This window comes from Cotesia glomerata, linkage group LG8, assembly GCF_020080835.1.
Source record: "Cotesia glomerata isolate CgM1 linkage group LG8, MPM_Cglom_v2.3, whole genome shotgun sequence".
In the NCBI taxonomy this organism is placed as follows: Eukaryota; Metazoa; Arthropoda; class Insecta; order Hymenoptera; family Braconidae; genus Cotesia; species Cotesia glomerata.
This window is the reverse complement of record NC_058165.1, coordinates 7,052,787-7,113,734: the sequence shown is the minus strand read 5'-3', so window position 1 is coordinate 7,113,734 and position 60,948 is coordinate 7,052,787. Positions and strand designations below refer to the sequence as shown.

Below are 60,948 nucleotides of genomic sequence, written 5' to 3'. Positions count from 1 at the left end.
TCTCTCTCAGGCAAACTTTCGGCCACCTTGCATCTTCCATTCCCAGGATGTCCATGATGTATTTGCTCGCTCTTCTTCGGCATGCAACTTTCCAGCTTTCAGCACCACTTTCTGTCCTCCAGATATATTCAGGCGTGTTCTTCGCCAAGCTTAAGGCCGCCTTGCAATAACGTCTGTACACTGCCTCCATTTCCTTATTGTCCTCCCAACCCCAAAGCTCCACTCCAAACAGTGCGCCCGCTCTGACTAGAGAGTTATATAAGTACATCCTGTCTCTGAATGTGCTTCTAGCTGTTCTTTGAATCAGGCCCCAGGTCGCATTTATTGCTACCCTGGCCTTCCCTGCCATTTCTCTGATGTGTTTTTTCCAGCTATTTCTACTGGAGATCCAGCAACCAAGATACTTAAATTCTTTAACTTCCTCCAAGGGCTCGCCTCCATACCACCATCCTCTCTCCCTTCTCGTCCGGCTGCCTTTGCTACCTACTACCAGCACTTTTGTTTTTTTTTGTATTAACTTTCAACTTGTTTTTCGTGGCATATTTCTCCAGGGTGCAGAGCATTTCTTTCATACTATTTTTATCTGGGGCTAACGTAGCTATATCATCTGCATATTTGCCTAAAAATACTTTAATACTTCCCATCGCTATTCCTCCTGCATTTCGTCTATTAAATTCTGCGTCAATGTCATCTTAAAAGATGTTGAAGAGCAGGGGACTAAGAGGGCATCCCTGTCGCACACCTTGCGATGTATCAAAACTCACTTTACTCTCGCCACTTACTGTAATTTCATTCACCGTCCTTCTGTACACTGCCATGATGAATCTCAGCATCCTGCCCCTGATTCCTGCTTCCAAGGCTTTTTGGGAGAGAAGTTTTCTATCTACGCTGTTGAATGTTGTCTGGAAGTCAACGAAGCAGATAAATGCCTTGTTGCCTTTTTTTTCTTTCATCCAGTTGTTAATGACAGCATTTACTACAAAGACCTGGTCTCTTACTCCCCTCTTCCTTCTAAATCCTGCCTGGCTCTCATTTAAAACGCCATTTTCCTCGCTCCAGCTTTCTAGTCTCACCGTGACGATTTTTGATAGGATTTTATATCCCGCATTAAGCAGCGAGATTGGTCTGTAATTTTTGGGGTCTCCCATATCCCCTGCCTTGTAGATGGGCGCTATGTGTACTGTTTCCCATCCTTTTGGTAACCTGCCATCACACCAAATCTCATTAAGGGCTTCGAGTAGTTCCCACTTACCCTCATCTGGGAGCTCTTTGTCAAATTCCGCCACCATGCTGTCTTCTCCTGGAGCTTTTTTGTTCTTCATTCTTCTAAGGGTCAAGTTTAGTTCATCAAACTTTATTCTCGCTTCCATTATGTCTTCTGCATCTTCAATCTCTTGCTCGATCCGCTCCTTGCCTGCAATGTCTTTATCACAGCTTGTCTCTCGGCTTCCATCTTCTGTTGCTGCCTCCGCTTCTACTCCTCCTACACTCTGGCACGGATTTGGGGCTTCAATATCAACCCCTCCCATAGTCCCTTTAAAGTGTGCAGTCCACTGGGAATCGGTTATTTCCCTGCACGTTGCTCTGCTTCTTTTTTTACCTCTGAAGGCATTCACTGCCTCCCACCATTGGGCCATATATATTATACGTGACTGAATAAAGTAGTCAGTACTTGTCTCGGATAGCTTAACTGGTAGAGCCCTTGGCGCGTAACCGAGAGATCTGGGTTCGATTCCCAGTCTGGGCTGTCTGATTATTTTTTTCAATTACGGAAAAATTCCCACTGAGTAGGTCCCTCCCTTTCCCCTATCCGTTCTTTCCCAACTCCCTTAAAATTTGCTTTGATATGGCACTTCTGTTACTTTGTAACTTCTGCTAATTCTCTTCCTCTTCTCCTCTAGCCACTCTTCTTTGCTTTTCCTGCAGGTTTCTCTATAGGCTTTCCTGGCTCCAACCAGTGACTTTTTACTCTCTTCACTGATCTCTTTCAGGTGATTTTTCAGAGCTTTGAACATCTTTTTTCTTTTCTCCCCACACTCTTTGTTAAACCAGAGCCTCGGTCGATTTTGTTTTCTCTTCTTGACTCTCTTCTCCATTTCACACATTCTTGCTGTCGTCTTTGTAACCTCTATCAACTCGCTCCATTTGTCCGAGGTTGGGTTCTTGGACTGCTCGTTCCATTCCTTAGACCATAGTTCCATATACTCATCCGCCTTCTCTTGGTTCCATCTAACCCTGAAACTATGAATATCCGCACTCTGCTCACCCTTGCTTACTTTGGCTGGGAAGAGATCATCACTTCCTAGGCTCCTGTTGTCTCCTCTGCCCGTTTTGCCTAGAGTCAGCATTACAGGCAGGTGATTGGACTCTGCTCTTGGGATTATTTCCAATTTTTCACTTCTAAGCCAGCAGGTACTCCCGTTCTCATTACCAGGTCCAACACTACTGCTATCTGTCTCACCTCCTCTAACAAATGTGATGGCACCTTCCAGGTCTCCTTTAGCCCTGCCATTCAGCACACTGATACCCAGCTCCTCCCAAATCTTCAAAAGCTTTCTGCCTTCACTATTCAACATTTTGTCCTGGGATTTTCTGGTAGCGGCAATATCATTCTCCAGCAGGTCAGTAACTGGACCTGCTTCCTCGCCCGTTCTTGCGTTCATGTCACCTAGAATGTAAATATTTTCTTCACTTGGTCCACCTGCCTCTACAACCTCTCTGAAATTATTCTCGATAGTTTTAACTCCTACATTGTTATAATCGTAAGCTTCACTTTACCTTTTCTCAATTTGGCTCGGAAGCCAAACTGCCACTCAGATACCTTCCATCTATCAGCTATATCTTTACTTATGCCCAGTGCTTGTCCTCCACTAGCTCTACCTCTCCTAGCCATTTTGTCTTTGTGTGCACACTTGAAGAACCATATGAAGTTGTCACTTAATCTTTTTCTTGCATCTTCTTCATTTTCTTTGGTGATCCAAGTTTCCTGCAGCATCACCATCTGACTCTCCAACAAAAACTCTTCCCATTCCTCCGCCTTGCTAAGGCCTGCCACGTTCCAGAGAGTAATTTTTATGAAATTACCCTCCCTAGTCCCACCTGGATTTTCTACTCCGAAATTGCTGCCCAGTGTTTTGGGCTGCTCCCCTTCTCTCTCTATCAAGTCTTCTGCTCTCGTTTTCTTGAAAAATATCCTTCCAGGGTCTCATACAGCCTTGTATCTCATCCCACTTCCACCAGCTTCCTGCCACTTCGGCTCTTAAATAGCTTCTTCTTGCCAGTGTACCCTGCGTTCTGTTGGCTTTAATCTCTCTTTCAAGCCATTGGATGATTTCTCCTTCTCTCCTTGTCAAATCATCGTCCAACCACAGATCCATGCCTCTCAGCTTCCCTTTCTCCGCCATCATTTTTATTTTTTTGTCGAGTGAGCTCAACTTTAACACATGACATTCTCCCATTTCTATTACTTCTTCTATGTCGATGTCGAAACCTAGCTGAAACTTTAGGAGTAATTCAAACTCCTCCTTGTGTTTCAAATTTTTTACGAGCTCCCCTCTTATCACGTTGTTCCTTCTGTCAGCTCTTTTATCGCTCTCCACTCTCCACTCGCCCCAGCTGATTCCGTCTGGTTTCGTGATCGTGGTTAGCTTCCGATGAGTGCCAAAATAACTTCTACTCTGTGACTTCTGACTTCACCGATTCGCTGCTGCTACTACTTGGGGTATCCCTTGGCTTCTCTGCACCCCACCTGCACTCGGAATCATCCCATGCACTGATTGGCTGGCAACTGTTTCCTGCGTAGGGCTGGACCTCACAGAGGGAGAGGATCCAGACTTACTCGGGACCTTTTTTATTGACTTCTTTCTCGTTCTGTTGTTCCTGACCACTAAACCTTCGTTTAAAACTTCTGCCTCAAAATGCTCGTCCGCATCCTCCCAGGGTTCCGGTGGGGAAATCTCGCTGCTTTGTGTGACTTCACTGAGCAAACTCTGTTTCTGTGGAACCACTAAATCTCCTTGGGAATTCGTCCTGTTTTCTTTTCTTGCATTAAGTGCCTCTAGGATCTCATGCTTTAGCATCTCCAACTGGACCGTAAATTTAACCTCTATTTCCCTGAATCTGACTTCCGACGTACGACAGCATTTACATGAGCAAATTTCAACAAACTGATCAAATCCTTCTTCCTCTTCATATTCATATTTTCTGTTTGCTGGGACCTCTGGAGTCTCGGAGATCTTCTGTGCAGGATCTTGAATGGTTTCCTCTCTGTTCGGCGTTCTGCCCAGGGCTGCATTGGGCACCCCTTGGCTGTTCTCCGAGATCACTGGTTCCCCCACCCCCGAGTTGACTGTGTCGTCAAGCCGAACCATCTCTTGTGCTTGCTGGCTTGCCGGGATAGCTGGGGGAGCTGTTAACCTGCTAGGTGATCTCATTATCTTGCTCTTGGTCTGAAACACCAGTTTTTCTTGCTCTTTCGGGAAGTTGATGCGAGTCACACCTGCATCCGTAGACTTCAGATCTGAAAAACTTTTACTTCTTGTTCTCCCACAGTTGGGGACAGAATTTCTGAACTCTTTACTGCATTCTGGAACACTGGACGTCTTGGATTGTGGCACTAGGTAGTTTAGCATGTTGTTCTCCTTTACGTCTTTTTTAACCTGCTGCTTAGCCATCTTATTTTTGCTGCCCAGTGGCCTACCTCTGCCTCTTTTTTTCTGTTTGTTTACTTGTTCACCTGTCATCTCAGGTTCACTGACAGTACCGCTGTGATCCCCCTCGGATCTCGCCTCTTCGAACACTGCCTCCGCCGTCTCATTCACTTCGCAATTGGCGCCTGGGTTGCCAGTTTCCATATTTGCTCCCCTGGCGTCGCCACTAGCGGGACCCAAAACATGGCTGACGTCCCCTGGCTTTTTGCCGGTTTCTGTCTGCATATTCACTAGCTTCCCACGAAGAGGAATCGCTATTAAATAGGGAGATATATTACTCACTTTGAACCTCTTGGACAGCTTGCTCAGTTTGACCTAATCACGTAATTTATCGCCTTCGCTAAACTGCTAATTTCACTAAAAAAAATACGGAGGTCTCGTACACACGATGTGCTCACCACAGTAGCCTAGATGGCGCTCCAATGTTGAGAAATTATTTATTAGCAGTTAAGAAAGCTCATTAAATATTAACAAATCCTTCGATAAAATTATATGAAAAAATAACTGTCTGGGATTCGAATCCTAGACTTCTGAAAATTTTTTAGTAAACTTAAATACCTAACTTTTAGAATTCTAAGTTCGAGAACTGTAGCCATCTAGCGAAATTTTTTTAACTAACATTTTTATCTAATTTATCTTAAATTCTTAATTACATTCATTAACAGTTAATAAATTTTATCTGATAAATGATTTATCAATTGTTAAGGTAGTTGTCATGATACAATATTGTCAAAACATTAGAGATTATATGCGCCGCGAAAGTATGTAAGCTTGTAGCTAAATAATCCATAATTTTTACGCAAGAATCTACCCGTAGAGACGCGACCCATACAATTGTTCCTGTCCGACTCCGTACATATACACGCAGAAAAAAATTTTGTTAAAATAACCTAGGATATGTTCTAGTAACAAATGAATTTGTTACCATAGGGATAACAAATGATATGTTAAAATAACAAAATTTAGGTTATAGCAAGTTATTCATATGTTATAACAACAAAACAATTTGGTTACTATAACAAAATCTTTAAGTAGATTCGACAAAATAATTCACAGATCAAACGAGCCCGGCGAAGCCGGGCGAAGTTCGATCAGAAATTATACGAAGCGTCTCGTTCGAAGATGATTAATTATTTGTAGTACTGTTTACTATATATTTAACTACACAACTTTAAGAGATTCAAAAGAACGCCATTACGCGGGCTTGGGTACAGCGCCGCGCCTGCGCTCTCATCACCTCATATTTTTAGAGATCTAATTTCTTTATCGTCTATGTTTTTTTTTTTTTTTTTTGGTGTTATTTCGACTATTTGAAGATGATTTCTGAGGGTTTTAATTGGGTTTAATAAAAGGGGAATAGAATCATCTTCGAACGAGACGCTTCGTATAATTCTGATCGAACTTCGCCCGGCTTCGCCGGGCTCGTTTGATCTGTGAATTATACTCGCGTCTCGTTCTCGATGATTAATTATTTGTAGAGGTTCAGAGGCAGAAATATCACACCTTTATTAATCCCACACATTTATTTTTCACTTATTTTAAGTAACAAAAAGAAAAAAGAAGATAGAGTTAGAATCCTTAACAACTCAGAGATTCTTGTTGTCATTGTTCAGTACTGAGTTGGCAAAGGTGTCCTCCGAATCCTTTACCGGGCGATTATAAAATCGTGCAAAGGTTGATGATGAGGAAGACCATCCTGCAGTCCTTCTGATGGTGTCTAGGCTAACACCATTCTTGAAGGCTTTGGATACAGCAGCGTGTTTTGCGCTATATGCGGTGAACATGTTCGCGTCAACACCTGCTTTCGCTAGTAGTGCTTTTACCCAGTGTCCTATTGTTTGGGCACTAGCTGGGCCATGTGGTCTCATAGTTGTTATAAAAAGGTTATTTGTTGAGGACCTCATATCCCTGGTTTTGTCTAGATAGTACAAAAGGATAGTTGCAACGCAGATCTCCTTGTGTTTGCAGAATGGGATACAGAGCACAGGCTGTTCTTTTCCAGGCTTGGAGGTTTTTATGAGGTCCGGAATTTTGATTTTACCTCAAGCTTGGATTTTACAATGTTATTAATATCTATTACTGCTAACGTCTGTAACCTATGTGCGGTGATAAGAATCATCAACGTTGCGAGAATTTCTGTGAGCTCTTTTAGTTTAAGTTTTTTAATATCTGGAATATTTCTGATGTAAGATAGCACCTGCTCCGTGTCCCATGTTTCTGAGTACTTAGGTCTTGTAGGCCTTCTTTTGAAACATCCTCGCAAAAATCTGCATAGTAACGGATCTTTCGAGATATCATTTTTTGTTATGAGTGACACTGCAGCCCGAATGGAGTTCAGTGTTCCGTATTTTTGCTCCGTTTTTAAATTTTTGAGTCAGAAAATCAATTATATCTGTAGTAGCAGGCTCGAAGATATTTATATTCTTTTTAATGGCAAAGTACCACCATCCTTTTAGGCAACTTTCGTACTGCTTCAGCGTAGCTGGTGTTAATGAGTCTAAAACGATGTCTACTGACTCATCTGTTGCGCCTTTATAGAGGAAGGCCTGCCGGATAAGATGCCTGCCACTAACGAAATTTTCCGGGCCAGAGGATGGGTCAGTTTCCTGCAAGGAGACAAAAAGTAAAGATGGTGAAGGTTTAAATATTATTGGTGTTTTACAAAGTAAGGAAGAAAATAACGGGTACCATGGTTGGGCAGCCATAGGGGTACAACCATGATACCTGACGCTTCATCATTAATTATTTTTTCGCAATACAGGAAGAATCATCGCAAAGGGCGGGGAAAGCGTAAAATTTCTCATTTGTCCATGGGATTGTCAGTGAATCTATGAACTCTGCATCTGGGTCTTGGTATCGTGAGCAAAATTTCTCACATTTTGTATTAACTCTGGAAGCGAACAGGTCAATAGTAGGAGTACCAAAAGATCTAACTATTTTTCGTAAGCTTTGTTGGATAGTTCCCATTCCGTATCCATGTTAGTTATTCTAGAGGCCCTGTCAGCATGTATATTTTGTTTTGACGGAATATAAGCTGCAACTAGCCAGATCTTTCTTGCCTCGCACCACTGCCATATTTCCCTTGCCAGCTCACTAAGTCTTGGATATTTTATGCTACCACCCTTGTTTATACAAGCTATAGCGGTCGTATTGTCGATGCGAATCAATATTTCGCAATCATGTTCGCTAGTTACAAAGCATCTCAAGGCAAAGAATGCCGCTAAAAGCTCTAGGTAGTTGATGTGATTTTTCTGATCTGCCAGGTCCCAAAGCCCATGAGTTACTGATCCGTCTTTTTCAGCACCCCAGCCTGTTCTAGACGCGTCAGAGGTTACGATAGCTTTATATTTTTGTAATCTAATTGGATTAATACCTATCAACACGTTTTTCTTCCACCACAGTAGATCTTCCCACATCGCTTTGTTTACCTCCATATATGCTTCAAAGTTATCATTATTGACAAGCAATGCTAACCACTTATATCTTTCAAGCCTTTTACAGTAAATTCTACTATACGTAACACCTGGACAGCATGATATTAAAACACCGATAACCTGAGCTATTTTCCGAATTTTATACTTCTTATTTACCGAAATATTTTTTAACAAACTGGTAGCTTGATCTTTTCTTTTGTCGGTAAGCTCTATCGAGTGTTGGTTAGAGTTTAAAATAAATCCAAGGTATTTACATCTATTGCTAGGAATTAAAGAGCTTTTTTAATTTATTAATTACGAACCCTAACTTTTCTAATAGCTTAATAGTTTGCATTACGTTTTCTGTACATGATTCGTATGTCCTACCAATACAGAGAATATCGTCTAGGTATATTACTGAAACATAACCAAGGAGTCTCAGTTTATTTATAACTGGTTTCATAAGCTTAGTGAATATGTAAGGACTAGTGCAGAGTCCAAATGGTAAGCATGTAAACTGGTATATCTTTCCGTTAAATCTAAAAGCGTAAATATTTTCGACTTTCTTTACAAACTGGGACCAGCAAATATGCGTCTTCCAAGTCTACTGTACACATAAAGATATTATCTGAAACTAGGTTTTTGCTGATCGCAAGTCTTCCATTTTAAAGTGAATTGGATCAATCCAGTAATTTAAATTTTTAAGGTTGATTATAAAGCGATTTGATCCGTCAGGTTTTTAACCAAGTATGTAGAAACAAACTGGCCTGGGGAATTCGAGCATTCCTCAATTGCTCCTTTGGCAAGTAATTTTGTAATTTCTCTATCCATTTCAGCTTGTTCATCTGCAGACCAGGTTGGTTCTGGAGGTTCTCTTTCTTGGTTAGGACATTCCTGAAACGGGATCTTATAACCGCTAATACAATCAATGATGAAGGGATTTTTGTTATTTCTTTCCAACTTTCAATAAAATGCCTGAGCCTACCCGCAATGTGCTTTACCTTTACTTCTTGCTCGTTGTTGAAGTCTTTTCCCTCGGTGACCTCGCTGGTGGACGCGATGCTGAGTTCTTGGGTCTGTATCTGACATTGGTGAATGTTCTTCTCTGATTGAAGCTGCCCACCTGTCGATAATTCGCAAGTGGGCCCCTGAAGTTTCCCTGATATGAGTTTCTAGCCTGTGATTTTTTAGCAGCTGGTTTATCTGGTTGTTTCAGTGAAGCTGCTGCTTTTATGATGGATTTTGCCTCTTTCACATGGTCAGATAATTTTTCCCCGTAGAGCCATTCATCTGACGTACTCGCATCCAGTGTCATTTTTATATCTTTATCAAGGATTGGTGTTATAAAGGACTTCCTGGCTGTTGATTGCTGAAAGAATACGTCAGAAAGTAGCTTTCCTGAGTCCCAGATATACTTTTAACAATTTTGTTTGGTCGATATCTCCTTCTGGGTTTTCAGTGACTAGGGGAAAAGCCGAGCCTAATGATAGCAGTGCTTTTCCCACACAGTCTTGCGTTTCAGCAAAATGCTGATCACGTTTCTTTGCAATGTCAGACATGTGTCTTTGGATTTCCAGGTTAACTTTGGGAGCATCAGTTACAAAATCAGGGTTTTTGGATATCTTTTCAAGATATCTTTTTAACGTCCTCAGTCACTCCCTTTGACATCCAGTCCTTCCACCACTTGATGATATTTTCATTAATTATGATTTTCTCTTGAGAGTCAGGTAATTTTTCTCCCAAGATTTCAAGCAGTTCAACATCTAGGTGTTGGTGTTCGGCGTCTACAGAAGCCTTCTCACCCTGGTCATCCTGTATGCCCAGCACCTCAGGGTTACCATTTTTGATAATGTCCCAACCCTTGGGTCAATGTTAGCATCTGTATTTTCCTTTTCGGGAAGATGCTCGGCATCTGTTGAGAAATGAGAAAGAGTTTTTAGTACATTGTTGTACACTGTACACTATCTCGTGTGGAGATATATGCATCATTTCTTTAATTGGTCTTTATATTCATTACCAATTATAATTATGTAACAACTCGTGTGGAGTATTTTACACAACAGTTTATTTTATAATGTTCGTATGGAACTGGGTATAGTTCGTATAGAACTACCCAGATGAATCTTCGTGTGGAAAATTCATCTTTTTATATATATATATATATATATATATAGATTTATATATTTTGAAGGAGTTTACCTACCTTCAGGAGTCGACGTTTCATTAATAATTTTAGTTTTTTGTGTTTCAAGAAATTCTTTTGAAAACGTCAGTTAGGTTATCTAACTGTTTCTGCATTCGTTTGAATTTTTCTCCATTTTATCCTTTTGAACGCTCACTTGATCGTGAGCGTGAGCGAGTCCTCTTTTTGACTTTGTCATAATAATGTTGTATGGTTTTTCAATTTTATAATTTATTTTTTAGTAAATAAAATTCTCTTGATGTATGTTGTTAAATACACAAAACAATAATGAGGTGATGAGAGCGCAGGCGCGGCGCTGTACCCAAGCCCGCGTAATGGCGTTCTTTTTGAATCTCTTAAAGTTGTGTAGTTAAATATATAGTAAACAGTACTACAAATAATTAATCATCGAGAACGAGACGCGAGTATAATTTAGTTGGTATAACAGATTTTTTTGTTGAAATATGCAAAATTATTCTATTAAAATAACCAATAAATTTGTTACAGTAAATTTTATAAGAATCCATAATTTAAAAATATACTATAATCAGCTATATCTGACTTGGAAAATATTTCAGCAACATATTAGTTTTGTTATTGCAATAAAATAATTTCGTTAGGACAACAAATTGATTTGGCGAGTTAACAGACTGGTTTGTTAGTACAACTTGAAACATTTTGTTAATGCGACTAATGGATTTGTTACTATAACTACACTCATTTGTTACCAGAACATATTTTTCAGTTATCCCGTCTTTTGTTATTTCAACAAAATCATTTTTATGCGTATACTTTTTCATAAATTTTTGAACTTTAATCCGTTATTTATAAATAATTAGACGATAAGAAATTTTTTTTAATTTTTTTTTAAACTCACGACAAATGCATTAAAAGACTGTCAGTTTTTTTAAAGATTCTGACAGTTAGTTTTTTTTTATAACTAAGAAATTAGTACAGAACTGCAGAGCGTATGCAATGTTAAATATTCAATTTTTAATTGAATTCATCTCGGGTTATAGATGGTCAATCGACTTCAAATTTTTAGGGTAATTGATTATTATGTCCTTAATAAGTATACAAAAATTTAGAATTTTCTGACGGTATGCCTTAACCATGACAACTACTTTAATAAATATTTATTAAAACATTTTTTAACAGTTAATAAATCATATTAAATACTAAGCTAGTACCCTCGGTTAGGGATTTGGTAAATCTATTCAGAATTTGATGAAATTTGATATATCAGTACATTTTAGTAAAATAATAAGTCCACTAAATTTTTTAAAAGCTTAAAGATAACCACTAAAAAAATATTGAGCTTTTAAAGTTTTAGAGTTAAACATTAAGTCTTATGAGAATTTACAGTTTTTATTTTATTTTACAAAAACTGAAAAATTAATAAAAAAACATTCAAAGGTTATCGTTGTCTCTCTTTCTGTAATATACGACTTTGCATAGGAAAATCAACTATACGTAAAATATAAGAAGGCTTTGTACGACCTTCAAAAATATTTCTATCAGCATATTGATCGAAACTTTTTATTATTTAATTATTGCATTTTTTTTACTAATGATTGAATTGAAATATAAAGCATGGGTGAATTGAAAAGGTAATGGAGCGCATATAAAACTCGAGTTGCGTTTCCGAGCAAAAATAAAGTTGCGTTGTTATGTGTTATGTGTGCGGTTTAACACCGCACGTGAATAAGCGAGAAGATACTACACTGAGGGTGGAGTATTTGTATGTTACGCGCACACGATACGGTTAAAACGGTGTTAACCGGTAATTTAGATCGAGCCTTAACGGCTGCTAATTTAGACTTCCGTTATGCGGGCACGCGATTTTAAATATTCGACAATGTGTTCGATTAATGATAAATCTCGAGATCCTGATTGATATTTATGCGAGCAGTGTATTTTAGCAGAGCGCCGACAAGTTGCTTTCCCGGTTTTATAACATATTTTTTTGTTCAACCTTATGTATTTATACTCATACATACAAACACTTGATACCAACTACCAACACGTGTCGATAATTCTTCAAAGTTTTTTATCGAGAAAAGTGTAAGTAACCAGTGTGTTAACTTGTGTTTATTTTAATTAATAAAATCTCTCATTTTTTTGACTTTCAACCGGTAATTAAATTAAATTATTCAAATTTTTATTTTATTCCAGGTTATTTTGACACCTCTGATTCTAAAATTGGCCTGACCGAATTCCTCCTGGATTATGAAACTATTTATTCCAGGGGTACTTATAAATATGACACGGTATTTATAATTTTAAATTTGGTAATTGTTGAAAGGTATATTATTACTTCTTACTATTTTATTAAATAAAATAATACGCTTTTCACACAAATTAGAGACGTTCATGCGTGAGACACGATAATAGATAAAAATTTATAATTTTGAGCTTCGATAAGTTTTATATGTAATTATCTTTTCTCAAAAATTTAAAACCCTTTGTCGATTATTTCAAAAAGTTACTGAAGACTCAAAATAAAATTGTTGTTATCAATAAATTCCGGATATTGTTAATTAAGAATTTATTTATTTCAGATCACCTTCCTCCACTCTCTCTCCCTGTAAGATAAACTCTCAGCTCTGGTACCGGTTCCAGGAACCGTGATTAAAAATCCTGGTGGCGCGCGCCCTTTTGTTATTAATTTAGATTTCATTTTGTTTAGTTTATTATTTTAATTATTTTAATTTAAGGGGCCAAATGCGCAGCTAGTAAAACTGTGTCTTATGATAAATCGGTATTATTTGAAATTTGAAATTATAATATTTATATTATTAAAATAGATTTTATAATAAATAATGATTTTAATTATTTTTTGAATCGAGCAGTTTATATAATTGCATTAGAAAATTTAGTGTTGACAAACTTTTGAATTAAATGTTAATTATTTTATTTGATATAATTAAAATTATTTTGTTTCATTTTTCAGCGAACGGAAAACAGAGACAATAACGAAAATTTTATCTCCGTTGTATTTATGTGAAAAAATGAGTTTTTCAAATTAAATTTAGTATCATTGGGAAGGTCTTGATCTGAATTAGTGTCTTTTCAATGTTTCATGTGCTTTTCAGAAATATTAGTTAATTTACTATGATAAATTTTCGAAGTAGTAATCACTAAATTCGAATTTTACGATAAACGTCATTTGTTGGTTTATTTATTTTGCTTTGGACATGTCAATATGGTTATATATTAAAAATAAATTTATATAATCAAGAGACTAAGAGAAACTTTGTAACGGGTATATCTTTATCGTAAATTGGGTTTGATATTTTTTCAGTGATAGTAATTTATGATTTAAATAATTGAAAGAGTAAGGGAAATTTTGTGACGAGCAAATTATTATTTTCAAAGTAATTTTTATAGTTAAACTTGGTAACATCGGAAAAGTCTTGACAAGAATTTATGTCTTTTCACGGTTTTTCTATATTTTTCAGTAATAGTCAATTTTTTATGTTAATTTTTTGGAGGATTTTTTAATAGTTTGTTGGTTCTATAAATTTATTCCGTCCCATTTGTCCATTAAATTATTTGTAATTTATTAATCCTGTGACAGCACTATTATTTTCAAAATTTATTTAAAAAGTACTCAAACTATGTATATCCAAAAATCATTAAGCCAAAGTTTTCTTATTCATAATCCGTAAATCTCGGCAGTCGCATAATGACTGCAGGTTGTTAGTATAGATTAACTGTTGAATTTATCAAAAAGTATACGTTGACATGCAGCTAATTATATGGTCAAAAATATATATTTACTAATATTGTATAATAAATGCCTAACAATGACTGAGGATAAATAAAAAATATTTATAAATCATTGTAAAATTTTTCTCAAGACTGCAATAAATTTTGTAAAAAGTAATTACTTATTTGACTCTATCGTAGCGCATGAACGTCTTTAATCATTGTGTAACCTTAATAAAAATGGAAAAATAATTGTTTTTCTCAATTCTGCATCAGTTACTAGGTAAATTTAAGAATGTAGTTTAGTGGATAAAAATAAAAAATGTATTTATTTACGACAGGACTAAAGGCGCGTATAAGGACATTTAAAATGACATTAGTGACGGTGGCATATCTATGGTCAGCCATGCGTACTATTTTACCCGTGCTGGTATATATATGTATAGACTCGGGAGAAATTTTAAAAATATAAAAATGACTTCCAGGTTCGATTTCATGCCCGTTACGGACGACTTGGAACAACCTAGACAACTGGTACATAATATTATAGATTCAATCATATCGTACCAACTACCATTGTAACAATCTCTTTTATCTAGACGCCTGGATAGCTGTGGAAGTATAAATGTATGATGTAGAAAAAAAAACACCATGGATTGGATAGAAGCGTATTATAGATATCAGTACGCGGTCGGTAGTACGCTTGAGTGTACTAAGTGTATTTAGATTTCATTTAAATAAAAATACCATACATAATTTACTTTACACTCACCGCTTAAGGCTCAATTTCAATCACGGTAGGACACTTGGACGTATGCTGTTTAAGAGATAACGATTTGTCGATTGTACTGCATGTGCAATACGTAATGTTTAACGACAGCCATTGGTCACGGATCGTGTGATACGAGTGTTTAATTTTATTTTTTAAACAATTACTGACGATATTTTTATGTCAACAATTATTTTGTTGTAAGTTATAACCATTTAAAGGTAATAAATTTAGTCGCTATTTTCATTTTATCATTATTTATAATTGTTAAATAATTATTATTTGAATATAAAAATATTTTATTAATTGTTTCAGAAGAAATAATAAATTTCTTGAATGAAAATACTTTAAAATTTATATTATACACAATTTTAATTTATAAATTTTTATTATAAATGTATCTTTATTAAAAATTGAAACATTTGATTAATTATTTTAGAAAAAAGTAATTAATTAAAAATTAATTTAAATTGCTCTTAATATAATTGTATTTTTGTAATTTTTATTTTTAAAAAAATTAAAATTTAGCCATAATTTATAGCTAAATTTGTCATTAAAGACAAATTTGGGAACTGGGGAAATAAAGGATAAAGGGGAGAGGAGGGACCTTACTCAGTAGGAATTTTTCGGTAACCGAAAAAATAATTCAGACAGCCCAGACCGGGACTCGAACCCGGATCATTTGGTTACGCGCCAAAGGCTCTACCAGTTAAGCTATCCGAGACATTGTCCGTAACTACCGTAACTACTAAATCGATTGTTTTAGAAGAAATATTAAATTTATTCAATACAAAATTCTAAATACCGTAAAAATTGTCTTCAATATAATTGTATCTTTTTAATTTTGATATTTTGAGCTATAGTTTCTCAAAAATATTTGTATACCTCACAACTTAATAAATTAAAAAAAAAAAAAAACGTCGTAAAAGTAGTAAATATCAAATATCTTTTCGGTATCTCAGAAAGTAGTTTTTATAAAAGCGCATCGGTGACAAAAAACTAAATTTTTCGAAAAAAATCTCCAAATTCAAACTCTATTGGTTCCCGCGTTTAAAATCTGACCTATAACCTTGCGCAGTCGCTCAATTGTAAGTACGCAATTCATGAACTGCTACACAACCGTTCAGTCGTGTCGTGATGAAGTCGTTGCCGCACTTTGAGCTTATTAATAGGCTATAGTTGATCGTATTCTCCAGTCAGTTCCTGTCAAATTTTAATCGTGTTAATTCCAGTTCACTAATTACTAATAATAATTATCAGTCGAAGTAAATTATTAATAAAATTTCTTACCATAAATGTAAAAATTGAAGTTTGTGTTCGTAACGATTAAAAAGTATCATCGCAAATCTCGAAAGTTCTAATTTTCAGTGCGCTAGTTTGTTGCAAGAGTTTTGTTTTTTTAGCAGCCGTCTTTTTTTTTTTTTTTTTTGACAACTGTCAATAATTATCTAGGTAGTTTAATTAATTTATTGTTGTCAATAATATGACAACAAAGTTAGCAGTCACTTGACCATTTTTTAATTTTTTTTAACAAACAAATTTGTTTTAAAAAATTATTTTTTAAAAATTGCATTTTTAATTTTTTAAAATTTTTACATGTCAATTTTTTTTTGCCATAATTAATTTGTTGAAAAAAAATCTTAAAATTATTTAATAAATGTGCTCAATTAATTTTCATGTCAATAATTAATAATTAATTAATAAAATAAAAAAAATCTTAAACACTTTAAAAATCATGACTGTGATGATAAACAGTTAGTTGTAGTTAATTCGTTATTATTTTTAAATTTTATTTTTAAGAAATTGCACAAAAAACAATTATGAACAATCTAAAGCATGTTTTTTTCTTGCAATTGAACAATCATTGAAAAATCGAAAAAAAATCTTTGGACGTCTGTTACAAACATTATTATAAATATAGGTTTTTTTTTTTTTAATTTTCACTATTTGATGTTTTTTGTTCTCCAAAAATATTCTTATTGATATGTAATTAAAAAAAAAAAAAAATTGTAATTCCAAGTCATAAATGTCGAACAATTTTGAAGTCCAAAAAAAATAGTTTCTATCTAAGTACACCAGCGACAAAAAATTTAATTGGTTGAAAGAAATTCCCGATTAAAATGCCATTGGTTCCCGTATTTTAAATCTGACCTATGATCTTGCGCAGTCTAGCTCGCTTTATTGTAAATACGCATTTCATGAATCACTTTACACCCGCCAGACGTGATTACGCCGTTGCCGCGCTTTTGGCTTAGTTAATAGTTCCCTGCGGTCAGTTGCTATCAAATTTCGGTCGTGTCATCTCCCGTTTGCTAATTAGTGGTTAGAGTCAGTAATTAATTAAATTCGTCCCGAATATTTATTTATGTAACAGTGTAATAAGTTCGCGTTTGTGTCTGTCAAAAAGTAGCGTTCCTAATCTCGTGTTCTGGTTTCCAGTTAAGGGGGTATTCTAGTGTAGAATTTTGAAAAAATCGAAATTTTTTTTTACCCCCCTAAGTGTTTTGTGTTGTGTTTTGTTTTTCAGCTACTACCTCTCTCTCATCACCACTGTCAATAATTATCTCGGTAATTTTAATATTTTATTGTTAATATTAATAATTAGTAACTAATAATTAGAAACTAATGTCAAGAATGTTTAAAACTGGAGATAGTGTTTTTTTTTTTTATTTCCCGTGACGACTAAAATCCAGCTCACGCACGTGGATCCGCTTACGCCAGATAAATATAGAAATCAAGTGACACATCTCCAACACCCACTTTAAATTATTATGTCGCTAATAATACTAACAAATATGTATTTTTTTGTTTTAGATGAAAAAAATCTACCGCAAGCTCTGATCATGAAAATCGTAGGTGAAGATTTTTTTTATTATTAAATTATTTTTTTACGTAAGAATCAACAGTTGACATTTTTTTGGAATTTTATCAAAAGACATTTAAAGATTTTTTTTTTTCTACATAAATCAATAAATTATTAGCGTGAAAACATTAAAAAAATTTCTAAAATAAACATTTTATTAAATTTATGAAAATTCAGTTATCCGACATCTAAAAATTTTTAGCATTTTTTTTATTAAAAAAAATGAAAAAAAGAAATAATTCATTTGTAAAAAACATAATAAACTACGAATGTAATTTAAAGAAATATTTTTTACTTCTAATTTAATGAATGAAAGAAAAACAAAAACGTCGGCTAACTTTAATATTATTTAAAATTTTCATGATTTTTGAGGGACAATTGATTATTTTTTAAAATTGTATAAAAAATAAATTCTAGCATTTAAAAAACTAGAGAAAATTTCTATATGTATAAATTATGAAAAACTATCAGTATAATTTTTTGAAATTGATTTTTTATAAATAATTTATTTGTTAATTAAATTAACAATTTCGTGAAATTTCCGCTAATTTTAGTGTCATTAAATTTTCTTTCAATAAGTTATAAAAAAAAAAAAAATCAGATGTTAAATAATTTCAATATTGTAAAAATAATTTAAAAAAAAAAAAATCATCGTATACAAAACAAAATATTAAAAAATAACTAAGAACGTGAATACAAATGATAATCGGATAAATTTTAATCAACAGCTTGCATCGGATCAAATTTAATAAAATAAAACTAGAGTGTGATGACTAAAAAATATCGACAGGAGCGAAGATAAATAATCAGCTAAGGAGCATTGAAGCCTGAGCTTATGCTAAATTAAATGATAGTGGAATGAATGCCAGAGCTTGGAGTCCAGGTAAGAAGTTAGAGGTAATAGTAATCGTAATAGTAATAGTAATTTTTAGTAACATAAAAATTGTTGGTTGTCCTGCAGTACAGTAACTACATATAAATGTATACATGTCGTCCGGAGGTTGTTATGCAGCAGACAGCACACACATAAACAGGAGACATGTGTGCAGAGATACCAGCATACAGAGCGGGTTAGGCTGGAATAGCTGGTGATATTGAGGTGGTACTAAAAAAGATAAGATAGAGAGTCTTATCTTCCTTGGATTACATTTAAGTTCACCTGCCTCTATCCTATCCTCTATATAGAGTAGAGGATTGAGTTTTGACTCGGTATGTATTTATTTAGACGTTGGTATTTATATATCTGTATATTTAATGTTTATAGGTGTAGGTATAGTGTTACATTATTATCGCGGTCTTTTATCAGTGACCTCTGCACCATGTGCTGTTAGAGTTTTATATCATTGGGCTCTGGACGCCGAGGTAACTAACGCACTCTCCAATGAAAACGCGATAACGCTATCGTGTATGCTCAATCACGATCATGCCTGGTATAATAATGTCTACATTGCTTATTACATTTTTTACCTTTTTATTTTTATTAACCTTTTATTGGGTTTTGTTTCTGCTTGTAAGGTTAGTCGCCAGGAATTTTGCTGTGGGTAGTCGAGAGTGTTAGGTTGTTAGCTCAATTTATTTATTTTTTTTCATTTTTTCTTTAAATTTTTAGTATACTGATTTGTTTATATGCAGTAAATTTTATCACTTGTTAATAAATATTTATTGAAAATTAATAAATTATTTATTAAATAAGATTTATTAACAGTTAATTAATTCTTTCATCAGTGTGTTGAAAAATAAACTTGATAATTTATTTAATGCACTAAATAAGATACAATATTTATATACATAATTGCACAAAATAGAACATTAGAAGAATAAGTAATATAACTCTTCAAAAATAGTTAGTACACAAGCAAACAAAAATAAGAAAAAAAAAAACAATTAGAATTCACCAAAATACAGGTTTAGGGCTTTTTTAAAAATTGTCTTAAGAAATGCAAAAGTTACTACCAGATTTGGAGGACTATTTCCTCTTAAGATACGTTCAATGAAGTCGAAGTATTATTTGCGAAGAAAAGACAGCGGACGATGAAGTGTACACTGATAAAAAAATTATCTTGACTCAAGAGCCAAAATCTTGAACCAAGAATACCATTTTAAAGAAAATTGTTTTCTTGAGTCAAGAGAATAAATTCTTGAAACAAGAAAATTTTCTTAGAACAAGAATAATTTCTTGACACAAGAATTTATTATCTTGACTCAAGAAAATCATTTTCTTCAAAATGGTATTCTTGGTTCAAGAGTTTGGCTCTTGAGTCAAGTCATTTTTTTTATCAGTGTAGAACGGGTTGTTTCTCGGCTATATGACATAGTTTGCATTAATAATATAAAATAAAAAGTAAAATTAATTGAATCAAAAAATTACTTCAGAAATCTCCGCTAGGTGGCTACTGTTCTTATAGTTGGAATTCTTAAATTTGGAGATTTAAGTTCATTAAAAATTTTTTAGATATCTACGGTTATAATTCCAGACAAAGTCTTTTATTTTGAATGTTCTGATAGAAGAATTTGTTACACAGAAAAAAAGTTTACTTGAGCCAAGAAAATATTTTTCTTCCTATTTATTTTCTTGAGCGAAAAAAAAATTGTTTTTTGGACACAAGAAATTTCACTTCTTCCAATAAAATTAATTCTCTTGCTTTAAGCAATACGTATCTTGATCCAAGAAAATTTATTTAACTCAAGAAAATCTTGTTATGAGAAAATTCAGCCTTTTGCTCCAAAAAATTTAGTTCTTGATAGAAGTAAAGTTTCTTGTCTTGAGAAAATTTCTTTCTTGCTCCAAAAAATTAAATATAAAGATAGAAGTAAATTTTCATTAATATTTTTATTGTTTGACATGTCAAATGGGGAGATCAAATAATATTGAATCATTTTATTTTATTCAATATGTATAACTGCATGTTAAAATAATATAAAATGGGTATCAAATATTCAAGAGAAAAATTTTCTCAAGGTGAGAAAATTTTTTTCTCAGCCGAAGTAGGTGGCGCTGCTTTCCTAAAGTATCTAAAAATCTTGATCAAATATAAAAATTTATTGTATCAAGTATTTATGATAATTTGAATTAAGAAAAAATAACTTCCATCAAGAATAGAATTTTAAGAAAAATTTTTACTTCGGCCAACACAACTTCGGTCTTCCTTCAGGCACTCGACAAATTTTCTTGACGTAAGAATTTTGTTCTCCAGTCAAGAAATTTTTTTTTCTATGTAATACTCAGTAAGCATTAATTATTGCTGATGAATATTTGTTAATTGTTAATGAACATTGTGTAGACTCTTGAATAAAAAGTATAAAAATTAAATTTTGACACTTTTTATAACTCCATAACTTCAACAGATAATTCTATTAGATCAAAACCATTAATTATTTTTTTATAAAAAAATAAAATTAATAATAAAAAAATTGTTGCAATAAGTAACAGAATTTTTTTAACGATGAAAGTAATTAGTGTATCGTGTCTTTATTATGAAACTTATGGCAGTATTTGTTTATGAATGATCTTTACATATTCTCAACAAAACACAGTGATTAAAAAAATTAATTAACTCTTAATAACTATATGTTAACCATCAATCAATGTATTTTTCTTAAAAACAAAAAAATATATTTATTTATAGTTGAAAAAAATTAATTTACATTTAATAATTGAACAAATTGTTGCCAAATAAATCTATTAACAGTCAATCAATTCTTCTATCTGTATAATTAATACTAATTATAAAAAAAAATTATTTTCTACTAGCAAAAAAATGAATAATTATTGAAATATCTTCTATAAGGTGTTTATTAACTCTCGATAAAAAAGTAAATATGAATATGAATAGTAATTATAATTGGTATTTTACAGTTCAGGTAAACAGTGTAATTAATTATGATATTTAATTCGATAATAACAACAGCAATGCAAGTAAGAAAAGTATAAATATATCCGCGATGACGTAGAAAAAAATCGGATAAAAATAAAACGGAAAGGTGAAAAGGTTGAGTAACTCTCTGGGTCGGTTTTTAAAAATCTAAAACAAAGGAAAATATTAAAAGTTTTAACTTAAAGTTAAACGTCAACTAAAAAACAATACAATAGTATATTTAATATTTTTTGGTTTTAATATTTTTCCGTGTTCGTGATCACGCTTTACTCGGTCTTCGGTCTTGGACGGGTCTCGGATCGGATCTTGGTCAGTACTCGAGCTCTCAGGTCCAGGTATACTATACATAACATAACAGAGACTGTTTTATAGTGAGTTTATACTTGATTCTCGGTCTTGGACGCGCGTCGCGCCCTCGGGACACGATCCTGATCCACTGAGTGTGTGTTTCATGTTCGTAGATTTGCATAATTCCAGTTTCCCCGCCCAACCGTTCAACTGATGCTCAATTATTAGCTGGAATTTAAGACGTGTTTAAGAAAATAGCTTTACTTGTTCTGCCGCTTTTTACGTCATTATACTTTTTTTCTTTATTTTTAGTCTCGACCTAAACCGATTGTTTAATAATTAAATTCTGAATTATTTTTTAATGGAGGGTAATTATTCTACAGATGAATTCATTTAGTTTTTGGTTTTTTTTTCCAAAAGTAAAATTCAATTATTTTTTTTTTTTTTTTTTAGGCAGATTTATTTATTAATCAAGCTGTTGAAGCCACTGTTATTTCGGAATTTGAAGGAAATTTTGTTATAATATGTTTTATTTTGTCAAATTATGCCGAAAAATAGCATTGGCTCAAAAGTTCATTAATGTATTTATGTATGTATAATGCGTCATATCGGTAGAATTGAAGTTCTCAATCTTTATGAAATTTTGTGGGCTCATTCTGTGGATCAATACTAAGATCAAGTTTAAAGATGAGCAAAATCGGCCGGTTAGTTTACGAGATGTGGGTGTTCGAAAATTTTTTTTATTTTTAAAAAATTTTGAATTTCGTATATTTTATAGAAATAATTTTCCAGGTGTAAAATATAGATAAAATCTATTAAATTTATCTCAAACTTCATTTAATTATCTTCAATTTAAGCTATTATTCGTCTAGTTTTGATGATTTTTTTAATTAATTCCGTGATTTTGAAAATTTGAAAAAATTTTTAAGCTGTAAGTTTGCTGAAATCTATTAAATTTATTGTTATATGTCAGATCTAATTTATTAAATAATGAAGTAAATTCAAGTTCTATAGATTATATCATTTTTATGTTGATTTATTATTCATTTAATTCAATTAAATGAATAATAAATCAACATGAAAATCAGATGATCTACAGAACCTGAATTTACTTCATTATGTATCAAATTTATTCTAAAGTTCACATGAGTATCTTCAATTTAAGCTATTATTCGTCGACTTTTGATACTTTTTTCAATTTATTTTGTAGTTGGGAAAATTAAAAGAACGTCAAGAATAAATTAATTTTTAGCTTTTATCATCAAATGACTTTCATCTGTTACAAATCCTATTTGTGGGTGTTTGAAAATTTTTTTCATTTTTGAAAAATTTTTAATTTTGTCAATTCTATTGAAATAATATTTTTCCCATCAAAGATAGTTTAAATATTTTGACTTTATCCCAACGTTTACTTAACTATCATTAATTTCAGCTATTTTTTGTCTACTTTTGATGATTTTATTAATTTATTTCGTGACTTGAAAAATTCATCAATAAACATTTTTTTTAGCTTTTATCGTCTTACAATTTGTTAGCTGTATGAGATAACTAAAATCTATTAAATTAATCGTCAAATTTATTCAATCATCATTAATTTGAGCTATAATTCGTGTACTTTTTAACTTTTGTTTAAATTTCTTCAATATCTTTGAAAATTTGAAAAATTGTTAATAGACGTATTTTGTCACTTACTATTAATTATTCTATATTCATTTAATAAATCTACCTATTCATATCGGGCTTGGCCGAATAGCGCTTTTTTTAAACGTCCCTTTTTATCCGCAACTTTAATCGCGTTTTATAATAACGTAGGTCAATAAATATAAAAAAAATTTTTTTTTCTGGTAACCTATCACCATGACAATCATTCAAACTAATTAGGGTTATTTTTGACGATGAGATATCTTGATTTATAAATTGTCTTCAGTCTTGTTCAATACCCGTTCATTGAAAATTTATCTGATCACAACTCATTCTCTATTCCAGGTTTTAATATGCCGGAAAAAAATATTCTGAATGACGTTCCGATGATTGATTGAATGTAATCAGATAAAGTGGTTCATATTTATGTTCATTTTTTTTTTTTAATATATAATTTAAAGTACTAAGACCCTTATGGAAATGTATACTATAATCTTAAGAGCAATCAAAGTGTCGATCCATCATTTAATTAACAGGTCGTATATAGCTTGATGGAGGGCCGTTTAGAGAAAAATATTTTTATTTTAAGCAATTGTTTTTAGCCGTTTTATTCGATGGATTTATACATCTGGTACTATCACTTGAGCAAAATAAAACGACAGATGTTTAGCGTAAACTCAACGGGAAATGTAACAGAATCATGAGGTCAAGTTTCTCATCTTAAAGCCAACTGTTGTTATGTTCTATTGCGATAAACTTATAGTTCTACTGTAAAGTTACAATTATCTATTTTTTTTTAGGAATTATGATTTTTTTAATTCTTGATGAATTCTTCAGATCTAAAATAGAAAAAAAGTGTTTGGAAAATTCAAAAGGGCTTATTTGATTTTCAATAATCAATGTATTAAATTGCTGATTGGTAGAGTAATTATAATAGTAGATAAATTTTCGAAAATTGGGAATTTAATATTGATGTTTAAATTACATGTTTGATGGTATGCAAATTTTTAATCACAATGTACATATTTAGGAAACTTTTGAAGGAAACTTTGAAAATATTATTGCTATAACAGGATCAATCATCAATCATTTAATGGGTAAATGTTACAGAATCAATCTTATAGAACCAACAAATTATTCAAAACTAAAAAAAAAAAATGTACTTGATTCAAGAGAAAAATTCTTGAACCAAGAAAATAATTTTGAGGAGTTTCGTTGTCTTGAATAAAGATAAAAAATTCTTGAATCAAGTAAAATTTACTTAAACCACTAAACCTAGAAGAATTTCTTAGTTGAAGAATTTTTCTATTCAAATCAAGAAAAGGAAGTTCTTCAAAATTATTTACTTGATTCAAGTAATTTTTTTTTTCTGTGCGTCAAAAATTTTTTTATTCTCTTAATTATTTAGATAATAAATTGACTATCGCCAAAAAAAAATATAAAACCGAGAAAAGAGATAAACTCAGACTATGACCATTCTAATGGTACTAAATTTAAGTATAGAAACTCTTTTTATAATAAATATTTGTCCGTAATAAAATTGACATGAAAATAAGAACATTTTATTTAGCTTAAAATTTTCATCTATTCATAACAACTCGAAAAATTATTATAATAAATTAACTATCGTAGAAAAGTAATGAAATTTTTAAAAGCTTCTAATTCAGGTCAAGATCTATCTAATGATACTAAATTTAACTAAAAAACCCATTTTATTACATAAATACATCAAAGACAAAATTTAACTCATACGTCAGCGCACCCGCTTTGCTCGTTTCGCCAATCTTTTCATAGCTAAAAGCCCCATCTACTGTTACATGGTTAAATAGCGTTGCACTTATTTTATAGAAATAATTTTTAACTTTCCTATCAAAAACAATAAAAAAATTTTTTTGTATAAATTCACTGGAGACGAATTTTTCCTCATTCTTTTAATTATATGGATTAATATTTGACATGTACTGTCATTGACATGAACAAAATAAAATAAATAATAAAAAAAATTTTATTTATCGCAGAACTATAATCGGAAAAGTTATCATAATAAATTAAGTATCTAGAAAAATCATATTTAATATTTAAAAGACACAAATTCAAATCAAAACTTTTTCACTGACTAAATTTAACCCGAAAAAAATTCATTTCATCACATATAAATACACCGAAGATGGAATTTTCTTTCTTATCTTAATTATAAAACTTCAGGTTGGATTTTTGAAAAACTACACTAAAAAAAAAAATTAGTAAAACGGTTCACCCTAAAGGCCATCCCTGCAACTTCCCGCTCCATACCTGGGCGCTTAAAATTGTACTTATGACGTTTTTGAGATTTTTGAGCTCAAAATATGATTTATGTGATATTTTGAGCTCGCTGAGCTCAAAGAGATAGTATTTCTATGCATTTGAGTTCTTCGAGCTCAAAAGTCTGATAGAAGTTTCATAGAACACTATTTTGGGAATTTTCCAACCGCAATAACTTTTGAATGGATCAACCAATTTTCACGCGGTTGGCAGCATTCAACGCAGTTTTATTAGCTTCATAAAAAATTTTCCGGTTTGAATTGATCGAACCAAAAATTCCGGAGTAATTCCGAAAAAACACTTTTTTCGGTTTTCTTTCGTTCACGATATCTCTCGAACGAATCAACCGATGTTGACCAGGTTGGTAGCGATCAACGTGGTTTTTTATTGTCTAGAGCTGATTAGTTTTTGGAATCGATCGGTAGAGCCGTTTAAAAGTTATCAAAAAAAACCACATTTGAAAAAATTTTTTTTCTTAGTTTTCTTAAGATTTCTCAAAATCTACTGATCTGAATCGGTCCAAATTATACTCAAAATCTAAGTTTGGCCAAGCTCTTTCAAATGGCACCAACCGCGATAAAATCGAATGAGCCGTTCAAAAGTTATAAGCGGTTCACATACTTTCACACACACACACACACACACACACACACACACACACACACACACACACACACACATACAGACACCGTGACAACCTCGCGGGGATAGTCAGGGAAGCTTCCTGTGACCTTCAAACGTCGAGATCTGATGAAAACTCGATTTTTGCAAAACGGGGTGAAAACAATAACTTCCCGATTTTTGAAAATCTTCGATTTTCTTACAATGATAAAAGGATTTCTTAGTATTTAAGAAGATTTCTTTGTATTTAAGAAATCATCCACAGATTCGGTAGAATCTGGCGCCAAGTTCCGTTCAAATCCGTTGTAAACGGAGCGCCAGACTACCGACTATGTTTACTGTAAGCAGAACGGTTTTTTGAGGTTGCGAAATTTTATTTAATTCTACGGTACTTTTTTTTACCCAATTCGTTTATCATAACAGTGATTCATAATTTATTTCACCGTATTAATTAATTATATTCACTTATAACAATTTATTTACTTTAAATTATTAAATTTTATCATCACATACTATAGCTCGCTCAGAAATTTCGATCCAGACTTTTTTTTGATGGAGAAAGGTCAGCGCCACAGACTAGATAAAATAAAAATGTGTAGTAATCCTCCTATAGATACGCAACTACAGTTAAAAAAAGTAATTCACAGCTTACATTTACGGCCGCCAGGATGCACTGGAATTATATCTACATAAGCTATAGCTTCAAGGGGATAGTTTGCAGTAAAAAATGCTGCCAACGCGAGATTTAAGTTGGTACCAATTGTAAATTTTCATTATAATTACAAAAAATACTAAAATCGAACAAAACAGTTTCACTGTAAAAAATCGCGCCAAGTCCACGTTCATGCAAGACTATTAGGAAAAAAATTTTTTCTTTACAGATACAAAATACAAAATAAAAATCTAAAATAACCGATATGATTGTTTATGATTTTCGGAATTAAATCTTATTGTAAAATTTAAAATTAAAAAAAAATTTTAGAACGTACGTGGTGTGCATCATTATTGCATTTCAATTTTTAAAGTCTAATAAATAGATTTTACGAATTTCATTAAAAAGTAAAATATTTTTGCAACCACGGATACTAAATTCGTTCTAAAATTTTTATTTGATATGTAAGTTTACGATAAGATTTTTTTTAATTTCCGAAAATCATAAACAATCATATCGGTTACTTAGATTTTTTAATTTTTTTATTTTGTATCTTTTTGTAAAGAAAAAAAAATTTTTTTTTTCCTAATAGTCTTATGAACGTGGACTTGGCGCGATTTTTTTACAGTGAAACTGTTTTTGTTCGGATTTCTTAAACATCATTTTTTAGTATTTAAAAAATATTTCTTAATATTTAAGAAATATTTCGTAGTGTTTAAAAAATATATATATTTCTTAGTATTTAAGAAATATTTCTTAAATACAAAGAAATATTTTTTAAATACTAAGAAATGATGTTTAAGAAATGATTTCTTAAATACAAAGAAATCTTCTTAAATGTTAAGAAATCCTTCTATCAGTGTAGCGGGAAGTTAAAAATGAAATTGAATCAAGAGAAAAATTCTTCAATCAAGAAACGAATTTTTAAGAGTTTCATTGTCTTGAATCAAATAAAATTTACTTAAACAAAGAAAAATTTAAGAATTTTTCTACTCAAATCAAGAAAATAAAGTTCTTCAGAATTACTTACTTGATTCAGGTAAATTTTTTTCTGTGTTTAAATACAATTAAATAAAAAATTTTATCAGCACTAATTTACTCATTAAAAATAAAAACCACGCCTCTAAAATTTTCTTGAAAAAAAAAAATAAGGATACAACCCAAAATTAGATTCGTCGAAACAAGTGTAATTTAGTAATAATCATTAAAAAAATGAAAATACCTCCCCAGTAGGGATTAATTCGTATAATCAACGTAAATAAACTCATTAAAAAGTAAATTATACGTAGAATGTTATCCCGAGTGAAATGAGCAGAGAAATAACAAATCAATTGGTATAATATGTATATGATTGTGATCAGGTATCTGGTGGTCGGTAGTCAGTAGTTAGAAGCTGGTAGCCGGTGAAATAAAATGTTGTTTAATAAATATATTTTAATGACGAGTATAATGACAAGTGTCTAGCGTGTAAGACCACCAGTGAGTACGTCCAGTCCGAATTAAGTCGAATGAATACGATAAACACGTACGTGTGTATTGTATATATTTATAGACCGTCCTAGGAGATTGCGAAAATAAACATTAATTATTGTAATTACTTAGTGAGTTGTTGATCCTCTTTATAGTCCAGAGTCCTGAGTTCTGAGTCCTCTGGTTGCTGCTCGTGTATTGAGAATGCAACTTGCATGAGAACAGAAAGAATAAATAAATTTAAAAGGAAGTACCATCTCTTCTCTCTTTTCTTCAACTGATTCAAATTGGTCCCAGCAAAGACTTTGACGTGATCGTCTTTGTATCCGTTTTAATTGCTAAGTCTCATTCGATTCCTTCATTAACGATCTGGTTACTCGCATGTGACTCTTATACACGCATGGGAGCTTTAGTATTTAAATGGCTTATCCGCGTTTTATTTTTATTTTTTGCTGGAAGTTGGTACCCTCAAAAAAATAAAAAGTTAAAAAAAAGGATCCCACAGTGACCGAAGTGAATGGATTTTATTGTTTTATTTTATTTGGTTTGTTGAATCTTGAATGAAACTATTTCACGTTGGAATAAAATAGCAGGGGGTTTTAATTAACATCAACATATATACGCAATATAAAAGGGAGTCATTACAATTTTAAATAAAAATAAGTTTTAGTCTCCTGGTAGCATCCGTAAATTAATATGCCACATTCCCATCGAATAAATTATGGGAGTAGTCATTGATCTTTAATCTGCGTCGAGAGTTCTGTTCCTGGGTACGGTGAAATGAAGCTCTCTGGTTTAGAAGTCAACCGAGCCTCAGGCTCATTCCACTCCCAGGCTCTGATAACGCTGATTTTAAATTTGAATATAATTATTTTATTTGGGAATTCATTATTGCTGCACGCAAACTTTTCGGATTTTCGTTTTTTGTTGAGGCCGTTTTTTAGTACAATTTTTATTTTTAGTTAAAATTTTGCAAGAATTTTATTTTATTTTAAAATTTGTAATTAAAAAAAAACATTTCAAGTGGAACTGAAATTTTAAAAAAAATTTTAATTAATAAATTTGAAACGAAAGTGGATAGAGAAGTCTAAGGAAAAATTTTTTTGTAGCCGTTCGTCTAATTAGAATTAACCCCGTATAAGTGCAAAAATAAATGTATGTATGTTTTGGGAATAATTTAGTAGTTGAGTTGTCAACTTGTTACTCCCAACTCATTTTTACTCTGAATAATGATATTTTAAAATAATTTCTATCAGTTAAACAAATTTTGTAATTTTTGGGAAAAATTAGATTCTTACTTTTGAAATAAAATTCAGAAAATTTTATCTAAAGTAAAGTTCTGAAATTGCTTTTTCTTTTTAATTAAGAAAATAAGGAAAATTTTGTGACGCGGTTCTTTATTATAAAATAGACTTCGATAGTTAAATTTGTTACTTTCAGAAATTTCGAAACCTAAATCTGCGTCTTTTTCATAGTTTTATATTTTTTTCGACGATAGATGATGAATCAATTGGTAATTGACCCTGTGATAGCAATATTATTTTTTTAATTCATTTTAAAAGAACCCAAACAATATATTTTGTTATTGATAATATCGAAAAATCATTAAGCTAAAGTTGTTTTTCTTTTTATAATTCTTTACTCTCGGCAGTCACATAGTTTTTGTTATTGTTATTATCTAAAACAATATAATTCAAATGATTTCTCTTTGATGTTACAACAATGTAATAAATATAAAATTTAAACAAATCATTATCTTCCATTTTTTTTCAAACCCGCAGTTTTTTGCGTATTTTCGCGGCTTGATATTTTCAAGTCATTTAAGACATGTAGGAGTTTATTTTAAAGGAAATTTTGAGCCCGATAAGCTTATTTCATTCAAAATCTATTATTATTATTAGCAGCATGAAAATTTTTAGGAAATTAAAATTTTATAATAATTTTTTCTATAAAAATTTTCTTAAACCATTTAAAAATTGAATAATAATAATAAAAGAAAAATAATAGTATGACGCCGATTTTAGTATGACGCAAATCAGTTTATAAAATCAAGCGAGTATATTTCTAGTTAGCAAACACTAGGAATAGTTTAGTTATAGTTTATGTAAAGAGGTCATCCAGTCACATAATATGTAGCGTTAATGTTTTTAGTTCAGGTCACTTTTCATGCGTAATAATATATATCACACATTTTACCATCACCCACACTGCACCATGACTTTTAGTTTTTTTTAATCTTTACCAGTACAAGTTGGCTCCTTTCCAACAAAACTAATGCAAATATATAAATCTTTGGTTTACGATTGACCCGTTCAGTTATTATTATAGTTACCAGCGGTATTCAAAATAGAAAATTTCATTTTATTTATAAAATCTCAATGAAAGTATAAATATTTAATTGAAATGTTAAGTAACATTCTAACCGTTAGAGAGAAAAAAAACTTCGATTGAATACCAGCAAGCTTATTAACTCTCAACCTCGGCGTAATAAGAAATAAGATGATAATGTTTTAATATAATAGTAGAATAGTAGGCGGTTATTGAGCTGATCGGTCATACCTTCAGCTGCATCGCATTTGAATCTTATGTTGTGTTATGTTTAGTTGGATTCAACGCCGTTAAACTTTAGAATTTTATTTCTGCGTGGGTGGGTGTTGGGTAGAAAACAGCTCGGTTGGCAGAACGCCAGGATTATCATCGTGTAGGAGGCTGACTAGGCCGATAGAGTGACCTCAGCCTCTGACCTCTCTTAAAATAGCTCGAAAATATTTCTGGTTTTTAACCGAAATGTTTCTTTTTCTCTGTTTTAAAGTCTAAAATTTATTACTTTAGATTGTTGGACTTTTTATTTTATTTATTGCTTGAGTGTAGAAAAAATTATTGTACTAATTATAAAAGATGACAAAATTTTAACGTGATAATTTTTTGAATCTTTCGACAGCAAAACACTAAAAAAATACTTGATTCACAAAAATAGTTTAAAAATTAGTTTAAGAATTTGTGGAATTTTTTGTCGGTATAATAATTAAGACACCATCGTTAAGGATTGGGACGGGAGCCTGAAAATAACTATTGGGATTGAAAATTAGTTATTTTGTGATAAAAGCGACACAGGCTGGGCTACATCTACTTTTGGGCGCCAATTTAGGTAGCAATCACCAAGATCTGAATCGAAAGAGTTTTTAACGTTAAAGTCATCGTTTAATATTAAGCTTTGGGTAGGGGAGAAGGGGGTCAATTGAACCACGGGGCAATTGAACCATTCGACTTAAAAAATCGAAAAAATCGAAAAAACGCTTCATGCTCTTAGAATTAGATTCTAATATGTTAAACTTGGATATGATCAAAATTTGAAATCATTGCGATTAATAAATTTTGAAAAATCGAGATTTTCTTATTTTTAGGCATGTAAACTTTTTTTTTCGGATGGTGACAAATTGTTTAATAATATTTCAATTTTTGAATTAATTGATAAAGTTTGAATTGTAGTAGTTGTATATACTCATACTTTATAATCCTCAATTTTGTTTATAGTGATATAATAGTTTATTTATTTATTATTTGCTATTAATTGTTTTAAAATTATATGGGGTCAATTAAACCAGCAGTTCCGGGGACGATTGAACCATACGGAGAAGCATGGGACATGCGCGCGCATCTTGACTCTACGTGAAAAATACTCAGAGAAATAACCTAACAATTTGATGAACTGAATTTATAATGAAAATTATTTTTAAATTGATTTTTAATTTATTTAATATAATATCTGTGCATTAAAAATGTGCAACAGTAATATTAGCAAGTTACAATTAATATATTATTTATTAAAAGTTCGGGTTTGAGTTTTAAATATTATTGGTTCAATTGATCCCAAGCAGTGGTTCAATTGCCCTCGAGCAAGGGTCAATTGAACCATTTGGCACGTTTGGATAAATTAATAATTTTTAAAAATTCACGTTGTTTATTGACTAATTTATGTATTGATAATAATAGTAAACTTAATAAACTACTATTCCAAGAAAAAAAAAATTATTATTTAGTTTTAATTCGAATAGTAAAAAATTACTAACCTTTTGTTGGTTCAATTGACCCCCTTCTTCCCTACTTGTAATTACGCAAAAAAAAAAAAAAAAAATTAGGTTCAAGAGAAATATCGAGAAAATTTGAATCTTGCTTCGAGAAATGCACGAAGAATAAGTGATTTAAGATACTCAAGATAAAGATTCATATTTAATAAGCTTAAATAATTTTTTTTGTTGAAGCGTCGTAGTAGGCCGACGCGTGCATGCGCTGAGTCACGTATTTTTTCCGTATTTTCACCGCTAATTTAACGTTATTAATATTTGTGCTACAATTTGGGGAGGCAAGACATTTTTTATCGGAAATTGTCTACTCTCTTTAGATCTTTTTTCAAATTCTTGATATTTGCAAAAAACAGACTTCCCCCTTTTTTTTTTTAACTAATTTATTTATAACTTTTTACCTAATTTTTTGCGCGACATAGGACAAACCGTAAAACATATCTACATAAAATTCCGTATCTAATGACACTTCGATCGTAATTTTAAGTGCTGTCCTTGATTTAATCGTACTTTTTGCTCTTGTCGACTAGACTAAATGGCGAATTTAAAGAAAAAATTTTTGAATCGAAATATAAGATTTTCTTTCAAAATAATTCTGTTCTTGAATAAAGAGTATCTTTTTTGAATTAAAAAGTTTTTATCCGTAAATGAAACAAAATGGAAGTATCGTAAAATAATGCAATATCTTTAAAACACTGAAAATTGTAAAATTTTATTAAATTATTACAAAATTAGACTCAAAATTTATAATAAGATGTTTTAAAAATATTTCAAATTTGTTTTTTTATAAATTACATTTAATTAAAAAATTTTTTTCAACTTCCCAAAAAAAAAGTTTATGAAAAATTCGTAAGTACTAACTCTACTTATAGTATAATATACAAACTTTAAAAAAAAAAAAAAAAACAATTCTGATAGCATGAAGAAGTATTCTACATAAATGTGTAATATTGTGCATAGCAGAAAAAATTCTTGAGTAAAATTAACTGAATCCAAGAATGACTTCTTAGATTAAAAATTTTTCTACTTGATTCTTAAAAATTCTCCTCTTGAAGTTAATCAACTTAATTTTCTCATCAGCTTAAAAAAATTTCTGATACGATTTTTCGAACTAGGCCATTATAAATAATCGCACATTTAAAATCTAAAAAACAATAATTACATCGATAAAATATCGTGCATTAAATAATAAAAAAGTGTAATAATCCATAATGCCATTTATTAATACCAAAAAAGTAAAAAAAAAAAGAAGCCAAGAACAGATAAAAGAACCGTAGGATGTTTTTGATCTTCCATATACCCGGGAGCAAATGGTAAGGAATTATGATGTGGGCCGAGATATTGCAGCGTGGATATGGTTATACGAGTATAGGTAGTATGTAGTTCCATTAAGATGCAAATGCACTAATAATTCCGCGAGGTAGAGGCTGAGGCTGAAGCAGTGGCCGGGTCGCTAGCTTGTCGCCCAGTAGAGCCTCGTGCGGCAATTCACGTTATTTAATATTTAAAATTTTTATTTAAATATAAAACATAAACATTATAAACTTTTTTCGACGTCCTCTTTTCTATAGGTTGACTCTATATCTGTCCGGTGATCGGAATCGAGCAACGCCCGTTTTCCAATTCCCGCTTCGGCGCCTACGCCATGAATTAATTATTGTCCGTCGATTTAATTGCCATTCGCACCAGCATCCAGTTCAGGTCCAGTCTCCAGTCTCCAGTGTTTACTGTTCGGAGCAGTGTCCTCATCGATTTACATCGTAAAAGCTCACTACATTCGCGACATATCGCGTGCGTCGTATCTAAACGTAACGTTACCTGCCTACCTTGTCTCCTTATTTCTAGTCACTCCGGACCGAGACACTTTAGCACCGCCATAGTAATTGAGGCTTCGGTACCAGACACTCCAACTCCTGATGAGCTCCCATCTCCACATAAACTAATTCGACTTGCCTCGCTATCTAGTTTATTTATCTTAAGATCTGATCTGACAATATTTAGTTAGTATTTTCCTGATTTTATTGGACTTCAAATTTATGTTGAGTCATACGCACTTAGATGGCCGAAAAAAAAGGATTTTTTCTAAAGAAGCTTTTCAGTAGATTACAAAAAAATCAGTTTTTCATTGTTTTCTGACTAAAATTAAACCAGAGTTATCAATTGTAATAACAAAATCCTAAAAATATGGATTAAGGTAGTTCCTCCATCCAACCAATTTTTGACAGATTTTGTTAATTTTTTATTGATGGCTTAAGATTAACGTTTAATCATAAATCTCGAAGTTTTAGATTTTTTTTTCGTTTAGATAGCAAGATATTTAATAACAAAATTCGCTATTTTCAGGCTTACACGGAAAAAAAAATTTCGTTCTGGTAACGTAACTGTAGAGTTACTACAACTATACACAGTTTACTGTTCGTTGTAATGTTATAGTAACAAAATGTTATTTAGTTCTGATAACTCAATGTTGTTGAGCTCTCAGAGCTCTACGGGATTGTTCTCAGAGCCAAACGGTATAGTTGAGAGCGCTCTATACGTTGCGCAGTAGTAGAGTGCGCTGACATATTTCATAACCTTCTAAAATGCCAAACATAATTATTTTGTTACTAATCTATATTATTAAAAATATATGAGGACAATTAAGTTCCCAATTTATTTATTTAAGGAAATAGGTTTTTTTTTTGTCAAATTGAATTTCGTTAGAACAGTTTTGTATTTATGGTTTTTCAAGGTTAATTTGCAGTGACTATTAATTTAATTTATTAGTTGAATATATTGTGATAAGTGATAAGTTATCGGAATACATTAAAAAGACCCAATTTAACACAAAATAAAATTTGTTTTCGTTTATTTATCTTTTCTCGTGCATATACGGTAATGATTTTATGTCCAATATTTATTGATATAATTAAGAAAATAAGATAATTTTGTGACGACCATATTTTTATTTTACAAATAATTTTTATTTGTAATATAAGTTCTATTATTATTTTATTTCTATTATAATACTATTCTTATTTGTCATATACAATTATTGTTGGCAATATAAATTCATTCTGCTGCATGTATTTATTAAATTATCAATCGGAGTAATTCCGAAAAAAACACTTTTTTCGGTTTTCTTTCGTCAACGATAATTCACGAACGAATCAACCGATTTTGACCGGACTGGCGGCGATCGACGTGGTTTTTTGATTTCAAGAGCTGATCAGTTTTTGGAATTGATCGGTGAAGCTGTTTAAAAGTTATTCCAAAAAAACCACATTTGAAAAAGATTTTTTTTTGTAGTTTTTTTGCGATTTCTCAAAATCTACTGGTCCGAATCGTTCTAAAGTATAGTAAAAATCTAAGTTTGGTCAAGCCCTTTCGAAAGGCCCCAACCGCGATCAAATCGGTCAAGCCGTTCAAAAGTTATGAGAGGTTTACATACATCCACACACACACACACACACACACACACACACACACACACACACACACACACACACACACACACACACACACACACACACACACACACACACACACACACACACACACACACACACACACACACACACACACACACACATATACAGACATATAGACACCATCGTGGGAATAGTCAGGGAAGCTTTCTAGGACCTCGAAACGTCGAGATTCGATGAAAACTCGATTTTCGTAAAACGGGGTGAAAACAATAACTTCCCGATTTTTGAAAATCTTCGATTTTCTTAGCGGGAAGTTAAAAAAATCGATTATTTGAAAATTCTGACTATCGCTAACCCCTTAAATATCAAACTGAGCTTGTCGAAACGCCTAATAGTGTTATACTCAATCAATTACTATCGTAATTGATATGGTCCTTGATACCACGGTGGCTTTTAAGAATCACGTTATGGAACAATTAAAGAAAATTCAGCTTATTTTCTATATTGTTGCAAAACAATAAAAAAATATTATTTTGTAGATATTAAATAAAAATATGTAAGTTTATTATATTTCAGAAGTTCCATTAAAAGATTAATGAGAAAAAAAAATTTTTAAAGGTCGCTTAAGGTTTTTAAAAGTTCATATCAAAAATATTGATTTTTTTGCTTTTGATATTTTTTATCGTCAGTCTATTGATTAGTAGATTAAAAATGATGTACATTCTAAAAATTAAAAGTCGAAATTTTTATTTATAGAAATCGCTTAAGATTTTTAAAACTTTCTTCAGATTCCGGATAAATATTTTGAAATTAACAATACATTAGTAATTATTGTGTCGCCAGACTTTTATTTATTTCTTTGGTGTTTAATTTATATTGGTTAGTTTATCAATTTAATAGAAACAAAATTTAAAGTTTGTTGATGCTAATATTAACAAGTTAAGAAAAAACATTTTGAGTATTGTACTTTGAAAGTGTAAAAAATCTTGAGCGAGCTCTCAAACAATTTTTCGTCGAGCTAATTTTTGTCGTAGGCTTTTAAAATATTATAAAGTAACATATTTTCATAATCTATTCAAAGATTAAAAATAGTAGGGTTTTTTGCTCTGCTCTAATATATATACTTTGTCAAGATTTTTCTGGAAGCAAGAGCCGTAAGCCATCTATCGGCGAAACCAAAAACTAATCTCTGAAAAATGTTTTTTTTTGCGCTAAATTACTTAGTATAATTATGGTAGAGGATTTTGGTATTAATAAGTTTTTTTTTGTTTAACAATTGATTTTTTTAGCTGTTGCAGAATATCTCCAAATTGATGCAAGAATTAATTTTTAAACATCCAAGTACTTATAACTCCTTAATGGCCCCTAAAAACTTGCAAAAAGAACAAAATCATGAAATGTGAATAAAATTTAATCACAACTCCAATTGACTCTCAGAGATTGGGTCTCCTTAGGAGGTCATTAGTTGAATTATTCATGAAAATTTCAAAACTCGGTATCACAACGCACTGATTTTCTCATAGCTCGAGCGCATATACTTCAAGTTGTATGAATACATAAATCTAAATTAAAATCTAAAATATACAAAATAAGTGCGTAATATTGTTGAACAAAATAAACTGACACTCGCTGACACACGTCAAAATGTCAAATGATCACGCCTGGCTGACCAAACCTGCCTATAACTCTTTCACCCGTTTATTTACATACTTATGTGCGTATAACGAGTACTATCACTGAGTTCACGTTCTCTATTTCCCTGCATATTTATAAATTGCGCAACCAAACTTTAGATTTATTGAAGTTATTAAAAATGAAATTTTAATCTCCATAAATTTTATATTTTACAAAATTTTCGTAAAGTTAACCGTTCAAAAGTTAGTGTCGTTTAAAAGAATCAAAAAATTTTTCTCAACCTAAGGTTAAACTTTTAATTCCAATATCTTTAAAAAAATAATATTTCCTTAAAAATACAAAGTAAATATTCATTATTGGAGTTTTTGAAAAGAGAATTTAATTTTCTACAAATTTTGTTTTTTATAAAATTTTCCTAAGCTCAACCGTTTGAAAGTTATAGTAAAAAAAAAGCTATAAATTTTTTTAAAACTGAGTTTTTAATTTTTTAATTTTCTGATTAATAAATTATGGAAAATTTAATTTTTTTTTCTAACGAGATATGATCTATGTTAATTCCTGATACTTAAGATATGAAATTTTTTCGGAAAAATACGATAGTAGCAACAAATTAAAAAGTTTAAAAAATAATGAAGTGCATCAGAAACTAGTGGCGTAAATCAAGCAGCCGACGACTGATTTCCAGTGTGTGGTAGCCAACCCACGCCTGCATTATATCAGCCAGTCGGCATATTTATTGCCCCGAGGCGCTTAGATTGGAACAAATGCCTCATTCCTGATGTCTCACACCACATGAGATCTTCAGTACGCTCACTCTGCTTCTTATTACCCCTCACTTATTTTCTTATTACTCCACTTTGCCCTCGTACGTCACTCTTACGCATGTATTAGCAATCTGCTTACATATCTATTTATTTTTTCGATACGAGAACCAGATTCTGAAAAAAATAACCCCTTTATTAATTTATGCGGCCGGTTTATTAAAGACCTATCTAATTAATTATATTGAATCGTTCAATATAATTATCTCTTTAAGTATTTATTATTCATCAGACCACAGCTCGAGGGCTTTCTGATACATTTTAATTGCGATTAATAAATTGTTCTATAAATTTTTCTATCAAAACTTTCAATTAGAACCAAAATTTCCCACCATTCGTAAATATTTAACGGTTAATTTGTAGATCATTTTTATAGTGATATTGTACCTTTTAATTAGAATTAGAATTTAAAATTCTATTTTAATCATACCAGGTGTTAGACAAGTTAAAAATAAATATTCTAGGCTAAATATTGGAGATACGAAAAAATGATAAGAAAGCTTTTTTTTAATAAAATTAAATTCTCTGCAAAAACAATTCTTATTAGTTTTTTTATATCTCTTATCATTTAGCCAAAATTGAAAATTTAGATTTAAAGTATGATTCTGACCGTTTTTGATTGTAACAGATATCCTATACATTAAAATTAATGGTTGATTGAAGTTAGCTTAGTATTGAAATAACTCGAAAACATGAACTCTGATTTCTTATTAGTTCAGAATTTGAGCGTGCGCGTACCCGACTAGAATTTTAGTGAGGTATGCCGAAAAATCAGTTCGGGGTGAAGTTGGCTTTCCGAATTTAGGCTAGCCCAATTCGGATCTTATTTATTTTAAATTAGGCAAGCCGAACATTGGTATGCCAAAAGAATTCCACATTCGATGTAATCTCGTAATAGTTTGGCACTGCCTAAGTTCGGCATATAATGGATTGCCTAATTAGTACAAAATAACGGTAACTAAAGGTTTACCGAAGTTTGGTTCACCAAGCTCGGGCTCATTTAGGCAAACCTGTGGCAATACCTAAGTTCGGGATATCATGGATTGCCTAATTAGTACGAAATAACGGTAACCAAAGGCTTACCGAAGTTTAGTTCACCAAGCTCGGGCTTACTTAGGCAAACCTGTGGAAATGCCTAAGTTCGGTATATCATGGATTGCCAAACTGTTATGAAATAACAGTAACCAAAGGCTTACCGAAGTTTGGTTCACCAAGTTCGGACTCACTTCGGAAAACCTATGGCAATGCCTAAGTTCGGCATTTCATGGGTTGCCAAACTGTTGTGAAATAATGGTAACCAAAGGTTTACCGAAACTTGGCATACCACGATCGAGCTTCTTTAGGCAAAACAGTGGAAATGCCTAAGTTCGGTATGTCATGGATTGCCAAACTGTTATGAAATAACGGCAACCTGTATTCTGAAGCTTGGTCTATCAAAATGAAACTTGAGTAGGTAAGTCTGTGGCAAGTCCTCACTTAGGTATAATATCGGAATTCCTAACTCGACCGTTGCAACGGTAACCGAATGTTTGCCGAAGTGTCGGGCTTATAAGTATCTTGAGGCAAGAGGTCGCTCATCATCGGCGTAGCGTCGCGGTATGGTATAGGGCTCTCGTGCGTCGGGTACAGTGTTCGAGTCTCGCGTTCGACATGTAAAATTTTTAATAATTAATAATTATTAATTATAATTATTCTTAAGGCGAGTGTGAGGTAAATTTAAGTGTTGTGTGTGACTAATGTATCTAACTCCATCATCTCCTCCCCCCTTGACCCATAAAATCGACCAATCAAAAAAAACTTCTTCATAGTAAGAAAAACCCTAAAAAGCGAAAAAAGTGACGGAAACAAAAAAAAAAAATAAATAAAAAAAAAAAAAAATTTTTTTTTGTTTACTTAATATTTAAAAAATTTTGTCCTAAAGTCGATATTTATATTTAAAATTTAAAAAGTAAATTAAAAAAAATAAGCATTCATTATTATTAATTTTTGCTTTATAATAAAAATAGCTAAAAACAAAAAAAGGATTCAATTTGGATTCTTCCGTGCGAATTTAGTTTCTGAATTGCTGCCTAGTTAGGTAGCCAAATTCGGACCGAATGAGGCTTGGATAGTCACCAGCAAGTGTGGTTTCCAAACCACCGCCTAAGTCGGAAGCCAAGTTAGGCCCAAACTCGCGACTGCGTTACTTCCGGGACGTGGGCCAACTTTGGCTTCCTGGTTCGGCGCGAACTTGGAATTCGGCATGCCTAATTCGAAACGAACCACCGCCGAACTTAAATTTCTGGTCGGGTATGCAATTTGAATTCCTAGTGAATGTTGAAAATCAATATTTTGGGCTCAAAATTAGAGATATAAAAAAATGATAAGAGACCTTTTTTGTAGGAAATTAAATTTTTTATAATAATAGTAGTTATCTATTCTTCCATATCTCTTATAATTTACCCAAAATTTGAATTCAAAATTTGATTGTTAGCATGTTTGATTATATCACGAGTTATAGAAGCTTATAATCAATATCCTACACTGATAGAAGGATTTAGTACGGAGTACTAAACTGATTTAGCAACAAAATTTTTAGTCATTCATTTGGGAGAAAAAAATATTTTTTACCCATCAATATAATTTGTTACAGTTTAATAAATCATTTTTTTATTCTAAATAAATTATATCAATATAAACAAAAGCCTTATTATATCAAAATAAATATTTGTTTACACCAAATAATATTTAGTAGTAGGTACTAAATATTTCTTTCGTAAGTATTGTTGGTAAATGGCTATGCTTTAATTCCAATGTGATACATAACCTATTTACTGACTCAGATTATTTTATCTACCCGGGAAAAAATGAATTTGCCTAATCATATATATTTATATATGATTATATATTGAATATATAGAATTATATATAATTATATATGATTATATCTAAATTTTTATATAAAATATATATAATCATATATAGACTAAAATATTGTATGTATATTTTATATAAGTCTATATATGATCAGATCTGAGTTACCTAGGGCTATATATGATTATATATAAATCTATATATAATTAGATCTGATTAGACCTGAGTTATCTAGGGCTATATATGATCCGAACAAAAACAGTTTTACTGTAAAAAAGTCGCGCCAAGTCCACGTTCATAAGACTATTAAGAAAAAAAATTTTTATTTCTTTACAAAAAGATATAAAAAAAAAAATTAAAAAATCCAAGTAACCGATATGATTGTTTATGATTTTCGGAAATTAAAAAAAATTTTGTTACAAATTTAAAAATTAAAAAAAAAATTTGGAACGTATTTAGTGTGCGCGGTTGCAAAATATTTTACTTTTAATAAAATTCGTAAAATCTATTTACTAGGACTTTAAAAAAATTGAAATACACAATGACGCACACCAAGTACGTTCCAAAATTTTTTTCTTAATTTTTAAATTTATAACACAATTTTTTTTAATTTCCGAAAATCATAAACAATCATATCGGTTACTTGGATTTTTTAATTTTTTTATTTTATATATTTTTGTAAAGAAAAAAACAAATTTTTTTTTCTTAATAGTCTTATGAACGTGGACTTGGCGCGATTTTTTTACAGTGAAACTGTTTTTGTTCGGATTTTACTATTTTTTGTAATTATAATAAAAATTTACAATTGTTACCAACTTAATTAAATCTCGCGTTGGTTGCATTTTTATAGCAAACTATCCCCTTGAAACTACAGTTTATGTAAAAATAATTCCAGCGCACCCTGGTGGGTGTAGATGCAAGCTGTGAAATATCTTTTTTTAACTGTAGTTTCCCATCTAATGAAGGATTACTATGCATTCTCGAATTATTTAGTCTGTGGCAGATCACTTTGCTCATCGAAAAAAAGTCAGGATCGAAATTTTTGCGTTGCTATAGTTTGTGCGGATTAAATTTAATAATTTCAAGTAGATTAATTGTTATAAGTGAATATAATTAATTAATAACAGTCAAATAAAGTATTAATTACTGTTATAATATACAATTTAGGAATAAAAAGTACCGTAGAATTAAATAAAATTTTGCAACCTCAAAATACCGTTCTGCTTACAGTAAACACAGTCAGTAGTCTGGCGCTCCGTTTACAGCAGATTTGAACGGAACTTGGCGCCAGATTCTACCGAATCTGTGGATATATAATTAGATCTGATTAGACCTGAGTTATCTAGGGCTATATATGATCCGAACAAAAACACTTTTACTGTAAAAAAGTCGCGCCAAGTCCACGTTCATAAGACTATTAGGAAAAAAATTTTTTTTTTCTTACAAAAAGATACAAAATAAAAAAATTAAAAAATCCGAGTAACCGATATGATTGTTTATGATTTTCGGAAATTAAAAAAAATTTTATTGTAAATTTAAAAATTAAAAAAAAAATTTTAGAACGTATTTAGTGTGCGCGGTTGCAAAATATTTTACTTTTAATGAAATTCGTAAAATCTATTTACTAGGACTTTAAAAAAATTGAAATACACAATGACGCACACCAAGTACGTTCTAAAATTTTTTTTTAATTTTTAAATTTACAATAAAATTTTTAATTTCCGAAAATCATAAACAATCATATCGGTTACTCGGATTTTTTTATTTTTTTATTTTGTATCTTTTGTAAAGAAAAAAATTTTTTTTCCTAATAGTCTTATGAACGTGGACTTGGCGCGACTTTTTACAGTGAAACTGTTTTGTTCGGATTTTAGTATTTTTGTAATTATAATGAAAATTTACAATTGATAACAACTTAAATCTCGTGTTGACTGCATTTTTACTGCAAACTATCCCCTTCAAGCTACAGTTTATGTAGATGTAATTCCAGTGCACCCTGACGGCCATAGATGCAAGCTATGAATCACTTTTTACTGTAGTTGCGTGTCTATAGGAAGGATTACTACACATTTTTATTTTATAAAGTCTGTGGCGCTGATATTCCCCATCGAAAAAAGTCAGGATCGAAATTTCTGGACTTACTATAGTTTGTGCTGATAAAATTTAATAATTTTAAGTGAATTAAGTCTTGTAATTGATTATAATTAATTAATATCAGTAAAATAAAGTATAAATTACTTTTATAATATATCATTTTGGAAAAAGGAGAACCATATAATTAAATATAATTAAATAAAATTTTGCAACCTCGAAATACCGTTCTGCTTACAGTAAACACAGTCGGTAGTCTGGCGCTCCGTTTACAACGGATTTGAACGGAACTTGGCGCCAGATTCTACCGAATCTGTGGATTATACACTGTAAAAAATTTGCGGAGTGAACGCGGAGTGAATGAAGACTGATTGATTTTTAATTGATTCACTCCCAGCGGGAGTGATATTTACTCCGAGAAGGAGTTAATTTTATTAATGATAAAATTCACTCCGCATTCACTCCCAAAATAAATGAATTTAGAAATAAATAAATTTTTTTAAAGAAAATATTTTTATAAACCTTTTTTATATTTAATTATTAAAAATTTAATTTATTATTTTTAATAATATTTCATTTTAATTATTATTATAATGTTTTTATTTATTTTTTTGTTATAAATTAATTATAATTAAAAATTGTAAAAAAAAAAATATGTAGATATATATATACTACCGGACCCGACAGACGTTGTCATGTACACACGTCTTAAATTTAGAAATTTTAGGAATGAGCTTGTATAGTTAAAAACATCATTAGTTAACAATATGTAATGGGCATTCTTCAATAATTAACATTTTCGTAAATATAAGCCCATTCTGATTTTATACTCATCAAGAGCTTTCATTTGAGTACCCACATGCATTTTTGATATATTTTATATATTTATATATTTCACAAATACCATATATATATAAAAATCCGGATTCACTCCCTACGCGGAGTGATTAATTACTTCACTCCGGAACTCCGAGTGATGGAGTGAAAATGGGAGTGAAATTCATTCCCGATTCACTCCGGATTTTTTACAGTGTATATAAATCTATATATGTTTAGATCTGATTAGACCTGAGTTATCTAGGGCTATATATGATTATATATAAATCTATATATGATTATATCTAATCAAATGTAAATTATAAATTTACATTTATTAATATATAATAATATGTAATTAGATGAAGAATTTTCTAATGATTATATTTAATAAATATTTTGTTGAGTGAATTTGTTTCAATTGCAATGTCATATGATATGAAGATTGCTTATGAACAAAAATCATCTTTATAAATTATTTTCATTAATTATATTACATTATAATAACGTTTATTGTAACATACCGAATCCTATCACAGCTCATAATTATCTTTTAAATTTTTAAATATTTTAAACGTTAATTTATTTAGTGATTTGAATTATTATCATGTGTTACAGTCATGTATCCCAGTTGTCGGGTTATAAAAAATGTCAAAAGAAAATTGCTATTTTTGCTTTTGATTTTAAATAAATATTTGTTAACTGTTAACAAATATTTATTAACATTTAATAAATCGTATTTAATAAATAATTTATTAACTGGTAATAAATATATGTTAAATCCCATGATGTTAAAAATCACTTATTAACAGTTAATAAAGCTCATTAAATATGAACAAATCCTTCTATCAATATCAGTGTAACTTATATCAGTATAACTATACAGAAATCATATATAATTATATATGAATCATATATAATTATATATGAATCATATATAATTATATATGCATTTTGTGATTACTATAAAACGTTCTCTGTTTTTATCTCAGAGTCTGCTACTCCAATGATTAATAATTTTTAAACTATAGTTTTTGTGGATGAAATAATGGAACTGTATTAATTAATTTAACTTATAAAAATCGATTATATATTCGATTCTCATTAGTTGTAGGTATTTCAAACTTTACTTTTCCAGTATGTCTTGTAGGTAATTGGGTAGCGTGTTAGTCTTTAAAGCGTTAGGTCCCCGGTTCGATCCCCGCTCACGGTAAATTTTTTTATTTTTATAGAAATAATTATATCTAATTATATATGATTATGTATGATTAGATCTGGCCAATTGTCAGGTCTTATTACATATAAGTGATTATATATAACTATACACTGAGAAAAAGTATTTTGATAATCAGTTCAAGACCTATACTCTGCGCAGTAAACTATAATATATGCTCTGTCACTGCCATCGACGTTTTAACACTAACAGTTAGTTTATTTGATTTATGCACTGGTAAAAATAGATTTCAACTAGTATTTATTATATTAGCTTGAAAAAAATTTATTATTACACTTTTAATTTTAATTTGTTTTGTTAGCTTTATAAGTCAATTGATTTGTGCCAGTAAAGTGAGGTTATAAACATCTAATAGTCTGTTACATTGGTATACTGATAATCAGTATACCTAGGGATTGTGAAAATCAGTATATACTTATTGTGATAATCAAAATACCACGTATTCTTAATAGCACAATACCAAGTATTCTGATTATCAAAAAAAATATCCTTAGTAGCAAAATACTTTTATCTCAGTGTATATGATTAGGCAAATTCATTTTTTCCCAGGTAGCTAGATTTTGGGAGATTTATCAAACCTTTGAACACACACATACTCCCAAATGGCTTATATGTTATTTCTCAGCGGAGTTTAGTTTAAATTTTTTAATTAGTTTATTAGTGATATGTTAAAAACTTGTTTAACTTTATAAATGTTTCAAGTGAAGAATTATAATTTAATGAAATTCTTTTCTTTATAATGTCTTACACTTAAAATTACTTATTTAGTAATTATGACTTAAAATTATTTATTTTAATTTTTTTGACTTATTTTGAGTTAAAAATTTAGGTTATAAAATTAGTTGAAAAATTAATTTCTTTATTACCAATAAATGATTTATTGAGTACTAATAAATCAATTGTTAAATACTATTCAATATTTATTTGGTGAAAATTAATGGGCTTTTATAAATGATTTAGTAACTATTCCTAAATATTTGGTAATGAAAGGTTTGTTACTAAATTATTTAGTAACTATTACTAAATCTTTTTAAATAGAACTAAATCTTTCTATCAGTGTAAGCTAAATATTAGAGAAACGAAAAACTCACAAGAGACTTTTTTTGTAGGAAATTGAATTCTCTACAAAAAAGGTCCCAATAGTTTTGTCATTTTACTCACTGATTCTTTGTAATTATCAATATTTAATGGTTATTTCATAGTTAATTTATTAATTGAAATAAAATGTATATAAAACTTAGGATTTTTATTAAGAATGAGACTATCTACAATATGTAAAATAGTAAATGTTACTATTTTTCCGAACTAAATCAAAAGCCCGAGAAACAATAAAATTCGGTGATAAAGACGCTAATGAATATTTATTATAGAGCAGCGTTAAGAGGCTGGAAAAAAAGTAGTGTGATGTTCCTGGTGGCCGAGGTGGTGGTGTAGCTTCTGCTTCTGACGGTTAGTCATCTCGTGTATTATAAAAGAGCACAATATACAAGAGGGATATATTAGTGGTACATTAGCACAAGAAGCCGACAAGGAAGAATAAAAGACTCGTCTCTCGTCTCGTACTCGTTTACCAGCTGGTTATTGTGCCAGTAAGAACACCAGCATCAGCACTGCCACGGCAAACTTGTATGCTTGTATACATCGTCATAATCAAATCCTAATTCTGTTATAAAGATCATTTGTTGTAAGAGATCCCCACAATTTTGTCCTTTCTTCACTGTTTATTTTTAACCAGATTTGAATCATCGTTATTATCATAATGATAATATTTATTCCTAGCATTAATGCTTGTAGTAAATGTTCACGTCATGCCAAACATATGTTTGAGGTATTCTAACTTCTGTATCCACTCTATAGTTATTATGATATAGTAATGATAATAACAATAATTTACTTAGGCTCGAGTTTACCTACAAGTTCAACCTTTACTCGGTAACTCTTTATTTCTCCCATGTGTCTTACATTGAAAATCACATACGGAAATCCAAGCTAATTCATAAAGTCGCTACTTAAGATTCAAAAAAATCCACTCAAGGGTTTTTACTTTGTAAGTCTCGGAAGATGTTAACTTGTAGACATTTTTCTTGGCTGTTTTCTTCTCGGCTTTTTTGCTCCTTCTCTTGGTCTTTAGTAATTTAAAAGCCCTTGATCATAAAACTAAACAACATTGAAAAAATAATTGCTTGATTCGAGAGAAATATTGTTAATCGAAGAACAAATTTAATTTAAAGAAAATTGGTTGTCATAATTCAAGAATTTTTTCTTATAACTTTTTTTCATTTAAAATCAATACATTTCAGTGTAACGTGATGTAAATAACGTGAAATTAGTTGGTACTTTTTATTAGAGATTAATTCTTGGTTTCGCCAACAGGTGGCTACACCTTTTCGCTACTAGAAAAATATTACCAAGATATATATTGACCGAAGTTATACCTTACATTATTCAGGAAATATTTAGAATGAATTTTGTTATTTATCTTATTAAAATTGGATTTCAGCTTAGTAAATTGATTATTCGGTTGCTTAAGATGTATTTCAATCAAATTTGATGCTAAAAATTAAAGTTTCAAAGAAGACTATTTTTTTATCTTTCGAAGTACAATAACTCTTGAATGAATTAACGAATAATCGAAACTTTTATCAGACTTTTGACTTGAAGAGCTCAAAAACATCATAAGTGCAATTTTAAGCGCTTAGATATGGAATTAGCGGAAGTTGCAGGGATGGCCTTTAGGGTCAACCGTTTTCCAGATTTTTTTGTGATAAATGAGCGTTATAAGACGTGCACTTTTCTGATTTTCCAAACATATCTTTTTCTCCGTGTAGAGTAATAAACTGATAATTCCGTGAAACTTTTTAAAAATTTGATTCATTAAACTCGGGTCATGATTTTCTTACAGTAAATGAAATAAAGAAGAAAAAAATTTGATACATGAGTAATTTTTTTTTTAGCTTCATGAAAATGTTAGCGTATCAGAACCAATTTACCTATAAAAATAATTTTTAAGACAGTAATAAATTAATTTGTATCAGTTTAATACTTGAATAATCAAAATTTTATACATTTAGAAGTTTACGTCTGAATAACTTTAGAACGGCTGACTTTATGATAAAAGTTTAAGAGACCTTTTTTGTAGAGCGTTCAATTCCCTACAAGAATATGCTATGGACTTATTTATATTAGGTGCGTATGCCGAGCTAGAAAAATAAACAAAAAAAAAGAATTTTTTTTCCTATGTTATTTAAATGGGAAATGAAAAATTAGGGACAGACACCTCTAAATATTAATATTAAGAGCTCCGCTTTGAACAGGCTTCTGTTCTCACCTTCATGTAAGTTTTCAGCCTGTTTTTTCGTTGAAAAAAAAAGTCGCTTAAAATTGAAACATCCTAACATACATACAGACATAGTGACACCCTCGCGAGAATAGTCAGAGAAGCTTCCTAGGACCTCGAAACGTCGAGATCTGTTGAAAACTCGATTTTCGAAAAACGGGGTAAAACCAATAACTTCCCGATTTTTGAAAATTTTCGATTTTATTAGCGGGAAGTTAAAAATCTGGAAAACGGTTGACCCAAACGCCATCCCTGCAACTTCCCACCAATTCCATACCTAAACGCTTGAAATTGCACTTATGACGTTTCTGAGCTCTTCGAGCTCAAAAATACAATTTGTGTATTATTTTGAGCTCTCCGAGCTCAAAGAAATAGCTTTTGTATACTTTTGAGCTCTTCGAGCTCAAAAGGCTGATAGAAGTTTAATAAAACAGTATTTTTTGAATTTTCAAGCTGCAATAATTTCTAAATGAATTAATCAATTTTCACGCGGTTGGCAGTATTACACGTACTTTTTCAGAATCTATGATATACTTTTGAACACAAACTGATCGAACCGAAAATCTTAGAGAAATTTGAAAAATTCCCTTTTTCCGAATTTTTTCGACAACGATAATTCACGAACCAATCAACCAATTTTCACGTTCTTGATGGCGATCGACGTGATTTTTTGGGCTCTAATAATTATTCCATTTTTTCAAAAATGATCCAAAAAGAAATCTCTAAGTTATGTGAAAAAAACACTTTTTTCGAAATTTTTCGTTTTCGATTATTCTCGAACGAATCAACCGATTTTGATGGGACTGGTGGCAATCGACGTGGTTTTTTAAGCTTAAGAGCTGATTAGTTTTTAGAATTGATCGGTGAATCCGTTTAGAAGTTATTCCAAGAAAACGATTTTTTGAAAATTTTATTTTTGAAATTTCTCAAAATATAGCGGACCGAATCGATTCAAATTTTCATGAAATTCAATGGCAATGATACTCTTCGGATCGCCACCTATTTCGATCCGATCGGCCGAGCCGTTCAAAAGTTATAAGAGGTTTACATACATACACACACACACACACACACACACACACACACACACACACACACACACACACATACATACATACAGCCGCATGGGCACCATCGCGGGAATAGTCAGGGAAGCTTCCTATATATAGAACCTCAAAACGTCGAGATCTGATGAAAACTCGATTTTGGAAAAACGGGGTAAAAACAATAACTTCCCGATTTTTGAAAATTTTCAATTTTCTTAGCGGGAAGTTAAAAATAGTAAATTTAAGCTAAGAAATGAAAAATCTCCTTAACAGAACTGAAAAAAAAATTTTTTTTTGTCTTTATACGTTTCAAACATGTGTAGTTATTTGAGTAGTTTTAATATTATTTATTTTCACCCATTATTGGTTCTCTTTACATTTATAATACGTTGGATACGTTCAACATACGTTTTTAGCGTCCATTACGTTCAAATGACGATTTTAACGTTCAATACGTTGATCCTACGTTTTCAGCGTCTAATACGCTCAACCTATGATTTGAACGTTCAATACGTTGAATCTACGACTTAAATTTCGACTCGGGTGTTTAAAAAATTTTCCCACCCGAGAAGTATAGAACTTAAAAACAATGTAACTTGTCAAAAATCCCATTTGGATTCTCCAAATTTTTTTTTCAGTTCATTAACTTAAAGCTTCTGAAATTGCTGCCAAAAGTAGATTTAACCTAGCTGAAGGAGCTTTTATTACAAAATAACTCATTTTCACTCTCAATAGTTTTTTTTTATGCCTTTGTCCCATTTCTTGACAAGGGTATCCTAATTATTGCACCAAATTAAAATTCGACAAGTTCTAAAATTAATTCGTATTAAATATTTAATAAAAAAGAGTCAAATTCTCCAAATAATTTGTGCCAGAAATCAACTATTTTTTTACTGCGTTAAATTAATTTATCCTTACTCAATTTACTAAAAAATGATTGATCTTTTTGTCACAGAATTGCAATCTGGCGGAAGATCGTGACTCACCTGGGAGCCGTCGGCCCCTTATTTCAATAATCGAGCACTTGCGTTCCTACCGGAGGCTGGAAAATGGTGAGTGAATGAAAAGAGTTAATCATTATTATTAAACCAGAGTCAAAAATATCCACCATTTTTATTTATTTTACCGATTGATCTATCCCCGATGAGTTCAAATAAACCCGGAGTTTGATCTACAACCTCGCGAATAATGAAAACCTCGCAATAAATAATGCATCGGCTACCGAGGGAGGCAGCATAATTCATTGAAACGGCACATCCCCGGCTACTTTTCTCATTCCATTCGTTTCAGCAGAAGCAGGAGCAAGAATCATCTCCACTCTGCTCCGGTCAACTCTTTCGCTCTTTTATTGCGGGGATATAAACACTCTCTCTACCTCTGTCCGTCTTTGTCTTCGTCTCTATCTCCATCTTTGTCTTCATTCCTCCTCTTATTGTTGTTATTATTTCGTCTTATTTCAAAAGTCGTACTCTCTCATCGAAGCTCGAGACTCTGCTGCCATAAATCCGAATGCTACCTATCCTAAGGCTCTAATTGCATTATAAATTGTGGGTACCGTGCATCTACTAAGGCATGCATACTGCAATAATAATATTTAATGTAAATACATTGTTTACTTTCATTCCGAGGATTATAATCGATAATTCCCAATCAATTAATGATTCCTTTTCTTTAGCCGATTTTTACTTTCAATTTCACTGAATTTAAAATTAAAGTCTATTATTTTTAGTTAAATCGTTAAATATTCCGAAAAGTCAATAATAATCCTTATTGCTTGAGGCGTAACAATAATCCTGTTGCGTCGCATAATTGTGCGCCCAGGACAAGATTTATAGGCCGAGATGGCGGAACCTGCGAGAGAGTAGTTACCTGTTGCTATCTAACGATCTCCCATTGAGAACCGACCTCATATATAAGTATATATCTATATATTTATTTATATTTATACTTATATATTTATGTATCTGTGGGCATGCATTTCATATGTTGGATCAAGAACTGCATATGTCCGGACGACACGATTCATTCACAGAGCCTCATTATCTTTAACACACTGCAATAATCTTCAGTTTGTTTATTTTTCAATTGCGGCTTAGGCTTCTTGTTTTAATATGAGTCTTCATAAAATTCGCGAAAGCCTATTTGTTCTGAACCGAATCCTATCAACTATCTGCTGCATAAAGCTCTTCAAAAGTTAATGATTTTTTTTTTTTTTTTTTAGTAGTATATTTGAAAGCCTTAATAGAGCTTATAATCAAATTTTACGCATTTTTGAGACTTTCTGAACTTTTTGAGATCAATTTTACTGCTAAATTAATGAATTTTGCGCGTTCCTTAAACTTTTCCGCGCATACATTGAGAGAATAAATTTCTTTTAAAAAAAATGACTAATGCCGTGAAAATAAATTAATTTTCTGAAAATTTTTAACAATTTTATTTCTTAGCTAAGAAAATAAAAATTTTTTCAATTACCCGTGATCCTGATCATATTACTATTTTATTAAACTGAAATTGAACTGTATCAAAAAATAATTTTTTTGTTAAAAAAATTTTTTTTTATTTGGAAAAGAATAATTTTGGATAAAAAACTTGCAAATTTCCATCCGAAATTGTATTTTTCCAAATCTAGCAAACTTTTTTCCAACAAAAAAGTTACTGTGAGAAAGCTTTTGATTTTTTCAATTAAAAAATAAAATTATTGAAAATTTTCAACGAACTAATGTCGTGTCACAACAATTCCCATTTTTTTAAAGAAATTTTTTTTTTCAGTGTGTAAGATCGATTGAGTTGCTCAGAACTATCAAATATTAGCACAAGTAATAGCCTTTTTTCGTAGTAACCCATCTGAGAGCCTTAATCAGACACATAGTAAAATTCACTCGATTTACAAGTGTAGTAGAATTTCGCAGCAATTTAATGGCTTACATTAATGAATTATGCGTGTTTTTGAAATTTTTCACTGTAATCCATTTTTAAAGCAACCAGGGCAGAGGGAAATTATGAAAAAAATTTTTTTTCCTTCAATTAATGTAAAATAACTAGAAAGTTATTATCAAAAAGCATGTTCGAAGCATGAGTGTAACTTAGATTTTATCTCACAATATTTAAGTTGGGCGTAAGTTCTTAATCGATCTAAATCCTTTCTTTTTATTGGAGATAAACTGAACAAATTTGAAATAGCATTAAGACGATCTAGATGAATTTCTTTTGGAGTAAAAGTTTCACTATTTGAAAGACAAATTTCAGATGGAGAACTTCAAAAATTGGATAACTGCAATTTCTGAGATAAATTAGAAAACATTGTTTCTTGTGTCATTAGCGGAGTTTCTTCTTGGTCAGATGTATTGTCATCTGAATTTCGAGAAATATTCTCCACTGGATCATTTTATACAATGCTCATAGATTGTTGGGTTTCAAATTCGATTTCTTGATGGTTTTTTAGTTCATCATGAATTTTTTTTATACATGAAATACACAATTTACTTCCCAGTGAAATAGAAGGCACAATGCTTTGAGATCGAATATAGAATTCAAAACTAACTACTTTTAATGATTTAAGTATTTTAACAACATGAATTTTATACGGATCAGCACAAAATTTCTGATTATAAATGTAATCGGCATGGAATTGTTTGTTGCGGTCACTGCAAATAGAATTAACAACTGTTCCACTTCTCGCACTCAAAGAAATTCGATCTGCATCGGAAAAATCATGACAATCAATTAATTTTCCTTCAGAGCATTTTTCATTTCGAAATAAACCAATTGAACACTTATCTTTTTCCATGATTGACTTTGTAAAAAGACACAAAATTTTAAACGTTGTAAGATAAACAATATTATTCACAGCAGTACTTAGAAATTGTTGTCACTTTTTACTGTAGTAAACAATAAATTCGCTGATCTTTAGAAGTATCTTTTCATGGAAAAGAGAGACCGCTAGTGAAATCTTACACGGTAATTATAAAGTAGAAAAAACTTTATGAGTAAATTAAATAATTATTTAACTTAACATCATCTGAAGTTAAAAAAAAAAAAAAAAATATTTTCCAAAATTCAAAAATTTATATCTTCTAAGAAAAAAAAAACACCCTCTTGAAAATTTCAGGATATTGAAAGATTAGTAAGAGGTACTCTGTAAAAAAAAAAATGAGCCAAAAATTTCATAGCGGGCTTTGATTTTTACGATTTTAAAAATTTTCCCACTTTTTGATTTTTCAAAAATTTTACCCAAAAAAAATTTTTATATATAGTCCTAAGTATCCCCTTTAAGATGAACTTAGGCCCATGTCTGTAACTATAATAGTTTTCGAGATATTACAAAAACAAAATTGAAAAACTGGAAAAATTGCGAAATTTTTAATTTTGCATAACTTTTCGAAAAAAATTTTAAAAATTTTTTCCTTTGGCATAACTTTGTTTTATGATAAAAACAAACTTGTGACCAAATTTCATCCAAATCGGAAGAGGTCGATTCCAACTATTGGTTGATTTGACATGAAATGATGCAACTTTTTTCTTGAAAATTGACGAACGGTTCTGTAATATTACAATGCGTATTAGGTTTATACATGAAGTTTGTAAAATTACAATACATCTTAGTACATTTTCTGACAGGTGTAGGAAAATTACATGAATTGTATTTTATTTCGCATTGCTATACACTGATTTGTACTTTTACTTATTATTTGTTTTGTAATATGATTGTAATTTTACAAAAATTTTTAACAGTGTGGTTTAGAAAAAAAACATGAGATTAGGACTTTGATTGGGAACCGAACCCAGATCTTCATGATTACGCGTTAGATGCTCTACACTGAAAAAAAAGTTTGTCCTATGGGTATACTCTTTTTTAATGAATTGGTATTGCGAATATGATATAAAAAAGTTTAAGTATTATCGCAATACTTTGTTTAAGTGAGTGACTTATATTTTCCGTACGATACTATTGCAAGTTCAGAGAGTATAGTAACATAAATTCCCGCGTAAGACTCAGCGCGTACTTCGCTTCTTTTTTCCCCGTGTTTATATTGTTTATATACCGTGTTTATACATTTAACCTAAACATCGTTTTTAAGAGCATGAAAAAAAAAATAAGGAAAACGGTTGACCCTGAAGGCCATCCCTGCAACTTCCCGCTAATTCCATACTTAGGCGCTTAAAATTGCATCAATGACGTTTTTGAGCTCTTCGAGCTCAAAAATACAATTTATGGGTTATTTTGAGCTCTCCGAGTTATAAGCGGTTCACATACTTACACACACACACACACACACACACACACACACACACACACACACACACACACACACATACAGACACCGTGACAACCTCGCGGGGATAGTCAGGGAAGCTTCCTGTGACCTTCAAACGTCGAGATCTGATGAAAAATCGATTTTTGCAAAACGGGGTGAAAACAATAACTTCCCGATTTTTGAAAATCTTCGATTTTCTTAGCGGGAAGTTAAAAATATTTATATAATTGACATTAAAAATAATTATTTATGGATCCGTGCGTGAAAAATCAATTAACTGAGTGGAATTAATCCTCTTATCATCAAGTGTTTGAAGGTATTATCTTACATATATGTAAGGTATAATATAAAATTGTCAACCGAGGTTAACCTTTATTACAATAATTGTAACATCCTAACATTAGTGTTTTAATCATTATTTTTTAATTAAAAAAATTTAAAAAATTAAATATATAAATTAATAAAAAATTAAAAAAAATTAACATATTTGAGTGTATTGTGGTTATGAGTTTTGCGGTGGCGCTCAAAGTCGGTTTAAGTGTATGACTTAAACGAGTTTCAGTGTAGCGCTTAAAAATATTGCGTTGAGACTCAAATATTGTTTAAGTATATTCGCAATACCAAGTATTGTAATATCACTGAAATTTATGTGTGAGACTCATACTTTTTTTTCAGTGTACCACTTGAGCTACCTGAGTTCGATTCTGAGTCTGAGTCCTAAACCCTAAAATTTTTTTAATTGCCATTCTTTGCTTTCAATTAATTTTTGAAGTTATGCTGATCTATATAATATCTAAACAGATACTTACAATTTCAAACGAAGAATAAGTACACATGGTGGAGATGAGAAAAAAGAGCACTTTTATAGGGAGGTTAAAAAAACAATTTTTCAAGCTTTCAGCATGGGGTATAAAATTACAGAAAAATATTAAACTCATTTGTTAAAAAAAAAAAAACTAGAAATTTTTTATCAAAAATGTCAAAAAGTGATTCTACGTTATGAAGCAGGATATTTTTTGCAGTAATGCAACAATCAATCAAAATCTGAAAATACCCACAAAACTAATTAAATCTGAACCCGCGGACTAAAGTAACTAGTTGGTAAATAAATTATGTGATTGCATTAATCGTAAAAAAAGATCCCGTAGATTCAAGGGCGTTTCTACCATTAGTTAGCAATAACGTTACGTCGTCGTAACGATGCTAATGAGAATTCCAACGTGTTATTTATGATCTCAGGGATAAATAGCGTTGCGATATTGTAAAAATAATAATTTTTACAAAAACTGAGTAAATAAATGAATTTTTAAGAGTGAGTAATTTCAGTAGCGTGTTAAAGTGCCTCGTTATTTAACGGGGGGGGGGGGGGGGTTAAAAATTATTTTACCCGGTAAAAAATTGTTCCGTATCGAGTAATAGGCGAGTTCATTAGCAAGTTGAGTAAGTAAACACATTAACGGTCGAGTTATAAATATGTAAGCATACGTCTTGAATATATGTACGTCTGCTGCGTACAGTATACGGTAAAGAGGTATAAAATGTTGATTGGGTCAATTAGTTTTATTATTCGGGCGAGTAGGAGTCGAGGAAATAAAGTTAATAGCGAGGAGTAAGCAGTGAAAAGTAAACACATTGGTGACACTCAAGTCAACTTAGAACTACACTCAAGATCGTTAATCCAACGAGTTGCTGCAATTAATTGTAACGTGACAAATCGTAAGAGCCGGCACTTTTGTCGCCGAACGAGAGTCCAGAAGAAGAAGAAGGAGGAGGAAATGTTCGAGAAGAAGAAGAAGAAGAAGAAGAAGAAGAAAAGAAGGCTGGTCGTTGTTTATAATGTTGCTCTCGCGTGTTCCACGGTGCAAGCGGCACCTTTGTTCCTACAATGATCAGCTCCCGCATCTCTTCTTCTTCTATCTAATACTTTTTGTTTAGCCGTTGAGCTTTCTTTGTGTACATTAGCTTCCTCATTACGTCTCCGTTGCTCCTGTAATTTATTTTCACCAGAGCTATTGGTGTGAAAAATTATTTGATTACATTTAGATCGAGATTGAAGGAAAAGGAGAAGAAGAAGAAGAAAAAGAAGAAGAACAAGGAGCTAATCTCGATGCTTCTGATCTAATTTCCTTTCACGTTTCAGGCTCCATGATCCTATGACCTCGCTGTAATATCATTGTAGAAATTGTAGTTAATTGGTTTTTTAATTATTGTTTCATTTTTTTTCCTCTACTGATGAAAAAATTAATTTGAACCAAGAAAATCATTTCAAAGAGTTGAATAGAGAGAAACAATTCTTGAATCGAGTTAAATTTAGAAACTATTGTAGATATTAATATTAAATTTATTTAGTTCAACAAATACATTTTTAAATAACACAAAAAATATCTAAATTCATTTTTTTTATTATTTTTTATATGAATAAATAACGGGTGAACAGAGCTCCTCCAAAAGGTTGGTATAAAGCTGACGTACATGATATCTTGAGAATGGCTCATCAAAAACATAAAACCTTAATTGATTTACGTTCAATATATAAGTAGATATTGCACTAACTACGGAGATTAATTTTTATTGCTAAATAATAAAATAGCAGACATGTAAATAAAAAACTGAAAATTAAGGGTTTTTTTTCACAGTTTTTAGTCCTTAAGAATTAGTAAAAATAAAAATTTTGAATTGGTTGTAGCTGATGAATAGCTACAGTGATTCTGAAGATATCATGTAAATCAACCAGAAAAACATAGTTCTGAGATAAACGCGTTTGAAGTTTTTTTATTAAAAAAAAAAAATCTTACCTAAAATCAATCAGCGGTGACGGTACCATACAAAATCTCTTCAGCTTTTTTAAAAATTTGATTTTCTTCCACTCGAACATCCCCATAAACATTGTAAAATAAAATAGTGACAGTGGTCGGAGCACATAGAAATTTTAGCATAGTACTTTTAGGTACAAGCACTTTCGAAAAATGTAAAAAAAAATTAGAAAAACGGTTCACCCTAAAGGCCATCCCAGTAACTTCCCGCTAATTCCATACCTGTGCGCTTAAAATTGTACTTATGACATTTTTGAGATATTAGAGCTCAAAATATAATTTACGTGATATTTTGAGCTCGCTGAGTTCAAAGAGATAATATTTCTATGCATTTGAGCTCTCCCAGCTCAAAAGTCTGATAGAAGTTTCATAGAACACTCGTATATTTTTGGAATTTTCAAACCACAATAACTTTTGAACGGATTAGTCGATTTTCACGCGGTTGGCGGCATTCGACGCAGTTTTATCATCCTCATAAGTTATTTTCAGGTTTTAATTGATCGAACCGAAAATTTCGAAGTAATTCCGAAAAAACACTTTTTTCGGTTTTCTTTCGTTCACGATATCTCTCGAACAAATCAACCGATTTCGACCAGCTTGGTGGCGATCGACGTGATTTTTTATTGTCTAGAGCTGGTTAGTTTTTAAAGTTGATCGATGAAGCCGTTCGAAAGTAATTCCAAAAAAACCACTTTTGAAAAAATTTTTTTTTACAGTTTTTTTTAGATTTTTCGAAATCTGTCGGTCCGAATCGGTCCAAATTGTATCCAAAACCTAAGTTTAGACAAGCCCTTTTGAATGGCGCCAACCGCGATCGAATCGGTCGAGCCATTCAAAAGTTATGAGAGGTTTACATACTTACATACACACACACACACACACACACACACACACACACACACACACACACACACACACACACACACACACACACACACACACACATACAGGCATAGTGATACCCTCGCGGGGATAGTCAGGGACGCTTCCTGTGACCTTCAAACGTCGAGATCTGATGAAAACTCGATTTTTGTAAAACGGGGTAAAACCAATAACTTCCCGCTTTTTGAAAATCTGAGATTTTTTTAGCGGGAAGTTAAAAAGTATTTTTTTCATAGTTACAAATCAGAATGATCTCTTGACTTAATTTTTTTTTTTTTTAGTGTAGGGTGAGCTCGTTTTTTTACAGTTATCATTTGATATGATACGATGGTTTTTTTTTTTATGGTAAGAAAATATGATCACGCAAACGTTGGGTTTTATCGAGTGATAGAACGCAATTATAAGGACATCGTGATATTAATGCATTTATTTTCACGGTCTCGATATCTTAATTATCAGTATAAATATAACGATCAAGTACTAAGTGGTAAAACTTGATTTTATGATGATACTTTTATTAAAGTTTAAGTACTACCTTCTATATGCAGATGTGTTTATGTATACTCGTAAAAATAATAATGGTTAAATCTTCAGTTGAATGTAAAAATTTTTGACTAAAAATAATACAATTTATTTAAAGTCGTAAGATGGACGGCGGAGGAAGGTCTATCATTGCAGGCATTGAATGTTATTAATCGATGCTTACAATTCCATCTGCGGGGTATATTTATGTTCTTTAGTAGCAATACAAAAAATTTCAGTTGAATATAAAAATTCTTAACTAAAAAATATTAATGGTTATAATTATTTATTAAAGATTAATAACTTTTTTTTTTTCAATTTATCATTTTTAAAAATTTTTAAGTATCAAAAAATCTGAAAAACGGTTAACCCTGCAGGCTATCTCTAGAACTTCCCGAAATGTACAAAACGCTCGAAAAATTATCTATTTCAAAGTTTTGAGCTCATCAAGCTCCTATTTTAAGTAGGGGAGAAGGGGGTCAATTGAACCACGGGGCAATTGAACCACTCGACTTAAAGCATCGAAAAAATTGAAAAAATGCTTCGTGCTCTTAGAATTAGATTCTACACGGAAAGAAAAATATGGGATCTATTCCCATAATTTTATGGAAACAGTTCCCAGGCAATTATAGGAACTGTTCCCATAAATTATGGGAACTGTTCCCATAATAATAGGAAATTTTCCCCGAATTATGAGAACATTTCCCATAACGATGGGAATGGTTCCCATAATGGTATAGGAATGGTTTCTATAATTATAGGAATGATTCCTATACAATTATAGGAACCATTCCCATAATAATGTATTAATGGTTCCTATATCATTATGGGAACTATTCCCATAATGGTATAGGAAGGATTCCTAAAATATTATAAGAATAATTCCTATACCATTATGGGAATCATTCTTAAAATAAAATAAAGATGAAATCTTCGTGCTGAGTGAGTTCGAAATGATTCCTATAATATATACACGGAAAAAAAAAATTGGGGCTGCCACATGATACATTCCTGTGGCAGCCACATGATTTTCATGTGACAGTAACATAATTTTCATGTAGTAGGCAATAATAGTTATAACAATAATAATAATTAAATAATAATAATAATAATAATAATGATAATAATCTATATTATTAAGAGAATAAGAAAAATTTTGTGGCCAGTGTATTTATATGATAAAATAGGTTTTTGCTTGGAGCTGTGCTTTTTCAAGGTTTCATGTCATTCTCACCAATAGTCAATTTATTATAATAAGAATTTAGGCTGCATTCGAAAATGCTCTGTGTCTAGATACATAATGAAGAAATGACCTTGTATCTGGTAAACTATTGACATTTTTGAAGATATGAGCTCATCCCGATGTTACACTCATCAAGAGCTTTCATTTGAATACCCACATGCATTTTGATATATTTTTCATATATACATATGGGGTATTCCATGCCAAATCGACCACTTTTGAACCCGACCCCTTTAGATTTAGCTGAAACTTTACTATTCTTTTCTACCCTTTGAAAGACATTTTTGAGAATTTTTTCAAATTTTTCTATCCAACCCAAAAAAAGTTGTGAATTTTTCAAAAAAATGGCTTTTTTATTTTCAAATAGCCATAACTTTTTTAGAAATTGACTTTTAGGTACCTTTTTTTTTAAA

At 31.2% G+C, this 60,948-nt stretch overlaps 1 long non-coding RNA gene across 5 annotated transcripts; it reads left to right on the top strand.

Moving 5' to 3' along the window:
* Positions 1–14,855: 14,855 nt before the first annotated feature.
* Positions 14,856–50,876, top strand: LOC123270232. Of its 5 annotated transcripts, none has more exons than XR_006510540.1 (5): positions 17,301–17,352; positions 17,599–17,636; positions 18,376–18,530; positions 18,609–18,856; positions 50,776–50,876. It is a non-coding gene; the product is annotated as an uncharacterized LOC123270232 (long non-coding RNA). The 5 variants fall into 5 exon arrangements; XR_006510539.1 differs by having other exon boundaries at positions 17,307–17,352; positions 17,599–17,640; XR_006510538.1 differs by lacking the exons at positions 17,301–17,352; positions 17,599–17,636 and adding an exon at positions 14,856–15,005.
* The last annotated feature ends 10,072 nt before the right edge of the window (positions 50,877–60,948 follow it).